The following is a 72,089-nucleotide window of genomic DNA, read 5'->3' on the forward strand; positions in this document are numbered from 1 at the left end:
ATAGTAACTATGCATGTGACATTTGATTGCAATCGGTTCAGATTTCGATATAGATTCCATATATATGTTTTTCCTATTTAGGCAAAACTGGCCGAAATACCTACATTTTCCCTATCAAATCGCCACTGCCAAGTCGAAAACTTATCAAAATGTCTCAAATTTTCCTATTAATCTATTACACATCTATCGACCGATAAATCATAAATACATTTTTGCGAAGTTGCCTCAAAATTGGTTCATATTTAAATGTTTCCTCTGTACAGATCTGCTCAGATATACAGAATATATGTGTATGGATTCATATAGCATCCAACACATTGGACGGATTTGATATGGTATCGAAAATGTGGACTTACAAAGTGGCGAAGGGTATAATATAGTCGGCCCCGCCCGACTTTAGACTTTCCTTACTTGTTTTTACGTTGTTAGATTGACCCAATACATGTGTGTTGATTCACTTTCATGAACGGATCGTTTCGCAATGTCCACGCCGTTCATTATTTTTTCTATGGGTGTAGCGACATCCACGTGTGGTCTTGAAGCAAAATAAAGAGTAATCACACTATCACTCTTCAATCCCATTACGAATATCTTTATTTCTGAATGCAATAGCTCAAAATGTTTTTGTAAGCTTGTAAATAACACAATGAGCTGAGAGTGTAATAAATCTGTAAGTTTGTTGCATTCATATCAGACGGTTGAATTGAAAAAAAGCATGACCTGTTCCAAAGATTTTGTCTTTTTATACCCTTCACCACTACTGTGGTACAGGGTATAATAAGTTTGTGCATTTGTATGTAACGCCAAGAAGGAAAAGTCTGAGACCCATCGTTTAGTATACCGATCGTCTTAGGCCAATTTTTTGCTCCGATTTAGTTGAAATTTTGCACAGGGAGTAGAATTAGCATTGTAAATATGCGTGCCAAATTTGGTTAAAATCGGTTCAGATTTAGATATATCTCCCATATATAGCTTTCGCCCGATTTACACTCATATGACCACAGAGGCCAATTTTTAACTCCGATTTAGTTGAAATTTTGCATAGGGAGTTGAATTAGCATTGTAGCTATGCGTGCCAAATTTGGTTGACATCGGTTCAGATTTAGATTTAGCTCCCATATACATGTTTTTCTGATTTCGACCAACATTTTCCTTGTAAAATCGCCACTGCTTAGTCGAAAATTTGAAAATATGACTCTAATTTTCCTAAACTTCTAATACATATATATCGAGCGATAAATCATAAATAAACTTTTGCGAAGTTTCCTTAAAATTGCTTCAGATTTGAATGTTTCCCATATTTTTGTACTAAAATTGTGTTTCACCCTAGTGCATTAGCCAACTTAAATTTTGAGTCTATAGATTTTGTAGAAGTCTATCAAATTCTGTCCAGATCGAGTGCTATTTAAATGTATATATTTGGGACAAACCTTTATATATAGCCCCCAACACATTTGACGGATGTGATATGGTATCGAAAATTTAGATCTACAAAGTGGTGCAGGGTATCATATAGTCGGCCCCGCCCGACTTTAGACTTTCCTTACTTGTTTTTTATACCATTCGACTGCCAAAAGCACCGTGGCACGACCGCGAGCCATTTGGTACTTTTTCATCACAATTACTCTATATTGAGTTATTCTGCCCTAATTGTGAACGTTTCTCAGATATCAACTTTTTTGAATAAATAAACATAGTCCAAAATGAGGATATTTTAGTTTTTATTACACGATCTCAACAATTTTGAGAGGCCCTGAACCGGTTGCCACAGTCGGTAGAATTCTGGAAAAAATTGTAATTTTTTACTGTTTTGTAGATTGGTAGAATTCTTGAATTTGGTACACTGAAAAAAATATTGTCGTGAAGTCAAAGATTTCATGTCTTTAAAATACGAATACAAATTTTGCTTGGCATAGAAGACGCATTTCTCTAAAATAAAGTTATTTTCCTTGTCCAAAAGTCGATAAACTTTTCAATGAAGTCGAATTGTCCTTATAATTAAGCGATTTGACTTAAAAATGGGTATCTTAACATGAAAGAAAACATTTATAGGCTAAGGTCAACTTGACTTTAATAATTCAGAAAAATTCTTTAAATTTAATGAAATTGTCTTTAAATTTGTTGTCTTTTTGCATCTTGACTACAAAGCAAAAAAATCGTTAAAATATAGGACAAGTTTTCTAAGACTTTATTTTAAAGAAGTTTTTTACTTCAAACATAGCATAATTTCTACTGGAAGTCGAGTCCTAATTTGGAAAATAAAGTTGCCGTTAACTCGTTTTTAAAGGACTTTGATAGCATATGAAGAAAAAAAGCTGAGAAAGCGAAAAATTAAAATTTGCTTCCTAGAAGCAAGTACACAAAACCTAAATTTAAAAGAGAATTGTGTCTTAAAAGTATCCTTACTTGTATTCTCCGCTTCTTTGGCTCGGAATCAATACCAATTTTTTTTAAAGTAAAGACAAAATCTTTGGAACCGAGTATGCTTTTTTTTCAGTGTACATATTGCAAGGAGGTATTTCTTAAAATTAAATATAAATAACATTTTGACAAATTTTTTTATAGAAATAAAATATTGAAAAATCAATAAGAATAACATTTTTCCTATGGAAATAAAACTTTGACAAAATTTCCTATAGAATAAAAATTGAACAAAATTTTCTATGAAAATAAACTTTTGACAAAATTTCTTATAGAAAAAAATTTTATGTAGGAATTAAATTTTGACAAAATTTTCTATAGAAATAAAATTTAGCAAAATAAGATTTTTTTTAGTAAATTTAAAAAAAAATGTCCAAATCGGTCTACATTTAATTATACGTATACGTTTACAATAGTCTTTAGCACCTTTTGACTTCGAAAAGTACTTTTTAATACATTTTTAGTACTTTTTCGTCAACATCATTTATCATACATGATTCACGAGTATACTGAAGTGGTGAGAACCTATTGACTTTATGCTCTTCTCAGAGTCCGCCGCCCATAGCGCCGGTGGCAAGGAAATTCTCACGGCAGACCAACTTAGTTTTTGACTCATCTATAATCACTCAAGTACAAGGCGCTCAGTAACAGACCTCATAATTTGGAAGGATATTCGATGACAATTTTGGGTATTTTTCCTAATTTATGTTGCGACTTACTTTCTCAATAGCAACAATGGTTACTAGTACATTTAAACTCAAATAAAAAAAAAAAAAAAAAACTTTCACCCTATGTAATATGACCACGGATTTGGGAATGTAACACCAACAGTCAAACCTCACTTTTTTTAATTCCTTCCCATTCGTATAAAAAGTGCAGTGGAATAAAAATGCCTTGAACTCACTAATACAAGTGAATGATTTTGTAAAGGATTTAAAAAACACAAAGCGTTAGGGCTTAGCTTTATGAAGATGTGTGTTAATTTGTACACACACACACCAATTTATGTGTAGAAATGTGTTTGTGTCAATAAAAAACTGGGAAGTATATCTCAAAGGCAATGAAAAATATCTTAAAACAATGTACACAGAAAAAAAGGTGTCTTGTTAATTTTAGGACCAGTTTAACTTCCACATAGTTCAAAAAATTTACTGTAATATAGTTCATTTTTCGTAACCACTGCGAAAATTAACTTAGCTAAAGGAAAACTTATAAAAATTCACTAAATGTTTTTTAGTTCACTAACTACGAAATGGGACGGATTTTTCCTTAAATAAATTTCCAATACAATAGTTAATGCATCGTTGATTGTATTATAAAAAGACATAGGCAATATAAAAATCTTACTACGAAATGTGGACAATTTACTAAGAAAAATTTTTGTATGGAAAAAAATTTTTGTAGTAAAAATTAACTTAACCACAGTACCGATTCGTATGGCGGCTTCCTACAGCTTATTTCGGTTTTTACTATAAGTTGGAGTATATTTCCTCACATTGAAAATTTTAGATAAAGTAGAATAAAAAGTAGTTAATTTAATCCTTGACGGGTGGGTGTATATAATTTTTTATGGATTCCTCGTAAATTTTGAATATATTTTACCTTATCCTATAGATAGAATACCAACTAATCAATAAACGTGATACTGGAAATTGAAGTGAGAAGAAATTATGAAATTATTGCATCATCTTTTTTTTTTTGTTTGTGTTTGTTATTGCAATGATGTTATGGAATGTGTGTTGTTGGTATCTTTTGTGGTGATAGTTGTTTTGTTGCAATAGCGAGATCAGAAAGGGATCATGTGTGTGTGGAGTTGTTTTTCTTTACATATGTGTCCTTTATGACTATTTGTGTCTTTGAGTTTTATTGGTGCATTCAGTTCTGTTGATGCATTTATGAAGCGCACACGTGGTGCGCTTGCGTGCGGTATTTGTGTTTATTAATAAAAATACATTTATTTCGTAACATTTTAGAAACTGATAAGTGAATGGTGTGATGTTAGAGAAAACAAAAACACTTTATATTGATAAAAAATAAATAACTCTAAAATAAATCACATATTAAGAAACTGTATATTTCTATTAATAATTTAAAATTAGTGCGGTTTTAAATTGGTTTACATAAAAATATTCATAATGAGTGGTAATAAAATGATCTATATTTATTCTACATCTGGATCACAGTACAATTTTTTGAGTCTATATTTTTATGTTATAGCGAGTCCTTAAGGTGTGTACTAAGTTCGAGTTTAGGTGCTAAAATCAGAAATAAATCAGTAAGAAAAGTATAAAATTATACGCCTTCGATGCAAATTTAAATATAACTTGATTGAGAATAGCTCGAAACAAGTTTTTTATAAAGTTTATATTCTTTAAATGGAGAACACGATTAAGAACAGAAAATCGTTTTTAAGCTTATGTAGAACGCTGTCTTTTAATTTAATATGATGAATTGTTTTCAAGTTATTCCAATATATATAGCGGAAGTGCCTTAATTTTGAACATAACCGTATATCTCAAAAAGTCGAGCTCTTAAAAAAACAAGTGTAAATTTGGATTCAGCAACCTCAAATTACTAAAAATTTGATATAAATTTTAAATGAACACAAAAACGGTTCAATTTTGTTCCCATGTATTTCTAAAGAAAACTAATCATGAAAAATTGGGATTTTAGCCACTAAACTCGAACTTAATATCCACCATAAATACTAAATGCTATATTGACAAGTGGAAATTATATCTAATTTTATAATATTTTTATTTCATTTATATTCTGAGAAGGATTTCAAAAATGTCCCATTTGTGCATGGATATGATTCCACTAATGTAGTAATTGGATGATTTTTTTTTTCAATGTGGTAAGTTTTTCGTCCATTTGTAATAAAGCCAAAATTTCTATTTATTAAAAATAATTTTCATTTGCAGGATGACAGCAAATCTAATGGTATTTTTTGGAATCTTCTTACTGTTTAATGCTAACTAAGCTGATATCCCTATTGGCTCTAAGAAAATTCTCTTGTAAGTTAAAGATCAAAATACCATAGAATTTGATAATATTTTTATATTTCATATACCTTTTTAACTTCAGAGGCTTATGACGCAAATCCACACAACAAAAACTAGCGAAATCGGTGAAATTGGACAAAAATGAAATGAAAATAGCAACTTATGGCATATATCTTTCATATGGATAGAAAATGGAAATTAATATTAATTAGTTTCATTCTAATAACATAGAATATTACTCTTTTGAAGAAGCAATTACTAACTACCGAAAAGTAACAACATACAGCGTACAAATAAAAACATTTCTTTTATTGTATATCATAAGCCATAGTTTTATGTAATATAATAATAATTTTTTGAAATAAAATACTGGTAGTTATGAAAAAATGTCTTATATTGTACGAAAAATTTCTTAGTTGTATACAGGCTTGTTGTACCTTTAATTCCTCAATTTATTTACTTCTTTGAAAATTATACTGATAAATAGTTTATTTGAAACCAATTTCTAAATATAGGATTCCCAAAAACTTGTTCATTTTTTGAATGAGTGTAAGTACATTCTTCCCTCAGCGTAGTAAGAATGAACTAAAATACGATGCAATACATAAACTTATTTATAAGAAAATCATGAACTTATCTAGATGAAAAAAATCTTTGGCGCCAAATCATGGTCATTCTTACTATGGGTTAGTTCATTTTTCGTAAACAATAGTAAACTTTTTTTTCGGTGTATATACCAGATTTTGACCTTCCCTTTACGATTTTTGTATTGATTCCGAGCCAAAGATTCGGCTTCTTTAAAATAAAGAAGAATACAAACCTGATCTATAGAATTGTAATTTTCGTTTCGCCACTAACTAATAATAAATTTAAGTTTAAAAATCCAAATTATATCAGATATTTCAAAGTAACAAATGTTTTATTCATTAAAACAATAAACTTTATATTAAACAAGTAAGAAAAGTCTAAAGTCGGACGGGGCTGACTATATTATACCCTGCACCACTTTGTAGATCTAAATTTTCGACACCATATCACATCCTTCAAATGTGTTGGGTGCTATATATAAAGGTTTGTCCCAAATACATACATTTAAATATCATTCGATTTGGACAGAATTTGATAGACTTTTACAAAATCTATAGACTCAAAATTTAAGTCGGCAAATGCACTAGGGTGGAACACAATGTTAGTAAAAAAAAATATGGGAAACATTTAAATCTGAAGCAATTTTAAGGAAACTTTGCAAAAGTTTATTTATGATTTATCGCTCGATATATATGTAATAGAAGTTTAGGAAAATTAGAGTCATTTCTAAAACTTTTCGACTAAGCAGTGGCGATTCAACAAGGAAAATGTTGGTATTTTGACCATTTTTGTCGAAATCAGAAAAACATATATATGGGAGCTAAATCTGAACCGATTTCAATCAAATTTGGCACACATGACTACACCTAGAGAAGGAATATGATCACCTCAAACATGTTTTAAGAGCAACATGTTATTTTTGGGTGGTGACCATGTAACAAGGTTTTCGCAACCATGTTATTTTCTCGGAAATCATGTATCTGATTTCGGCAAGCAGGTTATATTTGACGAGAAAATAACATTTTAGTGACAAACATGTTACATGGCCACCATAAAAAAATAACATTTTGCTCTTGAAACATGTTTGAGGTGATCATATTCCTTCTCTGCGTGTATATTACTAATTGTACTCCTAGTGCAAAATTTCAACCAAATTGGGCCAAAACTCTGGCTTCTGGGGCCATATAAGTCCATATCGGGCGAAAAATAAATCTAAACCGATTTCAATAAAATTTTGCACACTTGACTATACGACTAAGTGTTATATTTGTACAAAATTTCAAGCAAATCGGTATAAAACTCTGGCTGCCTGGTCCATATTAGTGCATATCGGGCAAAAAATATATATGGGAACTATATCTAAATCTGAACCGATTTCTTCCCAAATCAATAGGGTTCTATTCTGACCCAAATTAGGAACATGTGCCAAATTTGAAGGCGATTGGACTTCAATTGCGACCTAGACTTTGATCACAAAAATGTGTTCACAGACAGACGGACGGACGGACTGACGGACATGGTTATATCGACTCAGGGACCCACCCTGAGCATTATTGCCAAAGATACCAACTGTCTGGGTGTTACAAACATATGCACTAACTTCCCAGCAAAAAAAATTGGAAGTTCTTCCAAAGGCACAACTTTAAAAGCGCTTCCAGAAGATGCACTCCCAGTGATGTTCTTTATTTTTTACTAACCAGGAAGTTCTTTTAATTCAATTTTTTATAACTTGGTTTGTTCATACTTTTAATGGGCAATTTTAACTTTTTTTGTTTCAAATAGGTTAAAAACAGAGTAAGAATTCATAAAATGGTACAAATCATTTAAATTTTGTCGAAAAAAAAGCTAAATCCAATCAGAAAAAATTGTGATTTTTTGAAAATATTTGAGGTCAAACGTTTCCGACAAGCGTTAAAATCCATTAAAAATTATAAAAATTATTTATTTGCCAAAATATCACAAAATTATTTAATTTACATCCAAAACATTGAATTCGGATCACACCTAAAGAAGTGACGCAAATTCAGTGCAACGGCTGTTGAAATGGAGAACTTCCGTCCTATGACAAGCCCATGTTAAATTCATCGCTTCTGCGTCAATTTTGCACCACTTCCGGATCCAAAAAGAACATTTGCATTACTTTTTTGGCGACGCTTTTTTTGCTGGGTTATAATAGGGAGCCACCGTGGTGCAGTGGTTAGCATGCCCGCCTTGCATACACAAGGTCGTGGGTTCGATTCCTGCTACGACCGAACACCAAAAAGTATTTCAGCGGTGGATTATCCCACCTCAGTAATGCTGGTGACATTTCTGAGGGTTTCAAAGCTTCTCTAAGTGGTTTCACTGCAATGTGGAACGCCGTTCGGACTCGGCTATAAAAAGGAGGTCCCTTGTCATTGAGCTTAACATGGAATCGGGAAGCACTCAGTGAAAAAAGAGAGAAGTTCACCACTGTGGTATCACAATGGAGTGAATAGTCTAAGTGAGCCTGATACATCGGGCTGCCACATAACCTAACCTAACTTATAATACCCTGTTCCACAGTGTGGCGCAGGGTATAAAAATGCAAAATCTCTAATATATGTTATGTTTTAGCCTATGTGTGAAACTTCTCTTTTCTTTAATCCAAAGATTCAATATATCAGTTAATTTAGAGATTATTTCTTTAAGTCAAAAATGTTCTTACTTTACTTTCAGGAAAATGTTCTTTACAAAGATATGTGACTTTTATAAAGGAGCGCGAATTTCAAAGGTTCGTGTTCTAAATTTAAAGAAGCAAAGTTTTAAATAAGAGAGTATTAATTTGCTTTTACTTAAAATTTCCTTATTTTAAATAAATTTTTCCTTAATATTGTGTAAATTGTGTGACCTACAATTTAGGCTGCATAATATTTCATATTATGTTAATATATTTGTTTACACCCTATACCACATAGTGATCAGGGTATAATAACTTTGATGTATTGAAATTTTAGACCCCATAAAATATATACCGATCGACTGAGAATCAACTCCTGAGTCGATCTAGCGCTTGGTGTTCGTCCGTCCGTCTGTTCATGTATTTGTTGTTCGCACAACTCCGGTCGCAATTATTAACCGATACAAGGACGAACGCTATTGAATTTGGAAGAAATCGGATCAAATTTAGATATATCTCCCATATATGTATGTATCGCCCGATTTCGACAAATGGGGTTATGTTGCGCTTTTTGACTAACCGATTATAGTTAAATTTGCCTTAAAATAATCCTTTTCATCACCCTTCAAATGTGCAAAATTTCATCGAAATCGGTTCACATTTAGATATAGCTCCCATATATATGTATCGCCCGATTTTCACAAATCTGACCATAAAACCATTATTTATTACCCGATCCTACTCAAATTTAGCAAAAGGTAACCTTCCGTTGTATCAACCAAACCTACAAAATATCATCAAAATCGGTTCAGCTATAGATATATCTCCCATATATATGTATAGCCCGATTTTCAAAAATTTACCCAATTTCGGTTCAGCTATAGATATAGCTCCCATATATATGTATCGCCCGATTTTCAAAAATTTACCAATTTTTTCCAAAATAGCCTTATTTATTACCCGATCTTACTAAAATTTAGCACAACTCTGTAGGGTCAGAATCAACTATATGTTAGCTCCTAATATCAGACATTTCTGTTCAGATTGTGATAAAACTCCCATAACAATTTACCCCTTAATGTTCTTAAATATAGAAATGCGATTTTCCCCAAACATATACCATTGATAGCCCACAAACAATGTTTACTAATTCAGTAGGGGTTGTTTGGGGTATGATATAGTCGGCCCCGCCCGACTTTCAACTTTACGTATTTATTATACCCACCACCATAGAATGGTGACGGGGGTATAATACGTTTGTCATTCCGTTTGTAACATATCGAAATATCGATTTCCGACTATATAAAGTATATACAGTATGTCAAGAAAGTCTTTTGACATTGCCAACTATTTCAACTTCTAGAAATAATTGAAATATTAAATATTTTATTAAATTTTTAATTCTGTGTACGTATGTATACTCTGCAAAATACATAATAAAATATTTTTTTTAAAATTTCATTATATTTAATTTTGGAACAAAACATAATTTTTATCCCATTGTCAAAACACTTTCTTGACAAACTGTATATTCTTGATCAGGGAGAAATTCTAAGACGATATAACGATGTCCGTCTGTCTGGCGGTCTGTCTATCTGTTGTAATCACGCTACAGTCTTCAATAATGAAGCAATCGTGCTGAAATTTTGCACGAACTCGTCCTTTGTCTGCAGGAAGGTCAAGTTCGAAGATGGGCTATATCGGTCCAGGTTTTGATATAGTCCCCATATAAATCGACCTCCCGATTTGGGGTCTTAGGCTTATAGAAATCGTGGTTTTTATCCAATTTGCCTGAAATTTTAAATCTAGAGGTATTTCATGATCATAAAGAGGTGTGCCAAAAATGGTGAGTATCGGTCTATGTTTTAGTATAGCCCCCATATAAAGAGAGTTAAGAAACCATACAAATTGCCTTGGTTTAACAGCCGATTGCAGAATCTGAAGAACCTGCGAAACAAAGCACACAGAGTGTATAAAAGATCTGGTGAACTCGCTGATAAAGAAATTTTTCTACGCCGAAGACGAGAGTACGACTGTCTATTAAAGTTTTTATATAAACGTTATATTAGTCAAATGGAATCTCGTATTTTACACGATCCTAAACAATTTTGGATTTTCTTTAATAACAAGCGAAAGTCTAATGGCATTCCTCGTTCTATGTATTTTCAAGATAAAGAGGCATCTGGTGCAAAGGACGTGTCCAATTTGTTTGCTTCTTATTTTTCTTCCGTTTACAACACATCAGAAACTTGGACTTTTCTTGTCAATTTCTTAATTCTGTAAATGAGTTTGTTGATATCGGAAATATCCAACTAGACGACTCTGAAGTTCTTGAAGCAATTCTTGAGTTAGACGTTAATAAATGTGCGGGGTATGACTTATTGCCCCCTCTATTCCTTCGTAACTGTGCGAACCCGTTACATGTGGCTCTTACAATAATATTTAACAAGTCACTTTCTCAGGGTCATTTTCCGAATGATTGGAAATTTGCTTTTATTTCCCCGATTTTTAAATCTGGCCGGAAAGATATGGTTGATAACTACCGCCCGGTAGTCAAGTTATCTACAATACCAAAACTTCTAGACAAGATAGTTAATAAAAGACTTACATGGACGTTCAAAAACTACATTTCTACCAATCAACACGGGTTTTATCACGGCAGGTCATCCTGTTCGAATTTAGCCCTTTTCACTAATTTTTGTACTAACTCCTTGGAGAGAGGAAAGCAGGTAGACGTTCTATACACAGATTTTAGTAAGGCATTTGATAATTTGCCACATAATATTTTAATTGCTAAACTTCGAAAGTTAGGTATTCATTCAAATTTATTATCTTGGATAACGTCATACATTTCTGGTAGAATCCTTTTTGTAAGGGTTGGCGAATGTATGTCAGATCCCATCAATGTTGTATCTGGTGTTCCTCAGGGTAGCCATCTGGGCCCTTTATTGTTTCTGTTGTTCATTAATGATATTAACCTTTGTATTTCACACGCGCAGTGTTTACTATACGCTGATGATTTAAAAATTTATTACGAAATTTCTACATTTTCTGATTGCATTGACTTTCAAAACGACATCAACTGCTTGATGAACTGGTGTCAAGATAATCGATTAATCTTAAATTTATCTAAATGTAAAACAATGACTTATACTCGTAAGCATTTTCCGATATTATATAATTATACAGACAACTTTGGCAATGAATTTCTACGAGTAAATCAAGTTAAAGATCTTGGAATATTTTTTGATCCCATACTTTCATTTAAATATCATATTGAATATATTGTCTCAAAATCCAATTCTCAATTTGGATTTTTGAAGAGAAATTCAAAGGAATTCTCCAGTAACACACTAAAGACACTTTATGAGAGTTTGGTTCGACCTCATATTGAATATTTGTGTATTATTTGGGATCCATTTTATAACGAAGGCATAAACAGAATAGAAAAGGTTCAAAAACGATTTACAAGATTTGTTTTAAGAATGCTTTATACGTGGGATAGTATGCCATCATATATAGAACGATGTAGAATTCTTGGCATTCAGCAACTTCATTTTAGGAGAAAGCTCAAAGGTATTGTTTTTATAAAAGATATTATGGATACAAATATAGATTGCCCAGATTTATTGTCTTTCTTGCCATTCAACGTTCCTAATCGATTTTTAAGGGAATATCATTTATTTAATGTTCCTTTTCATAGAACAAGCTACGGGATAAATGAACCCTTAACACGATGCCTCAATTTATTTAATTCCATTGCAAACCGAATAGATTATCACACAGAACGACACATTTTCAAGAGAATGCTTAGAATTTTGTTTGATAATGAAACGTAAATTTTGTATAATTTGTTTGCAATGTATAAATCATATTTCAACATTATTATGAAAATTTAATGTAATCTGTAAGAGCATAGCTCGGTAGATGTAAATAAATAAATATAGACCGATCTCCCGATTTTACTTCTTGGGCTTATAGAAACCGCAGTTTTTATTCAATTTACCTGAAATTGGGAATCTAGAGGTTTTGTAGGACCACAAATACATGTGCCAAAAATTGTGAGTATCGGTCCATATTTTGGTATAGCCCCCATATAGACCGATCTCCCGATTTTATTTCTTGGGCTTATAGAAACCGCAGTTTTTATCCAATTTACCTGAAATTGGAAATCGAGAGGTACTTTGGAACCGTAAAGAGGTGTGCCAAAAATGGTGAGCATCGGTCCTTGTTTTGGTATGGTCCCCATATAAACTGACCTCCCAATTTGGGCTTATAGAAACCGTAGTTTTTATCCAATTTGCCTGAAACTGAAAATCTAGGGGTACTTGAGGACCATCAAAAGGTGTGCCGAAAATGGTCCGTACCGTTACATATTTTGATATAGCCCCCATACACCGAAAGAATTCTCTTCGTTAATTTTACGAAGAATTCTTCATAAACTATTCTTCGTGAATTCTTCATTAAAATAACGAAATTTTCATTCATTTTCGTAAATTTTACGAAGAACATTTTACGAATATACGAAACTTCTATGAAATATTCTACATTAAATTTTCTTCGTAAAAAGTTCGTACTTTTAACGAAACTTTCTTCAAATTTCATGAATTTTGTGAAGAAGTTTTTACGAATATTTTACGAAACATTCTGCGTTAAAATTTCTTCATAAAAAGTACGAAACATTTTCTTTGAAATAGCGTAGAAGTTTCATTGAAGTTTTAAAATTTCCGTTCGCGGCATTAAATTGTCTTTTATAATGTGCTTGAGTGTATTCCTTTATTCTATTTTTTATGCAAGTCTATGCTACTTCTCATTTGGGTGATAGCGCGCTATGAATAAAAGTGAAGCAATAAAACTAAAAATTATTCAACAACTTAAGATGTAAAGTAGTGATGTAATTTTTCACACTTGTACACTACAACCAAATGCACTTTCGACTATAATTTTTTTCTAAAAGTTCGAACATTTTTGATAAAAAAGTACGAAAGTTTTTCATAAAAAGTACGAAAATTTTTCATAAAAACTACGAAAATTTTTCATAAAAAGTACGAAACATTTTCATAAACAGAACGAAATCGTTTCATAAAAAGTACGAAGATTTTTCATAAAAAGTACGAATATTCTTCATAAAAAGTACGAATTTTTTTCTTACAAACTACGAAATTTTTGGCAGAACTTTTCTTCGTAAAAAGTACGAAATATTTCGTACTTTTAATGAAAAGTTTCTTTGGTTGTAAAACAATGACAAATTTCGTAATTTTAACGAAATTTTTCGTTCTTTTTACGAAGAAAATTCTTTCGGTGTATAGACCGATCTCCCGATTTTACATCTTGGGTTTATAGAATCCGTAGTTTATATACAATTTGTCTGAAATTGGAAATTTATAGGTATTTAGGACCATAAAGAGGTGTGCCACAAATGGTGAGTATCGGTCCATGTTTTGGTATAGCCCCATATAGACCGATATCTCGATTTTACTTCTTGGGCTTCTAGAATCCGAAGTTTTTATCCAATTTGCCTGAAATTGGAAAACTAGAGGTATTTTCGGGCCATAAAGTGGTGTGCCGAAAACGGTGAGTATTGGCCCTTGTTTTAGTATAGCCCCCATAAGAACGATCTCCCGATTTAACACCTTGGGCTTCTAGAATCCGAAGTTTTTATCCAATTTGCCTGAAATTGTAAATATTCTGGTATTTTAGGCTCACAAAAACGTGTATCGGTTTTTATCCGTCCTTTTGGTAATGCCTCCATATAGACCGACTTCACTTCTTGAGGGTGATCACTGGTCATAAAAACTGCTTGAAACTCAATGTAAAATTTCCAGATTTTATTTCTCGGGTGAAAATTTACAGATTTAAGATTTCAAATCAAGACGTTATTTTATAATTTTCATGCACACTTACAACACCCAGAAAAAGGTGTCTGCGAAACTAAAGGAAAAAATGTTCATCAAGTTGTTTTAGCCATTTTATTTCCATTCCGTTAAATTTTTGTGTGAAATAATAAAATTTACTTGTTTCATAGGTGAGGTATTTAAATTTATCTTCGGGAAGTGTCCTCAAGTCCTCAATTCCTCCTGAAATTTCAAAGGAAACCCTAATAGTTGGTTCATGGTGGTGGGTACTTAAGATTCGGCCCGGCCGAACTTAATGCTGTATATACTTGTTTTTAGTGTAAAGAGGATATATAAGTCAAATTTATTTAATATTATAGACAGGTGGTTTCGTAGTTTTCTAAATTTCAAATAGATCGGTTGAAATTCACTCCTTCCGCAGGTTCCAGAAGTGAAAACTGTGAATTGGTTTGTATGGGAGTTATATCTAAAAGAGAACGAAATATCATAGGACCTATGTACATTTTTACTACTCGTGCCAAGTTTCAAACCTATAGCTTAACAGATGGACCGACACCGCCAGACTAACTACGAATTTCACAACCCGGTAGAGGGTATAAATTACCACCTATAAATAATATTTGCTTTGTTAGATCTCTGTATGTTATATTTGGCTATACTTCCCATCACCTTGGAGTTATTCTAAAGTGTAAACTGGTAACGAAAAACCGCACATGTTTTTGCGGTTGAAGGCAATTTGAGAGCAAATGTTTTGCCGCTCATTTGAATGGACTTTAACTATTAAGTGTGAAAATATGTTAGAATGACTGGAGGATTAACTTAACCATAATGTGTGTGTATTACAAGCACAGCTCAGTTGTACTGGATTGCATCATGGTATTTGCAAAAGAGAGAGCACTCTCATGTATGCACATGTACATGGGGCTAAGCAATAAAAATATCCAAAGGCCAAATAGGAAACGGAAGTCAACATTCATGTGTGCGTGTGTGAATGTATGAATGTTCTAGCAAGGGTATATATGGTTGTGTAGTGGTATTTCTTCTTGCGTATTCACAAATGAATTGAATTTTGTTGTTAATTTTTTCCCAACCAAAAATTTCGTTGGTTTTCTTTTTATACCCTTCACCACTACTGTGGTACAGGGTATAATAAGTTTGTGCATTTGTATGTAACGCCAAGAAGGAAAAGTCTGAGACCCATCGTTTAGTATACCGATCGTCTTAGAATTAAATTCTGAGTCGATTTAGCGATGTCCGTCTGTCTGTCTGTCTGTCCGTCTGTCTGTCTGTTGATGTATTTTTGTGTGCAAAGTACAGCTCGCAGTTTTAGTCCGATTGTCCTAAAATTTGGTATAGGGTCCTGTTTCGGCTCAAAGACGATCCCTATTGATTTTGGAAAAAATCGGTTCAGATTCAGATATAGCTGCCATATATATTTTTCACCGATCTGGTCATAATTGGCGTGTATGTCAACCGATCTTCCTCAAATTCCGTACATCCGAATATTTTATGAGTCTCGCAAAACTTGCAAAATATCAGCCAAATCGGTTCAGATTTAGATATAGCACCCATATATAACTTTCGCCCGATTTACACTCATTTGCCCACAGAGGCCAATTTTTTGCTCCGATTTAGTTGAAATTTTGCACGGGGAGTAGAATTAGCATTGTAGCTATGCGTGTCAAATTTGGTTGCAATCGGTTCAGATTTAGATTTACACCCATATGACCACAGAGGCCAATTTTTTGCTCCGATTTAGTTGAAATTTTGCTCAGGGAGTATAATTAGCATTGTAGCTATGCGTGCCAAATTTGGTTGAAATCGGTTCAGATTTAGATATAGCTCCCATATAAAGCTTTCGCCCGATTTACACTCATATGACCACAGAGGCCAATTTTTAACTCCGATTTAGTTGAAATTTTGTACAGGGAGTAGAATTAGCATTGTAGCTATACGTGCCAAATTTGGCTGAAATCGGTTCAGATTTAGATATATCTCCCATATATAGCTTTCGCCCGATTTACACTCATATGACCACAGAGGCCAATTTTTAACTCCGATTTAGTTGAAATTTTGCACAGGGAGTAGAATTAGCATTGTAGCTATGCGTGCCAAATTTGGTTGACATCGGTTCAGATTTAGATTTAGCTCCCATATATATGTTTTTCTGATTTCGACCAACATTTTCCTTGTAAAATCGCCACTGCTTAGTCGAAAATTTGAAAATATGACTCTAATTTTCCTAAACTTCTAATACATATATATCGAGCGATAAATCATAAATAAACTTTTGCTAAGTTTCCTTAAAATTGCTTCAGATTTAAATGTTTCCCATATTTTTTTTTTACTAAAATTGTGTTCCACCCTAGTGCATTAGCCAACTTAAATTTTGAGTCTATAGATTTTGTAGAAGTCTATCAAATTCTGTCCAGATCGAGTGCTATTTAAATGTATATATGTGGGACAAACCTTTATATATAGCCCCCAACACATTTGACGGATGTGATATGGTATCGAAAATTTAGATCTACTAAGTGGTGCAGGGTATCATATAGTCGGCCCCGCCCGACTTTAGACTTTCCTTATTTGTTTCGTTTTGGAGAACGGATATAAAGGTTGATTTGGTGTTCTATAATGCTGTAGGAATTCAAATATCATTGTGAATCCCAAAATATATCAAGGGGAAGGGGAGGGGAGGAGAGTTCAATGGCCCAAATCAACAATCATGGAAATTTTAAAGTCAGCGGGTATAATTCATCAATACACGAACATTTGTATGAATGTGAGTGCGTGAGTGTGGAAATTTTGTATATGTGGTTCCGTTGCAGTTTGTGTAAATAATATCCATGTTTTATGGGTGTGGCATATGTGTGTCATGAAAGCTCATCCATACATCCAACCATGCATCCATCCATCGTGGTATCCCATTTAAAATGCCATTGGGGAACAATCAGAAAATGAATGCATTTCCCTATACTCATCGTCCGTATACTGTGTCAATACGCTGGTATCATCTTTTGTCGAATGAATAAAAGCCAGCGCCTTCTGTGTATATTAATGTTTCTACCATTGATTGCACCGTGGTAGATGCCAATCATTGCAGTGATTGAAAATCGTAAATGCTGTTATAAACTCCTATAACTATAACACAATTCGTATCATAGAGTTTGTTTTTTTTGACAAAATGAAATACTTATAACAAAGTCTATTCATAACAAGGGTATACTTCCCCTACGGGAAATGGATCAAACACAGGACTGGTACACTCAAAAAAAAGTGAACTCACTATTTCACTAAAGCCAATTTAACTATATTTTAGTTCATGAAATTATTATATTTGGAGAAAGTTTCATTTACTCTAATAATTTTTTGCGTACGTCAGTTAAATGAACTAAAAGACGGGAAAAAATTATACACAAATGAAGTAAAAAGTTTTACTAAATTCGTACTTCTCACAAAATAGTTCATTATTTCTTTAAATTTGTAAATTTTACTACAACAGCGTCCATCATGAACTTCGTATGTCACTAAAGACATTCTTGCAATTTTGAACTCCAATTTTTTCCTTCAAACTGCAAAATTTTCTTTAAAAAGTGAAAAAAATTATTTATGTCTAATAAATTTTCTTGAATTTGTCGAAAAATATTTACTTATTTTTGTGATATCGGCGTGATGCCAGCGCTTGTAATACTGTTTAGTTAAAAATTTCTAAAACTATTCAAAATTTTCTAAAATTAATCAAAAGTTTTCTTCCTGGTGGGTTCACTGTTTTTTCAGTGTATGGAAGGGACCGGTCACTTTAACATGGGTTTGTCATTGACGGGGTAAATTTACACTTTAGGACACGCCTTGGACTCGTTCCTAAGGACACGTCCTGGGGCATTTTAGTGGCCAAATTATGACGGATACTTCGAAGTAAAGAATATTTTCTTAATTAAAACAAGTAAGGAAAGTCTAAAGTCGGGCGGGACCGACTATATTATACCCTGCACCACTTTATAGATCTAAATTTTCGATAGATCCTGTGCAAAATTTCAACTAAATCGGAGCAAAAAATTAGCCTCTGTGGTCATATGAGTGTAAATCGGGCGAAAGCTATATATGGGAGCTATATCTAAATCTGAACCGATTTCAACCAAATTTGGCACGCATAGCTACAATGCTCATTCTACTCCCTGTGCAAAATTTCAATTAAATCGGAGTAAAAGATTGGCCTCTGTGGTCATATGAGTGTAAATCGGGCGAAAGCTATATATGGGACCTATATATAAATCTGAACCGATTTCCACCAAATTTGACACGCATAGCTACAATGCTCATTCTACTCCCTGTGCAAAATTTCAATTAAATCGGAATAAAAGATTGGCCTCTGTGGTCATATGAGTGTAAATCGGGCGAAAGCTATATATGGGAGCTATATCTAAATCTGAACCGATTTCAACCAAATTTGGCACGCATAGCTACAATGCTCATTCTACTCCCTGTGCAACATTTCAATTAAATCGGAGTAACAGATTGGCCTCTGTGGTCATATGAGTGTAAATCGGGCGAAAGCTATATATGGGAGCTATATCTAAATCTGAACCGATTTCCACCAAATTTGACACGCATAGCTATAATGCTAATTCTACTCCCTGTGCAAAATTTCAACTAAATCGGAGCAAAAAATTGGCCTCTGTGGACAAAGGAGTGTAAATCGGGCGAAAGCTATATATGGGAGCTATATCTAAATCTGAACCGATTTGGATGATATTTTGCAAGTTTTTCGAGACTCATAAAATATTGGGATGTACGGAATTTGAGGAAGATCGGTTGACATACACGCCAATTATGACCAGATCGGTGAAAAATATATATGGCAGCTATATCTAAATCTGAACCGAAAATCAATAGGGATCGTGTTTGAGCCGAAATAGGGCCCCATATTAAATTTTAGGACAATCGGACTAAAACTGCGAGCTGTACTTTGCACACAAAAATACATCAACAGACAGACAAACGGACAGACAGACAGACAGACGGACATCGCTAAATCGACTCAGAATTTAATTCTAAGACGATCGGTATACTAAACGATGGGTCTCAGACTTTTCCTTCTTGGCGTTACATACAAATGCACAAACTTATTATACCCTGTACCACAGTAGTGGTGAAGGGTATAAAAAGCTTTAAACCAAAGATGCTAAATCCTCAGTCTTAACCTATATTTGAAGCGTTTTTATCTTAAATCTAACAATTCAATATCTCAGTTAATTTAAGGACGATTTCTTTAAATCAAAAATGTGTTTCTTTACTTTAAGGAACATTTGCCACAGTTTAACGAATGGATGCAAATTTTCAATTTTCGTTGGTTTTTATTCAGATTAATGTGAATTGCATCCTGTCAAAAGTTCGAATTTATTGGACACTTCTCTCAAAAGTTATGGTTAATATTTTACGTATCCTGTGACTAAAGTTTTGTCAAAATTTGCTACAAATAAAATTTTGTCAAAATTTTCTACAAATAAAATTTTGTCAAAGTTTTCTATAGAAATAAAATTTTGACAAAATTTTCTATAGAAATAAAATTTTAACAGAATATCTATAGAAGTAAAATATTGATAAAATTTTCTCTAAAATGCAATTTTTGAAGAAAATGTCTGCCAATATTCGACATATGTTATATGTATTCATCACATCTGCTAGTCTAACATTCTAGGAAACATAAAATGATCTCCATAATTGGAAGTTGAGTTTCATTTACAGTCATACCGAACATTGATCGAATGAATAAGACAATGGAAGCTAATTTGCATAAAAACTTATTTAGTTGTAAAAGTGTTTTGAAAAATGTAGTTTAGCCGGAGTCGGAGTCGAGAAAAATTTTTACGACTCCGACTCCAGCAAAATCTTCAGACTCCAACTCTACAGCTTTAGTCCATACTGTAGGCACTATTTTTCCTCACAACATTTTCATTTCAGAATACATAGCTTCATGCTACACATATAAAATGAACAATGTAATTAAAATACACAGAAAAAAAGTGTCTTGTAAATTTAAGGACCATCTTAACTTTCACATAGTTCAACAAATTTACTGTAATATAGTTCATTTTTCGTAACCACAACGAAAATTAACTTAGCTAAAGGAAAACTTATAACAATTCAGTAAATGTTTTTTAGTTCACTAACTACGAAATGGGAAGGATTTTTCCTTAAATAAATTTCCAACACAGTAGTTAATGCATCGTTGATTCTATTATAAAACCAGTAAGGAAAGTCTAAAGTCGGGCGGGGCCGACTATATTATACCCTGCACCACTTTGTAGATCTAAATTTTCGATACCATATTACATCCGTCAAATGTGTTGGGGGCTATATATAAAGGTTTGTCCCAAATACATACATTTAAATATCACTCGATCTGGAAGAATTTGATAGACTTCAACAAAATCTATAGACTCAAAATTTAAGTCGGCTAATGCACTAGGGTGGAATACAATGTTAGTAAAAAAATATGGGAAACATTTAAATCTGGAGCAATTTTAAGAAAACTTCGCAAAAGTTTATTTATGATTTATCGCTCGATATATATGCATTAGAAGTTTAGGAAAATTAGAGTCATTTTTACAACTTTTCGACTAAGCAGTGGCGATTTTACAAGGAAAATGTTGGTATTTTGACCATTTTTGTCGAAATCAGAAAAACATATATATGGGAGCTATATCTAAATGTGAACCGATTTCAACCAAATTTGGCACTCATAGCTACAATGCTAATTCTACTCCCTGTGTAAAATTTCAACTAAATCGTAGTTAAAAATTGGGCTCTACGGTCATATGAGTGTAAATCGGGCGAAAGCTATATATGGGAGATATATCTAAATCTGAACCGATTTCAACCAAATTTGACACGCATAGCTACAATGCTCATTCTACTCCCTGTGCAAAATTTCAACTAAATCGGAGCAAAAAATTGGCCTCTGTTGTCATATGAGTGTAAATCGGGCGAAAACTTTATATGGGAGATATATCTAAATCTGAACCGATTACAAGCAAATTTGGCATGCATAGTTACAACGCTAATTCTACTCCCTATGCAAAATTTCAACTAAATCGGAGCAAAAAATTGGTCTCTGTGGGCAAATGAGTGTAAATCGGGCGAAAGCTATATATGGGAGCTATATCTAAATCTGAACCGATTTTGCTGATATTTTGCAAGTTTTTCGAGACTCATAAAATATTCGGATGTACGGAATTTGAGGAAGATCGGTTGATATACACGCCAATTATGACCAGATCGGTGAAAAATATATATGGCAGCTATATCTAAATCTGAACCGATTTTTTCCAAAATCAATAGGGATCGTCTTTGAGCCGAAAGATTATTTTTAAAGAAAACTTATCATGAAAATTGCGATTTTAGCTTCTAAATTCGAACTTAATATCCTTAAATACTAAATGCTATACTGACAAGTGGAAATTATGTATAATTTTATAATAGTTTTTATTTCAAATACATTCTGAGAATATGATTCCAATAATATACCTACTGGATGGATTTTTCAATGTGGTAAGTTTTTAATAAAACCAAAATTTCAATTTATTAAAAATAATTATTTTCACTTGCAGGTAGACAGGTCTTGTAATGGTAAATTTTTTGAATAGTCTTACTGTTTAATGCTAACTAAGCTGATATCCTTATTGGCTCTAGGAAATACTCTTGAAAACCGTAAGTTAAAAATCAATATGAACGATAGAATTTGATAATACTTTTCTTATATTTTGTATAACTTTGCAATTTCAGATGCTTATAAGACAAATCCGCCAAAATCGATGAAATTGGACAACAATTCAATGAATATAGCAACTTATGCCACATATATCTTTCATATGGGTAGAAAACATGGAAATTTAAATTAATTAGTTTAGAATATTACTCTTTTGAAGAAGCAATTGCCAACTGCCGACAAGTAACTGCATCCAACGTACGAATAAAAATATTTCCTTTATTGTATATCATAAGCCCTAGTTTTGTGTAATATAATAATAATTTTTTGAAATAAAATACTGGTGGTTATAGAAAATTGACTTGTTTTGTACGAAAAATTTCTTAGTTTTATACAAGCTTGTACCTTTGATTCCTCAATTTCTCTACTTTTTTGAAAATTATACTGACAAACAGTTTATTTCAAACCAATTTCTTAATACAGGTTTCCCAAAAAATTGTTCATTTTTCCGGATAGCAGGAATATTTTGAATGAGTTTAAGTATATTCTTCCCACAGCATAGTAATAATAAAATACGATGCAATCTAGATGAAAAAAATCTTTGGCGCCAAATCATGATCATTCTTACTATGGGTTAGTTCATTTTTCATAAAAAATAGTAAACTTTTTTTCGGTGCATGCTCTCCACATCCATAGTTTTTGCTTCTGAAAGCTTTGAAATTCATATAAAGAAAAAGCGCATTTATGTGAAACATTTCTTTATAAATTCATCAATGAATTCCTTGCAAGGGTAAGTGCTGCTTTTCTTCCTTCCCAGCAAGAAATACTTCAGCAGTAAGAGTTATTTGTGCTTTTTGATAGGTGTTCCGAATAAATTGTGTATCGGTATAGATTTTGATATATCCCCGTTATAAACCCGACCTCCGGTTTGAGGTCTAAATTCTGTAGGTTTTTCAGAATCACAACTAGGTGTGAAGTTTTTTTTTTGTGTATCGGTGCATATTTTTGGCATAGCACCCATATACACTGATTTCCTGATTTAATTCCTTGGGCTTATATAAACCGTAGGGTATAGAAGGCACACTGATCATGAAAGTTGCTTTAAACTGTAAGTAAAATCAAATATATAGATTTTAAGGTGGGTATTAAGTTCGAGTTTAGCCTCAAAAATCGCTAAAGTGAAAACTAAATCAGTCAAAAAGGCATAAAATTATACATATTTGTTGCAAATTTTATAATAACTTGATGGGGGAATAGCCCAAAGCAAATGTTCACAAAGTTTGTATTCCTTAAAGTGGATTAATTAATAAAAGTAATCGTGAAAAAATTGTGATTTTGGCGGCTAAACTCGAACTTTTCAAAGGTAACTGTTATATTTGATTCATGATGGTGGGTAATTAAGATTCGGCCTGGCCGAACTTACCGCTGTATATACTTGTTTTTGTTAGAGCTTTCTGAATTTCTGCGAAAATTTTTAATTTCGCAATAGAAACAAGTATATATGGCCGTAAGTTCGGCCAGGCCGAATCTTATATACCCTCCACCAAGGATTGTGTAGAAACTTCTACGAAAGACTGCCATTCAAAATCGAATTACTTGGGTTGTGGTATCTTAAATCGTTTTCAAAATTGTGAGATAGTCCATTCGTGGTATATATTAGACAAAAAAGGTATGTTTAGGTAAGTCTACAAATAATTACAAATCGATATGGACTTTTGCACTGTACTTACACGCAAAGAAAAAAAACGTTTGGAAAACGTGTACCAAAAACGTTTTTCTTTTGTTAGAGTTTTTTGAATTGCTTCGAAAATTTTAAACTTTTATCACCAAAAAAATTCGTATGTTACAAAATTTTTATTTTTTCAATAAAAAAAGTTATTTTTGAAACAACAACACAGTCCATTTCGTTTATATCAAACACTGTTCTTTTCTGACTTTAGGTCTTTAATAAGACACATTTTACAGTTCAATATTTAATATACTACAATGTAATGTTGATCATTTTTTCGGAATCTTCCGAACATATCTGGAACATATTAAAAAAAAAAAAAACTTTGGTCGAAGCAGGGATCGAACCCACGACCCTTGGCATGCAAGTCGGACGTAGCAACCACTGCTCCACGGTGCCAAACTAAATGTTTGTTTCTGTTAAATAAACTTTGTTTATTCGGTTCATGGGCGCCGCAAGCTATGCTATATAAATATAACTTATATGGATATTTATCTATTGATGACCATAACAGGTACATAGCTCAGTGGTTAGTGTGTTGGCTTACAAAGTGCATGGTCCGTGGTTCGATTCTCCGTCCAGGCGAAAGGTAAAAAAATTTTAAAAATTTATAAAATCGTATAATTTCTTCTACATTGTTGGTATTACAGGAAAAGGTGTTAAGAACTAAAAAACCTCGTGGATGTGAGAAAGATGCGAGGGAAAATTCAATTAGCAAGAAAACAATGTTTTTCTTTTTTTTGAGTTTGACTTTATGCAATTGTTTTTACATCCTGGAAAAGAATAAACGTTTATCACAAAAAGTATATACTTTTCTTCCACATACACTTCCTTACAGCGAAAAGCAAATGAGAAACGAACTTTGTTTGTCTAAAATTTCGTTTGGGAGGAAAGAATTATTTTTTTGCGTGTAGGGAGCCAGAATTGAAATATGGGGTCGCTTATATGGGGGCTATATACAATTATGAACTTGATATGGAGCAATTTGTGTGTGCTTGGGTATTGATTTATCTGAGGGCTATATATATATATATATAGACCGATATTAACCTAGTTAGGCATGGTTGTTAACGGCCATATACTAGCACAATGTACCAAATTTCAACTGACTCGGATGAAATTTGCTACTCCAAGAGGCTCCAAAACCAAATCTTGGGATCGGTTTATATGGGGGCTATATATGATTATGGACTGATATGGACCTCTTTTGGTATGGTTGTTAAATATCATATACTACCACCACGTACCAAATTTCAACCAGATCGGATGAATTTTGCTTCTCCAAAAGCCACCGGAGGTCAAATCTGGGGATCGGTTTATATGGGGGCTATATATAATTATGGACTGATATGAACCAATTCCTGCATGGTTGTTGGATACCATATATTAACATCACGTACCAAGTTTCAACCGAATCGGATAAATTGAGCTCTTCCAAGGGGTCCGGAGGTCAAATCTGGGGATGGGTTTATATGGGGGCTATATATAATTATTGACCGATTTCGACCAATTTTTGCATGGTTGTTAAAAACCATATACTAACACCATGTACCAAATTTCAGCCGGATCGGATGAAATTTGCTTCTCTTAGAGGGTCTGCAAACCAAATTTGGGGGGCCGTTTATATGGGTGCTATACGTAAAAGTGGACCGATATGGGCCATTTGCAATACCATCCGACCTACATCAATAGCAACTACTTGTGCCAAGTTTCAAGTCGATAGCTTGTTTCGTTCGGAAGTTAACATGATTTCAACCGACGGACGGACGGACATGCATCCCAGAATATATATACTTTATGGGGTCTTAGAGCAATATTTCGATGTGTTACAAACGGAATGACAAAGTTAATATACCCCCATCCTATGGTGGAGGGTATAAATATTTAAAAAATACAGCCCATTTCGTTTATACCAAGCGCTGTTCTTTTCTGTAATAAGGTCGAAGTACACCCTCAAAAAAATCGCTTCTTTAACATATGTTCCAAACATATTTTGAGGGAAGCACATATATTATTGGATACTGCCGAAACATTAATATGCTTGTTTTATGTGAACATATTATATGTTTGGAAGCATTTTGAGCCCAACAATATTATATGCTTGGAAGAATTTTTCCCAAAGAAGATTGTGCTCATTCCCTAACATACTCGTTATTTTCACTTCCACGAAATATATTTGTTCTTGGCACCTTTTTCTGTAACACAAATAATGTTGAAGAAATTATTCAGTTTTATAAATTTTTTAAATTTTACCTTTCGCCTGCACGGAGAATCGAACCGAGGACCATACAGTTTGTAAGCCAACACACTATCCACTGGGCTACGTAGCTGTTATGGTCACCAGCAGATAATTATCGTTATAAGTTACATTTATATAGCATAGTTTGCAGCGCCCACGAGCCCATGCAAACATAACATTATTTAACAGAAACATACATTTGTTTGCTACGTGGAGCAGTGGTTAGCATGTCTGCCTTGCATGCAAAGGGTCGTGGGTTCAATCCCTGCTCCGACCGAACACTTTTTTTTTTAATTTACACATTTATATTTATACTATATTAAATTTTTATAATGAATCTTCGAAATGTGGGTTATTAAAGATTTATAGTCAGTAACAGTGCTTGATATAAATGAAATTGACTGATTTTTGGATAAAATATTATTTTTTTATTGCAAAAATAACAATTTTGTAACAAAAAACTGTTTTTGGTACAAAACTTTAAAATTTGGAAGGAATTCAAAAACTCTAACAAAAGAAGAACGTGGAGTCGAGTATAAAAATACATAAATAATTTTATAATATAAACATAAATTTATTTAGGCGTGAACAGTTTTTTACTAGCATTTAACACCATCGCTCTAAACCGCCTTTTATTTTTCTTTAATAATTCATTTTAAAGAAAATAAACTTTTTAAATTGTTTTAGCTGCAAACTCGAACTTAATGCCCGCTTTTGTATTTGAAGGTGTCCGTCAACTCCTCGTAGACTACTTATTAATAAAGAGGAACTAAACTTTGTTTTTATACATTTTACTGTGTAATTTATTTATTTATTTATTTTTTATTTATTTATTTATTCAGTCTATGGAATACATTCCTTACAGACTAGCAATTCTTAAAATAAATTAAGTCTAAAATAGAATTAAAACTATTTAGGGAAATTGAAAAATCTAAATCAAAGTTATTATTTAAATTATTAAATTCTTTAAGAGATCTTAAAATTGGTTCCGAAGATCCATAGTTTGTTCTATGAGCAGGAATTGCAAAATAATCATGCTTTCGCAAACAATGTATTGGTACATTAAAACCAATCAACTCTAAAAGAGACGGACAATCTATAATTTTATAATATATATAATTTTTCACTATTTCCACCTTATTTCATTTTACTGTCCCAACTCTAAAAATATTATAGTGCCCTTTCGTTATTTTTATGAAGACCCCTGATTTCTTTTAACGAACCAAAAAAAAAATTGTGCCCATAATGCCAAAATGATAAACAAAACATATGTCCACACATACATAAAATGCTGCTCTCTGCGAAAACATATGCTGTTTGTTTTTCAAATGTGTATTCTCTTGGTTCCGAATGTCTATTCTCTTTATTCAAATTGAATAATATTTAGACTTAAGAATATCAAATTTTTGGCCTTATCATAAAACAGTTTTCCGAAACAACATACAAGCGGTTTCACAGAAATAGTTCTCTTTTTATTCTTTCGCTGTGTTATGTTGATATCTTCTGTCAACTCTCCCGGTTTCCATCTCTATTTCTTTCTCTATACTCTCTCTCTCTCTCTGTCGCTTTGAATAAAATATCACAACATATGTATGTTTAGTCGAAATTTTTAAATTTATATATGTTTGCATTCAAACATATGATTTTTATGAAACATTCATTCCCCAAACATAATATATTCTAACATATTAACATAGATGTCCCAAAAATTTAGTGTTAGTTTAGGAACATTACATGTTTGCACTTAAATATATTGTGTTTCAAAATTGTGCCCGAAACACATTTTGTTTATATCGGAACATATGAAAAACATATTTTTCTAAGAGTGTAGATATTGAATCCACAACCCTGCAAGGTGGGCATGCTAACCATTACTCCACGGTGTCCTACTCAAGGTATGTTTCTGTTTATTAAAGTTTCTTTATATCGGCTCGTGGGCGCCCAAAACTATGCTATATAAACTGCGGTTCGATTCTCCGGCCAGGCGAAAGGTAAAATTTAAAGGGTGACCCTATTAACATTTGTTAAAATGTTGGACGCGGAGAGCCTGTCTTTCCCGAACACATACCGGAAAATGAATTTTATAGTTTATTTTAAACATAGTTTATTTTAAACAGTCTAGCATAAACCTGTGCAAAAATTATAAAACTTTGTACCGAGTTCCCATTTATGAACAACCCTCTAGTTTTAATTTTCAAAAAAAAAATCGGCCAAACGGGAAACCTCTCTGCTCCTTCGCCGAGGAAAATCACGCAAAGTACCCAATTGTCGGTATAAATTCGAAGTAAATCGATGAAGTTTATTTCATTAATCCTTTTCCCCAACCAGATATCGAAAAATCATACTCATGATTTTTCTCTATTTTTTACGGGACGTCAATTCTCCCGATAAAACAAATAGAGAAGTGGATAACACCATTAACCTTCTCTGAAAATTCCAAGAAAATCTAGAAACTGTTCTCCCACTTCCAATGTGTGGGGCAAGGGAAAGGTTCCCTCCACGTCCAAATACCTAAAACCCAGGTACAACATACACCGCATCCCCGACGAAATATCGAAAAATTATGTAGCGTATACTCGTATTGTGTAGATTAGAGGTGTGCACGTGAGTAATATTTTACTCACGCTCACGCACACTTACAAAAAGAAAATTTGTACTCACGCACGACAATGTCGTGACTCACGAAAAATACCGTGACTCACGAAAAATGTCATGACTCACCAACAATTTTTTGAATAATTTACCTTAGCGACGCGTCTGAAAACATGAGTATTATTAAAATCGAGAGCGTTATTACCAGAGATGGTCTGTATCAAACTTTTTAAGGTTTGCGACTGTCGCAAAGTTGTAAACGTCGTAAACGTCACATACGCGTCGTAAATGTAGAAAAAGGAACAAAAGTCGCAAACTGAAAATATTTTAGTCGCGTCAGCTAGGCAGCGAATTCGATGATATCCAAGACGATGGTATGTGCGAAGAAGTTTCAATTCTTAGGAATGTTCATAATTTTCGGTTTTAGTCCCCACATTTTCCCTATTGCCTTTTGCACGAGTACAGGGTAACCGTGGATTTTCTCGTTCTTTCTTAGCTTTAAGTTCAGTCTCCTGTCCAATATAGCCCCAAGGTATTTTGCACACTCACCAAAATAGGCTTGACCATGGGAAAACTTTCACAAATTTCTGCAGAAACACACAGCGAATGCTGTCAAACTAAATTAAAAAATGTTCAGGATTTCTTCTATTCAAAATTTGGTTTTCTACAGTAGGTTTACGACTTTTGCGACTTACATATTATACCGTCGCAAATTTATGTCGCAAAAGTCACAGTTTGTGACAGGCCAACCCTGGTTATTACACTCTTACGGCCATTTTCATGTAGCTCCGTTAGGCTTTAACTGCCAGTTAACAGAAAGTAAATTGCAAATATCTTCTCTCCGGTTAACTTTATCTGAAAAAATTTCGGAAGTTAAGTGCTTAACTGGCCTATGGAATATAAAGGCAAGATGACAGCTTCGTCCATAATACGGTTTAAAAGTTGGTTAGTTAACGGAACACTAACGGAGCTTTATGAAAATGGGGGTTAACATCCCAGGTGTCACTAAAATTGTAAATGAATTTAACTCTTAAGCGTTTTATGTTGGTGAGTGGGATTATTTTCGTGAGCGTAAATCTTTACTCACGCACGCTCACGAAAATAATATTTTTGTGAGTCACGCTCACGCACGGCATTTTGGTTTGTTAATCACTCTCACGCACACTCATGCCGTTGCCATGAGCGTAACTCTTGACTCACGCGTGAGTCACGACAATTTCGTGTCACGTGCACACCTCTAGTGTAGATGTCCCAGAAAATGGCAATCAAATTATAAGCACTACTTTCAAGAAGCAGGGCAAGGGGAGGCCCCTTTGCCCGTCCAAATATCACAAAATCGGGTATCTTCCCACGTCCTCTCTAAAGTTTAAGAAAATTGGGAAAGCTTAATTGTTTCACTGTATGTACCTAAGGTGATGCGGAAGGCATTCCTTTTATTTTTCCTCGATCAAATATTAAAAAATCAGTTACCTCATATAAATTCCAAAACCTCATCCAGGTTCTCCATTAAGTTTCAGTGAATCTTATTTTTTTCACTGTACTTTCAGGCAAATGGGAGGTCCCCCTCCCCGACCAAATATCTTTGTCTAGAAGTCCCCTTCAAACTTCCCTGAAAATTTCAAGCAATTCGGATAATTTTGTTAAAATTTTCAAAACTTCGGAAAAGTGGCAGGTTATAAGCCCTATCCACGTGCAAATATTAAAAAATCAGGTAACCCATATTAATTTGTTAACCTCACCTCTGTAAATCCCAAATAAATCAGAGAATTTTTGTTTTTTCACTGTACTTTAAAAAGAGTCGTACAAAGGGGAGGTCCCTATCAGCGACCAAATATCTAAAAACAAAGTAGCGGATCTTTGTCTAGACATCACCTCTAACCTCCCCTGGAAATTTCACCCAAATCAGGTGAAATTTCAATCCATTTTTGAACAAGTCGGACAAGGTGATATCAAAAAATGAGATACGACAGGAGCATCTCTACGTTCTCCAAAAATTTTAAGTAAATCGGTTCAGCCGCACAAAAACAAACATACACACAAAAAAGAAAAGTTTGAATTCAAAGACATCAATCTTTCCTTAAGGATTTTGATATTGATTCCGAGACAAAGATGATGTTTCTTTAATATAAACCCATTTCTGAGGGGGCTATCTAGACTCTATAAATTTAGAATTGGGATACAGAGCTCATTTATCGAATTTTCGTATTCTTTTTGCGATATATCAACAAAATTTTTCATGTACAAATAAATGTCGGTTTAACAATCCAAATTGTAACAATCGTATACGTCAACCACAAAATGTTTTCCTAATTCCAGAAAAAAACTTTAGGGCTAGGATTCAAAATCCTCAATACAAATATTAGCTTATGTTAGAAGTTTTTTTATATTTAATCCAAAGATTGAATATCTCAGTTAATTTAAAGATTATTTCTTCAAATTAAAAATGTTTTTCTTTAGAATAAGTAAAATTTGCTTTTCTTGAAGGACATAGGACTTTAACGGAGGGACGATAATTTCATCGATTCGTGTCCTAAATTTAAAGTAAACAATTCTTAATTCAATGATTATGATTTTTATTTTAATTAAAATTTCTTTATTTTTAAAGAATTTTTTGTTAATATTGTGTAAATTGCGTATCCTAAAATTTAAGTTGAATAATCTTCCATATTGGGACAATATGTGATTTTGTAACTAACATTCTCTTCAAAATATGTTACAAATTCAATGTATAGATTTGATATGATGGTTATTTCGTTTAACGAACAAACTTCAACTATCATATCTCATAATTGAATCCATGTGTCCCACTGTGCACAAGTGCATATAAAATATCATCGTTTGATTTTGCAAGTGCAATATATCTTTTCGATTTTAAATAATGTTTTTGGTATGCCCATAAGTGCGTTATGAACGCGTGATCGGCATGCCTTTTTCCCGCATTGGAAACACTTGCAGTGAACAAAGGGCTCTCAAGGGTGATTTGCAGTTATTTTTCCGTGAGAAAAACTAACAACAATTTTTTTAAACATAAATTTCAATAATGTTAATAGATGTATGTACATATATGAACATGTCACCATATACAAATACCAACTATTACAGAAATGAGATGAATTATAACGAAAATATGCCACGGTAACCAAAAGGATTCATTATTGTGACATTTTTAATTCGCCCCAGAGCGGATAATTTTGGAATGGCGTGGAAAGAAATGAAACCAATAGACTTCATATAGATTTCACCTCTCACTTTCCCTCCGAAAAATTAAATTCTGAAAATTATTTGGTTTGTAGAAGAAAAAGTAAAGAAGTGGTTTGCATTGGTGTCACAAATTTATTATTTTTAAAATTTTTTGGAAAAATGTTCAAAATACCTGCTGGTTTGCGTCTTTGTTTTTATTTAAAGTGTACGAATAATCGTATTTATACAGAAGTCGTTGATAATTAACAAGTCGTAACCTATTTGTATACCATCCACCATAGGATGGGTGTATATTAACTTTGTCATTCCGTTTGTAACACATCGAAATATTGCTCTAAGACCCCATAAAGTATATATATTCTGGGTCGTGGTGAAATTCTGAGTCGATCTAATCATGTCCGTCCGTCTGTTGAAATCACGCTAGCTTCCGACCGAAACAAGCTATCGACTTGAAACTTGGCACAAGTAGTTGTTATTGATGTAGGTCAGATGGTATTGCAAATGGGCCATATCGGACCACTTTTACGTATAGCCCCCATATAAACCGACGCTCAGATTTGGCTTGCGGAGCCTCTAATTGAAGCATATTTCATCCGATTTGCTGAAATTTGGTACATGGTGTTGGTATCTAGTATCTAACAACCATGCACAAATTGGTCCACATCGGTCCATAATTATATATAGCCCCCATATAAACCCATCCCCAGATTTGGCTTACGGAGCCTCAAAGAGAAGCAAATTCCATCCGATCTTGCTGAAATTTGGTACATGGTGTTGGTATATGGTCTCTAACAACCATGCAAAAATTGGTCCACATCGGTCCATAATTATATGTAGCCCCATATAAACCGATCCCCAGATTTGGCTTGCGGAGTCTCTAAGAGAAGCAAATTTCATCCAATCCGTTTGAAATTTGGAACATGATGTTGGTATATGGTCTCTAACAACTATGCAAAAATTGGTCCACATCGGTACACAATTATATATAGCCCCTATATAAACCGATCCCCAGATTTGGAGCCTTTAGGAGAAGCAAATTTCATCCGTTCCGGTTGAAATTTGGAACATGGTCTCTAACAACCGTGCCAGAATTGGTCCATATCGGTCCATAATTATATATAGCCCCATATAAACCGTTCTCAAGATTTGACGTCCGGAGCCTCTTGGAGGAGCAAAATTCATCCGATCCGGTTGAAATTTGGAACGTGGTGTTAGGCAGCTAACAACAACGAAAACTGGTTCTTATCGGTCTATAGTTATATATAGCCGATCTCCAATCACACAAAAATTGGTCCATATAGGTTCATAATCATGGTTGCCACTCGAGCCAAAAATAACCTACCAAAATTTTATTTCTATAGAAAATTTTGTCAAAATTTTATTTCTATATAAAATTTTGTTAAAATTTCATTTTTATAGAGAATTTTGATCAAAACTTTATTTCTATAGAAAATTTTGTGAAAATTTTATTTCTATAGAAAATTTTGTCAAAATTTTATTTCTATAGAAAATTTTGTCAAAATTTTATTTCTATAGAAAATTTTGTGAAAATTTTATTTCTATAGAAAATTTTGTGAAAATTTTATTTCTATAGAAAATTTTGTTAAAATTTTATTTTATAAAAAATGTTGTCAAAATTTTACTTCTATAGAAAATTTTGTCAAACTGAATTATAACGTATTTAATCGATCTTTTTTGATTTAATATATACCACGTATGGACTTACATACAATTTAGAAGACGGTGTTAGGAGGTTTTAAGATACCTTGCCATCGGCAAGCGTTACCGCAACCCAATTACTTCGATTGTGGATGACAGTCTTTAGTACAAGTTTCTATGCAATCCATGGTAGAGGGCACATAAGCTTCGGCCTGGCCGAACTTACGGCCGTATATACTTGTTTTTTATACCCTTCACCACTACTGTGGTACAGGGTATAATAACTTTGTGCATTTGTATGTAACGCCAAGAAATAGTGGTCATAGACTCATCTTTTAGCTAAGAATTAAATTCTGAGTCGATTTAGCGATGTCCGTCTGTCTGTCTGTCTCTCCGTCCGACTGTCTGTATATGTAATTTTGTGCACAAATTACAGCTCGCAATTTAAGTCCGATCGTCCTCAAATTTGGCATAGGGCCGTTTCTTGGGACAAAGACAATCGCTGTTGGTTTTGGAAAAAATCGGTTCAGATTTAGATATAGCTGCCATATTTATTTATCCCCGATTTGGTCATAGTTACCATGTTTATCAACCGATTTTCTTGAAATACCGTATATCCAAATATTTTATGAATCTCGAAAATCTTGCAAAATATCAGCCAAATCGGTTCAGATTTAGATATAGCTCCCATACATATCTTTCGTCCGATTTAGACTCATATGACCACAGAGGCCAAAGTTTACTACCGATCTTCATGAAATTTTGCACAGAGGGTAGAATTGACATTCTCCCAATGCTTGGTAAATTTGATTGAAATCGGTTCAAATTTAGATATAGCTCCCATATATATCTTTCGTCCGATTTGAACTTATATGGCCACAAAAGCCAGAGTTTTGCCGTGATTTGCTTCAAATTTTGCAAAAGGGGTACGTTTAATAGTATCGTTAAGTGTGTCAAATTTTGTTAAAATCGGTTCAGATTTAGATATAGCTCACATATATATCTTTCGCCCGATTTGGACTTATATGATCTCAAAAGCCAGAGTTTTGCCCTGACTTACTTCAAATTTTGCACAAGTGGTACTTTTAACGATACTATTGTATGTGCCAAATATGGTCAAAATCGATTCAGATTTAGATATAACTCCCATATATATCTTTCGTCCGATTTGAACTTATATGGCCTCAAAATCCAGGGTTTTGCCGTGATTTGCTTCAAATTTCGCACAAGGAGCACGTTATACTCCCATTTAGATAGCAGAATTATTATTCTAACTATACATGTCAAATTTAGTCAAAATCGGTTCAGATTATATATAGCTCCCATATATACGTACACCAGAGTTGGAGAAATATGGTAGACTGTTACAACATTTTAGACCCATTTTCAATGGAAGTTTCCTCCAATTAATTGGATAGCGTTAGCCAATTAAAATTTTAATTCTAGAGATTTTGTACACCGAAAGAATTCTCTTCGTTAATTTTACGAAGAATTCTTCATTAACTATTCTTCGTGAATTCTTCATTAAAATAACGAAAATTTCATTCATTTTCGTAAATTTTACGAAGAACATTTTACGAATATACGAAACTTCTACGAAATATTCTACATTAGCTTTTCTTCGTAAAAAGTTCGTACTTTTAACGAAACTTTCTTCATATTTCATGAATTTTGTGAAGAAGTTTTTACGAATATTTTACGAAACATTCTGCGTTAAAATTTCTTCATAAAAAGTACGAAACATTTTCTTTGAAATAACGAAGAAGTTTCATTGTAGTTTTAAAATTTCCGTTCGCGACATAAAATTGTCTTTTATAATGAGCTTGAGTGTATTCCTTTATTCTATTTTTTTATGCAAGTCTATGCTACTTCTCATTTGGGTGATAGAGCGCTATGAATAAAAGTGAAGCATTAAAACTAAAAATTATTAAAAAACTTAAGATGTAAAGTAGTGATGTCATTTTTCACACTTGTAACTACAACCAAATGCACTTTCGACTGTAAATTTTTTTCTAAAAGTTCGAACATTTTTGAAAAAAAAGTACGAAAGTTTTTCATAAAAAGTACGAAACATTTTCATAAAAAGAACGAAATTGTTTCATAAAAAGTACGAAGATTTTTCATAAAAAGTACGAAGATTCTTCATAAAAAGTACGAATTTTTTTCTTACAAAGTACGAAAATTTTGGAAGAACTTTTCTTCGTAAAAAGTACGAAATATTTCGTACTTTTAATGAAAAGTTTCTTTGGTTGTAAAACAATGACAAATGTCTTACTTTTAACGAAATTTTTCGTTCTTTTTACGAAGAAAATTCTTTCGGTGTAGAAGTAAAAAAATTGTCTCCTTTATATAGCTTCCAGCAAATGTGAAGTAGTTGAGATGGTAATACAAATTTGGCCTACATAGGGGTGAAGGGGCGACCGGACATATCCCCCAACGGACATTTCGCCCAAAATGATTTTTGGGCGTTATGACCTCATCGCGGTCATAAGCCCCATAAAAAAATGTCGGTCATGTGTTATGACCGTTTGAATATAATTGAATATAAACAATAGTTTAAAATAACAAAACATATTTTTTTAAAATCATCTATCCATAATTTTTTATACCCACCACCATAGGATGGGGGGTCTATTAACTTTGTCATTCCGTTTGTAACACATCGAAATATTGCTCTAAGACCCCATAAAGTATATATATTCTGGGTCGTGGTGAAATTCTGAGTCGATCTGAGCATGTCCGTCCGTCCGTCTGTCCGTCTGTTGAAATCACACTAACTTCCGAACGAAACAAGCTATCGACTTGAAACTTGGCACAAGTAGTTGTTATTGATGTAGGTCGGATGGTATTGCAAATGGGCCATATCGGTCCACTTTTACGTATAGCCCCCATATAAACGGACCCAAAAATTTGGCTTGCGAGGCCTCTTAGAGAAGCAAATTTCATCCGATCCGGCTGAAATTTGGTACATGGTGTTGGTATATGGTCTCTAATAACCATGCAAAAATTGGTCCACATCGGTCCATAATTATATATAGCCCCCATATAAACCGATCCCCCGATTTGGCTTGCGAGGCCCCTAAGAGAAGCAAATTTCATCCGATCCGGCTGAAATTTGGTACATGGTGTCAGTATATGGTCTTTAACAACCATGCAAAAATTGGTCCACATCGGTCCATAATTATATATAGCCCCCATATAAACCGATCCCCCGATTTGGCTTGCGAGGCCTCTAAGAGAAGCAAATTTCATCCGATCCGGCTGAAATTTGGTACGTGATGTTAGTATATGGTCTCTAACAACCATGCAAAAATTGGTCCACATCGGTTCATAATTATATATAGCCCCCATATAAACCGATCACCAGATTTGACCTCCGGAACCTCTTGGAAGACCAAAATTCATCTGATTCAGTTGAAATTTGGTACGTGGTGTTAATATATGGCATCAAACTCCCATGCAAAAATTGGTCGATATCGGTCCCTAATTATATATAGGCCCCATATAAACCGATCCCCAGATTTGACCTCCAGAGCCCCTTGGAAGAGCAAAATTCTTCCCATTCGGTTGGAATTTGGTACGTGATGTTAGTATATGGTATTCACCAACCATGCAGGAATTGGTTCCTATCAGTCCATAATTATATATAGCTCCCATATAAACCGATCCCCAGATTTGACGTCCGGTGCCTTTTGGAGAAGCAAAATTCATCCGATCTGCTTGAAATTTGGTACGTGGTGGTAGTATATGATATTTAACAACCATGCCAAAAGTGGTCCATATCAGTCCATAATCGTACATAGCCCCATATAAACCGATCCCGAGATTTGGTTTTGGAACCTCTTGGAGGAGCAAATTTCACCCGAGTGAGTTGAAATTTGGTACATTGTGATAGTATATGGTCGTTAACAACCATGCCTAACTAGGTCCATATCGGTCTATAGTTATATATGGCCCTCAGATAAATCGATCCCCAATCACACAAAAATTGGTCCATATCAAGTTCATAATTGTATATAGCCCCCATATAAGCGACCCCCATATTTCAATTCTGGCTCTCTACGTACAAAAAGTCCATATCGATTCGTAATTATTTGTAGACTTAACTATACATAACTTTTTTGTCTAATATATACCATGTATGGACTAAATCACAATTTAGAAAACGATGTTAAGAAGTTTTAAGATACCACAACCCAAGTAATTCGATTGTGGATGATAGTCTTTCGTAGAAGTTTCTACGCAATCCATGGTGGTGGGTACATAAGATTCGGCCTGGCCGAACTTGCGGCCGTATATACTTGTTTTTATTTTTTCCCGAATTTTTGTCAAAATTGTTTTTTTTATAAAAAGTACTATCGAAATTTTATTTATTTTAGAAAAATAGAAAAATGTAAAAAAATTATTTCTTGTAGAAAACTTAGCTTTGTATAGAAAATTTTGTCAATGTTTTATTTGATAATCGAAAAAGCCTTTTCCTATGTTGCCAATATTTTTTTTTTATTTTTCCACAATCACATATAATGTTAGGGATATTATAAGCTTAATTTGGCCATATAAAAAAATCCGAGAAAAAAATTTACAGTACAATTTAAAATTAACTGAACATAATGATGAAATTAAACAAGGATGTTTATTATCCCTCTTATTATTTTCGTTATATATAAATGACTTGTACCATTATCTGGGAGGCGGGCTTAACATTGAGCAGCTAAATATCAGAATTTTACTCTACGCAGATGATATCGTCATTCTAGCTGATGATATAGCAACACTACAGAGCATGATTAAGAAACTAGAGGAATACTGTGATATGTGGAGCTTAGAAGTCAATAGAGAAAAATCAGAAGTGGTTATCTTTCGAAATGGAGGTCCCATAAGAAGCGAAGAAAAGTGGACATATAAAGGAACACAACTGAATATAGTCAACGAGTTCAAGTATTTAGGAGTATTATTAACGTCAAGGATGATTTTTAAAAATCATGTCAATAATAGAGCAAATCAATCAAAAATTGCAATAAACACAACATGGAAAGATTTCCTCAGTAAAAAAGACATAGCCCTTAGTGCAAAATGGAATATCTACAATGCTGTTTGCAGATCGATTTTATCGTATGCAGCGCAAGTTTGGGGCTTTGGATTTGCGGATGAAGTGAATTCTGTACAAAGATTCTTCCTCAAAAAAATATTACGGCTACCCAGTCATACACCAAATTATGCACTTGCACTGGAGACTAATGTAGAGGAAACAAGTTTATATACCCTGAAATTGCACATCCAATATATAGGAAAAGTAATGTTAAGCTACAATGCAAACCGTTTGCCTAAACAATTAACAAGAATTTTAATTGAAAGGAATAGTTTTTGGGTTAAAGAATTAAAAGCTCACGCTAATAAAATAAACTTAACCTGGCCACAGATAATTTTATCGCAAGAACAATGGAACTGCTTCAGTAATGAATTGTTATATAGGACAAAAATACACAACTTGTCAACACACATTCAGCGAAAGCAGGCAAGTGAAAGACGAATATACAAATATCTTGATCACATGAGATCACAATACTATATTATGGACTCAACCCCAATCGAAATGGTATCATCTATATTTCGAGCTCGAGCCGGTGTGTTAAATCTAAATAGCAACATATTTGGAGCTAATGAGGAAAGAAGACAATGGAGTCTCTGCAATCTACATGAAGAAGAAACTATTGAACATTTCATCGGGCAATGCCCTGTATTTCGAGAAAATAGGTTGGCGATATTTAAAAAGAATGATCTAAGCTTAAATGAAGTAATTGAAGTATTAGACGGCCGAGATATAAATCACTGGAAAAATCTTGTAAAATACATAAGTTACTGTTTACGATATAGAAACTTTCTTATAAATGAATTCAATTGAAAGCAAACATTATTGCCCGACGTTACAATGTAACATGGCACATGAATTAAAATACATCTTCTTTATATTATCTTATATTCTTTTATATTATAAACATACTCATATTGAAATTGTACCAACAAAATTTATATGATGAAATAAAGAAGTAATACATACATACATACATAATGATGAAATTCGCAATATTATGATTTATTTTTATATAAAAGAGAAATCCACTGTATTAGTTTATATAATAAAATAATAATATTAATAATAACATATAATATATGGTTCGCTCGCTTCCGTTCTGGAAATTTCGATGTGATAGATGCTCCACTCTTTGATCGACTTATTGTTTAAAAAATTCAATAAGCCAAGACAGTCACAACAGGCAGTGATATCCTCACCAAGGAACCGAACCTACAACACTCTAAGGAATTAAGTCCACATTTTTTGCATTTGCCTCTTTGTACCACGCTTAGAGTGTTGTGACGTAAAAAATGTTATTTCCGTAATCTTCTCCTCATTTCCCTTTCCATTTATCATGCTTCATGCTTAGCTTCTCCGCAGAACAATGTCTAAACATTCATACATATGTCGACTTTCTCCATTCTACATAGAGAACAGACGAATGGATAAATGTTCTCGACCACAGTTGAAAAGGGTCATCACAATCTTGGCAAAACAAAGGTATTATAAATGTGGCAGCAAAGACAACATGACCAGAATCAGGAAGTACAAGAGTGAGCATAAGAAGGAGAAATATTGTTAGAGCTTAAGCAACACAGTCATAAACCAATTAACCACAATTGGAAAATTGTTGCCTGCAATTGTAGGTAATTTATTCCCATTTCCTTTTAAGTTGTATTTTTTTTAAATTTCGTGTATCTCTATGGACATTTAAAAAAGTTAAATTTTAGTTAAATGCAAGGATTTGTCAATATCAAAAACCGACATCAATTAAAAATGCGATTGGGTTTAATAAACATTTAATTTCATAGAGTTTTGTGATTGCTAAACAAAATAATTAATTATTTATTCATTTAATTTTATTTATCTGTTAAATATTAAACTTAAATTGGAATTTCATACAAAACTAGGAATTAAATGCAACTTAGGTATAAGACACTATGGTGTGGGAAAACACGATCACTAAAATAAACAAGTATGTACAGCCAAAAGTTCGGCCAGGCCGAATATCTAATACCCACAGGCTACTCAAGTGGGTTAATGGCATCGCGTAGCTATCTCCATTCTATCCTTTGGACATTGTTAAATTGATGCGCCTCTTCCTCAGCTACTATCATAAACACGGTACTAAACATGTTTAACGTATTTTTGCTTTTATCTCAACTGTTACATCGATTCAATACAATTTTAATTTAAAATTTGTTTTAAAATAAAACAGTTGAAGTAAAACAGCTAACTTCGAATACGCTAAGTTATGTTATTTATCCATTGTTATTCCCTCCCCCTACTGTTTAGAATAGGAGGCTTTTATTTCCAGGGAAAACTAATTCCCAGTAAATACTTAGAATTGTCTAAATATAAATTCAAAGTTATATTTAGATTCCATATAAAGACTCTTCTTTCTTTCTTTCCATGTAAGAAAATAATACATTTTCCGCTTTAATTTTTTAAGATCATATAAAGTTTTTTTTTTTTTTTTTAATTTATATAAACACATTGAAGTAACAAAAATTAAAATATAAAGTCATAATTCTATTAAAAAATATATTCATATAAATTCTTCCAAAACTGGAAAAATTTTTCGCGAAAGGTCTTCTCTTCTGGATGCCAGGTACTGATCATAAGTCTTTGTATATATGAGTATATATCAATTTTATAAAATGTTGTTGAAATTGTAAAAAATATTATGAGAAATGTTATGGCGTTGAATACGAAACGAAGCCCTGAAAATGGAAAAAGATTACAGGTTAAAAGTTTTTGTTGTTTTTTTTTAGGTTACACACAAAGAAAATTTCATTAAAATTGAACCAACGAAAATTTGTCATTGATATAACGAAAAATTTTCATTAATACAATTAAATAAATCGTTAATAGTACGAAACGTTACGTTGACTAACAGAAACTTCGTTATAATAACGAAAAATTTCATTGTATTAACGAAATTGTTTCATTGGCTCACTTTTAATGAAACATTTCGTTAATATAACGAAACTTTTGCTATCAGTGTAGAGGAAGTGTAACATTTTGCACTTAGACCAAAGATTTTATCTTTACACTAATGTTTTTGGTATTGATTCCAGTCAAGGAATCGGAGAATTGAAGTAAGGATACTTTTAAGACAGATTTGTCTTTTAAATGTAAATTCTTCTTTGTTATCAAAATGCAAAAAGACAACAAATTTAAAGACAATTTCATTATTTTTAAAGATATATTGAAGCCAAGTTAACCTTACTCCAACAAAATGTTCTTTCATTTTAAGATACCCATTTTTAAGCCGAATCACTTAATTATAAAAAAAGACGATTTTACAGTAAAGTGTATCGTCTTCTGGACAAGAAAAAGAAAACTTTATATCAGAGAAATTTGTATGTATATAACAAAGCAAACAACTCATTCGTATTTTAAAGACATTAAATCTTTGGTCTCACAAAAATATTTTTTTTTTTTGTGTATGTTCTTGTAACTTCAACTACATATATATGGTTCACCAAACACCGGAATGGTGATTACGTTTTAACAATACTTTGGTAATGTAACCCAGCAAAAAAATTTGGAAGTTCTTTGGAATGTCGTCCTATAGAGGATGTTATTTTAATCCTATGATAAGCCCATGTTAAATTCATCGCTTCTGCGTCAATTTTGCACCACTTTCGGATCCAAAGAGAACATTTTCACTGCTTTTTTGGCAACGCTTTTTTTGCTGGGAAGTTCTATTGGAAGCATATATCCATTATTTTTCCAATCTCTCATTGTAAAAGACCGATCGGATTCCCATTGTATTTTCTTTGCTACTCTAAAATTTATTTTTTCACTTAAAGTAAAAAAAAAAAAACATATTTTCTAAAACTTGAGAGTGTTATAAATATTTGTGGAATAACTTTAAATTTTTATTATGGGTAAAACTAAACTACCCCTTGCGAAACTTGAACTAAATTGTATTCTATTTTGCGTTGTTAAAATAACGACAATTTACTAAGGTGATAGGATTTTTAACCAACCATTTATGAAATTCTTGCTTCTCATAAAATCAAAAATTAGTTGGGTTCTTCTGCTAATTATAGCAGAATTGTATACCCTAATTTAGTTCACAGAAAAAAATTTCCCGAAATTTTTTTCAATTAATGACTTAATTGAGTTTTAACAAATATTCAATTAAAAATTTAATTGATTCAACAAACTTTTTAGTTGAAACAAAAATCAATCACAAAAATTAATTGATATTAATTTTTTAATTGGATCAAATATTTTTTAATTGACTTTCAATTAATACTACCATTTCTGTGATTTAATACATTTCAATTAAAAAAACAAAGATATACGTCCGTAAGTTCGGCCAGGCCATGGATTGCGTATAAAATTTCTTCTCCACAATTGAATTACTTGAGTGGCGATAACGCTTGCCGATGGCAAGGTATCTCAAAACCTCATAACACCATCTTCTAAATTGTAAGTTAGTCTATACGTGGTATATATTAAAACAAAAAAGACCGATTAAATACGTCTATAATTTAGTTTGACAAAATTTTCTAAAGAAATAAAATTAAAAAAAAAATTTCTATGGAAATAAAATTTTAGCAAAATTTTCTATAGAAATAAAATTTTGACAAAATTTTCTATAGAAATGAAATTTTGACAAAATTTTCTATAGAAATTAAATTTTAACAAAATTTTCTATAGAAATAAAATTTTGACAAAATTTTCTATAGAAATAAAATTTTGGTAGATTATTTTCGGTTCGTGTGGCAACCATGATTCATAATCGATGTGGACCAATTTTTTGTTATTGGAGATCGGCTATATATAACTATAGACCGATATGGACCAATTTTAATATATTTGATAGCTTGTTAGAAACCATACACTAACACTATGTTCCAAATTTCAATCGGATCGGATGAAATTTACTTCTCTAGAGGCTCCGCAAGCCAAATCTGGGATCGGTTTGTGAACCGATGTGGACCAATTTTTGTATGGATGTTAGAAAACATATACTAATACCACGTTCCACATTTGAACCGGATCGGATGAATTTTGCTCTTCCAAGAGGCTCCGGAGGTCAAATCTGGAGAATGGTTTATATGGGGAATATATATAATCACCGAAAAAAAAGTTTACTATTTTTTATTAAAAATGAACTAACCCATAGTAAGAATGACCATGATTTGGCGCCAAAGATTTTTTTCATCTAGATAAGTTCATGATTTTCTTAAAAATTAGTTCATGTATTGCATCGTATTTTAGTTCATTATTACTATGCTGTGGGAAGAATATAGTTAAACTAATTCAAAATATTCCTGCTATCCGGAAAAATGAACAATTTTTTGGGAAACTTGTATTAAGAAATTGGTTTGAAATGAACTGTTTGTCGGTATAATTTTCAAAAAAGTAGAGAAATTGAGAAATCAAAGGTACAACAAGCCTGTATACAACTAAGAAATTTTTCGTACAAAACAAGTCAATTTTTTATAACCACCAGTATTTTATTTCAAAAAATTATTATTATATTACACAAAACTATGGCTTATGATATACAATAAAGGAAATATTTGTATTCGTACGTTGGATGGATATTACTCAAAAATGTCCATGTTTTCTATCCATATGAAAGATATATGCGGCATAAGTTGCTATATTCATTGAATTGTTGTCCAATTTCATCGATTTTGGCTAACTTTTGTTGGGCGGATTTGTCTTTTAAGCATCTGAAATTGCAAAGTTATACAAAATATAAGAAAAATATTATCGAATTCTATTGTTCATATTTTTAACTTACGGCTTTCAAGAGTATTTTCTAGAGCCAATAAAGATGTCAGCTTAGTTAGCATTAAACAGTAAGAATACTCCAAAAAATTACCATTACAAGGCCTGTCTACCTGCAAATAAAAATAATTATTTTTTATAAATTGAAATTTTGGTTTTATTAAAAACGGACAAAATACCGTTTATAGAAAAACTTACCACATTGAAAAATCCATCCAGTAGGTACATTATTAGAATCACATCCATGGACTAATGGGGCGTTATTGAAATTATTCTCAGAATATATTTGAAATAAAAAATATTATAAAATTAGACATAATTTCCACTTTTCAGTATAGCATTTAATATTTAAGGTGGATATTAATTTCGAGTTTAGCGGCTAAAATCGAAATTTTCATGATAAGTTTTCTTTAATAATCCATTATAAAAAATAATCTTTATAAAAAACTTGGTTTGGGCTATTCTTCATCAAGTTTTATGTAAATTTGTATCGAAGACGTATAGTTTTATACTTTTCTTAGTGATTTTTTTTTTAATTTTAGCGGCTAAACTCGAACTTAGTACTCACCTGTAGGAATTGCTGTAACATAAAAAATATAGATTCAAAAACAATTGTTACATCTCCAACCTGTGATCCAGATGTAGAATAAATATAAATCATCCTATTACGACTCATGTTGTATATTTTTTATGTAAATCAATAAAAATCCGTACTAATTTTAAACTATTAACAGAAATATACAGTTCCTTAATCTGTTATTTGTTTTTTTATCAATAAAAAGCGTTTTTGATTACTCTAACATCACATCATTCACTTCTCAGTTTCTAAAATATATTTTCATTAATAAACACCAATACCGCACGTACAATTTTGCAAAATTAAATCCGCGTGTGCACTTCATAAATGCATCAACAGAACTGAATGTAGCAATAAAACTCAAAGACTAGTCTTGTGTCGTTCCGGAACGAACTAGTTCCAATGAACGGTTCACTAAAAGGAACGACTGTCACTAGTTCCATCTCTTTCGTTCTCATCGTTCCTTTTGTCATTTAGTTTTATTTTCAATTTACGCTCCTTCGTTCCGCGGATCGCAGTTTGATTTTTTTACTTCTGTTTGAGCTATTTGCCAATTCATTCATTTTTGGCGTGTATGTATTTAAATCATTGATTGATATGCTGATATTTAATAGAATCATTAATTCTATCTCAGGCTCTTTGAAAACGACAAAAAATTTTAATTACTTGCAATGAATAATTTTGCTTCCTTCAATTTTTCATTCCTTTCATTATTTTTTCTTACTATAAACTATTTTAAGTAATTTCACTCAATTTTCCATATTTTTGTATCTTTCAATTGACCACGAACTTCGTTACATAAAGTAAACAAACAATGTCATGTCTGCCTTTAGTAGACGACAGTGATGACAAATATAAAAATCCGGAACGAAAAGGAACGATGGAACGATTTGAAGGACTAGTTCCTTTGTACAAAAGGAACGATGAGTCCGAATCACTACGGTGAACGATTTTGCCCAAGACTATCAAAGACACAAATAGTCATAAAGGATACATACCGTAAAGAAAAACAATTCCACACACACACGATCCCTTTCTGATCTCGCTATTGCAAGAAAACAACTCTCACCACAAAAGATACAAACAACACACAAGGAACATTCCATTGTCTCTAGAATCAAAACAACCAACAACAGCATAAATGACGCAATAACAAACACAAACAATCATACGAGATATACACAAAATGTCTCTAAAAACTCCCTCACATGATGCACTCACATTTTCCAGTAGCACGTTTATTGATTAGTTGGAATTCTATCTATAAGTTAAGGTAAAATATATACCAAATCTATGAGGAATCTATAAAAAATTATATACACCCGTCAAGGATTATATTAACTACTTTTTATTCTACTTCATCTAAAATGTTCCATGTGAGGAAAAACACTCCAACTTATAATAAAAAGGGAAATAATCTGTAGGAAGCCATCATACGAATCGGTAATGTCGTTAAGTTAATTTTTACTACAAAAATTTTTTTCCATACAAAATTTTTTCTTAGTAAATTGTCCACATTTCGTAGTAAGATTTTTATATTGTCCATGTATTTTTATAATAGAAACAACGATGCATTAACTACTGTGTTGGAAATTTATTTAAGGAAAAATCCTTCCCATTTCTTAGTTAGTGAACTAAAAAACATTTACTGAATTTTTATAAGTTTTCCTTTAGCTAAGTTAATTTTCGTTGTGGTTACGAAAAATGAACCATATTACAGTAAATTTGTTGAACTATGTGAAAGTTACAATGGTCCTTAAATTTACAAGACACCTTTTTTTCTGTGATTATGGAATAATATGGACCAATTTTAGCATGGTTTTTAGAGACCATATACCAACACCATGTACCAAATTTCAGCCGGATCGGATTTGCTTCTCTTTGAGGCTCCGCAAGCCGAATCTAGGGATCGGTTTATATGGGGGCTTTATATAATTATGGATCGATGTAGACCAATTTTTGCATGGTTGTTAGAGACCATATGCCAACACCATGTACCAAATTTCAACAAGATCAGATGAAATTTGCTTCTCTTTGAGGCTCCGCAAGCCAAATCTGGGGATTGGTTTATATGGGGGTTATATATAATTATGGATCGATGTAGACCAATGTTTGCATGGTTGATAGAAACCATATACCAACACCAAATTTCAGCCGGATTGGATGAAATATGCTTCTGTTAGAGGCTCCGCAAGCCGAATCTGAGGGTCCGTTTATATGGTGGCTATACGTAAAAGTGGACCGATATGGCCCATCCGACCTACATCAATAACAACTACTTGTGCCAAGTTTCAAGTCGATAGTTTGGTTCGTTCGGAAGTTAGCGTGATTTCAACAGACGGACGGACGGATCGACTCAGAATTTCACCACGAACCAGAATATATATATACTTTATAGGGTCTTAGGGCAATATTTCGATGTGTTACAAACGGAATGACAAAGTAAATATACGCCCCCATCCTATGGTGGAGGGTATAAATATACACTGTGGTTGATATAAATTACAACCAACTTTTCTGATTGTATCATTTCTTAATCGATCGTCTGGAAGCTTAGAGATCTTTTGCATTCAGAAATAAAGTTATGGAAGGTGGAATCCAAGCGTGATTGTGATATTCCTTCATAAAAGGCAACTACTAGTATTTTCTTTTGGCAACTCTGGTTTAAACAGCTAAAGAACGTTTAGTGCATCGTTACACTGTAAAACATATTCAGTTTGGCCTCTTGGAGGAGCAAAATTCATCCGATCCGGTTCAAATGTGGAACGTGGTGTTAGTATATGGTGTCTAACATCCATGCAAAAATTGGACCACATCGGTTCACAATTATATATAGCCCCCATATAACCGATCCCCAGATTTGGCTTGCGGAGCCTCTAAGAGAAGCAAATTTCACCCGATCCGTTTGAAATTTGGAACATGGTGTTGGTATATGGTCTCTAACAACCGTGCCAGAATTGGACCATATCGGTCCATAATTATATATAGACCCAAATAAAAACCGTTCTCCAGATTTGACCTCCGGAGCCTCCTGGAGGAGAAAAATTCATCCGATCCGGTTCAAATTTGGAACGTGGTGTTAGTATGTTATATGGCGCTAACAACCATATTAAAATTGGTCTATATCGGCCTATAGTTATATATAGCCCATCTCCAATCACAAAAAAAAAAAAAATGGATCCACCTGGACGAACTTACGGCCTTATATATTTGGTTTTATTCTAATATATATACTAAACTTACCGTAGCAGATTTTCCTATCCATGGTCTTCACTAGTAATTTAGAATTTTGTCTCTTCAAATTGCTGTCATGAAATTGTGGTGGGGTAATCGAAATTTTTGGTGCATAAATCAATAAACTACCACATGATGGACAATTTATTGTGGAGTGAAATATTTCAGAACCATGTGTAATAGTATGAAGTTGGTTTTTCGATAAAAGAGTTTCCGAAATATTTTCCTTTGCATGAGTCGAATCATCAGTTTGCTGTAAATTAAATATAAATCAAAATATACCCCCTAAGTTGTAATGTTTTTTTTATACTTTAAGGTACCTTGTACTTCTTAAGATGTGTAAGTCGTCTTTGATTTTCTCTCTTTGCTGTTGTATGTTTGCTTTGCTGATCATTGAAAGGAAGTTGAAACATTTCTTCAGCTTGCTCTTCTTGCATTTCGAAATAGATTATCCGTCTTCCATTATTATGCGAATTGCCATTCAATAAAGCGGTATTCGAGTCAGAAAGTCTAAACATAATAGTTTGGTGTTTTATATGTTGTTTGTGTTTATCTTCTCTATAGGTGGAAATTACTTACATCTCATTTTCCAAACAGTTGGAATTAGAAATAGATTTTTTTAAAATATTTCCTTCCGATGACAAAGCATTTTTGTATACAGTTCTGTAAGGAAGTCACAATAAGTCTTGAATAATTTATTTCTTAAGAATATAATCTGTCTGAAGTTTCTTACACCAATTCCGAAGATTTCGATTGATTAACTGGAGTTTGATTTTCATTTGAGCTAGAGTCATCTTCGGCTGCCTCCGTAAAAGGATTATTTGGAGTGTACTCTTCCATTGCATTACATTCATCTTCTGTTTCGATTGATCTAAGAATATTTAGGTTACAAAAGTTGCATTGCAAGGTGTAATAACTACATTCACAATAAATATCTTGCGGTCCGGGTTCGAGTCCTGCCGAAACTCTTATTTTTAAAATATTTGTTAACTTCTTTCAGGAATGATGTTTTCTAAAGTGATTTTTTATGTTTTTTCTCGAAAAAACAAGTATTGAGTAGAATATCCTCCCAGCAAAAAAATTTGGAAAGTTTTTTAAAGGCCCGACTTTAAAAGCACTTCCAAAAATGTCCTCCCAAAGGTGTTCTTCATTTTATCTACACAGGACATTCTTTTAATTCAATATTTTATAACTTTCGTTTTTCATACTTTTAATGGGTAATTTTAACTTTTTTGTTTCAAATAAAGTAAAAATGGACTAAGAATTAATAAGGTGGTACAAATTATTAAAATTTTGTCGAAAAAAATGGAAAATGCTTATTGAAATTTTGTCGAAAAAATTGCGAATTTTTGGAAATATTTGAGATCAAACGTTTCAGACCAGAGTAAGGATGAATTAAAAACATAAAAATATTAAAATTTTTTTTATTTTTTTTTTGCAAAAAAAAAAAACACAATTTTTAATTTCACATCCAAAACTTTGAATTTGGATCACACCTTAAAAAGTGATTCAACTTCAGTGCAAAAACTGTTAAAATGGTGGACATCCGTCCAATGACAAGCCCATGTTAAATTCATCGTTTCTGCGCAAATGTTGCACCACTTCCGGATCCAAAAAGAGCATTTTCACTACTTTTTTGGCGACGCTTTTTTGCTGGGCTCTATAACGGTTGTTGCACCTTTAATGGTAGTAAAAACCCAGCAAAAAAAATTGGAAGTTCTTCCAAAGGCATAACTTTAAAAGCACTTCCAGAAGATGTACTCCCAATGATGTTCTTTATTTTAACTACACAGGAAGTTCTTTTCATTCACTTTTTTATAACATGATTTTTTCATATTTTTAATGGGTAATTTTAACTTTTTATACCCTCCACCATAGAATGGGGGGTATATTAACTTTGTCATTCCGTTTGTAACACATCGAAATATTGCTCTAAGACCCCATAAAGTATATATATTCTGGGTCGTGGTGAAATTCTGAGTCGATCTGAGCATGTCCGTCCGTCCGTCCGTCTGTTGAAATCACGCTAACTTCTGAACGAAACAAGCTATCGACTTGAAACTTGGCACAAGTAGTTGTTATTGATTTAGGTCGGATGGTATTGCAAATGGGCCATATCGGTCCAATTTTACGTATAGCCCCCATATAAACGGACCCCCAAATTTGGCTTGCGAGGCCTCTAAGAGAAGCAAATTTCATCCGATCCGGCTGAAATTTGGTACATGGTGTTAGTATATGGTCTCTAACAACCATGCAAAAATTGGTCCACATCGGTCAATAATTATATATAGCCCCCATATAAACCGATCCCCCGATTTGGCTTGCGAGGCCTCTAAGTGAACCAAATTTCATCCGATCCGGCTGAAATGTGGGACATGGTGTTAGTATATGGTCTCTAACAACCATGCAAAAATTGGTCCACATCGGTCCATAATTATTTATAGCCCTTATATAAACCGATCCCCCGATTTGGCTTGCGAGGCCTCTAAAAGAAGCAAATTTCATCCGATCCGGCTGAAATTTGGTACATGATGTTAGTATATGGTCTCTAACAACAATGCAAAAATTGGTCCACATCGGTCCATAATTATATATAGCACCCATATAAACCGATCCCCAGATTTGACCTCCGGTGCCTTTTGGAGAAGCAAAATTTATCCGATCTGGTTGAAATTTTGTACGTGGTAGTAGTATATGATATTTAACAACCATGCCAAAAGTGGTCCACATCAGCCCATAATCACATATAGCCCCCATATAAACCGATCCCGAGATTTGGTTTTGGAGCCTCTTGGAGGAGCAAATTTCATCCGAGTCAGTTGAAATTTGGTACATTGTGCTAGTATATGGCCTTTAACAACCATGCCTTCCTAGGTCCATATCGGTCTATAGTTATATATAGACCTCAGATCCATATCAATAATTGTATATAGCCCCCATATAAGCGACCCCCAAAAGCCCATATCGATTCGTAATTATTTGTAGACTTACCTACACATACTTTTTTTGTCTAATGTATACCACGTATGGACTAACTCATACTTTAGAAAACGATTTAAGATACCACAACCCAAGTAATTCGATTGTGGATGACAGTCTTTCGTAGAAGTTTCTACGCAATCCATGGTGGAGGGTACATAAGATTCGGCCTGGCCAAACTTACGGCCGTTTATACTTGTTTTGTTTCAATTTGGTTAAACCAGTTTAAGAATTCATAAAATGGTACAAATTATTAAAATTTTGTCGAAAAAAATGCTAAATCCAATCTGAAAAAGTTGAATTTTTGAAAATATTTGAGGTCAAACATTTCAGACAAGCGTTAGAATCCATTAAAATTTATAAAAAATTATAAAAAATTATAAAAATTATTTATATGACAAAATATCACAGAATTTTTTAATTTACATCCAAAACATTGAATTCGGATCACACCTAAAGAAGTGATGCAAATTCAGTGCACCGGCTGTTGAAATGGAGGACTTCCGTCCTATGATAAGTCCATGTTAAATTCATCGCTTCTGAGTCAATTTTGCATCACTTCCGGATCCAAAAAGAACATTTTCATTAATTTTTTTCGACGCTTTTTTTGCTGGGAAGTAATGTCCAATTGTATTTCATAAAAAATTGATTAAATTAAGAAAACATCTCATGCTTTGAAGTATGTATTATAATTTCGATTTTTAAGCGGATATTTATTTGTACAGGTATTCCTTTGAGTTCTAAAGGGTGATTCTTTTGAGGTTAGGATTTTCATGCATTAGTATTCGACAGATCACGTGGGATTTCAGACATGGTGTCAAAGAGAAAGATGCTCAGTATGCTTTGACATTTCATCATGAATAGACTTACTAACGAGCAACGCTTGCAAATCATGGAATTTTATTACCAAAATCAGTGGCAGAAAATCCGCTTTTTTATCGACAAATTTTGTTCAGCGATGAGGCTCATTTCTGGTTGAATGGCTACGTAAATAAGCAAACTTGCCGCATTTGGAGTGAAGAGCAACCAGAAGCCGTTCAAGAACTGCCCATGCATCCCGAAAAATGCACTGTTTGGTGTGGTTTGTACGCTGGTGGAATCATTGGACCGTATTTTTTCAAAGATGCTGTTGGACGCAACGTTACGGTGAATGGCGATCGCTATCGTTCGATGCTAACAAACTTTTTGTTGCCAAAAATGGAAGAACTGAACTTGGTTGACATGTGGTTTCAACAAGATGGCGCTACATGCCACACAGCTCGCGATTCTATGGCCATTTTGAGGGAAAACTTCGGAGAACAATTCATCTCAAGAAATGGACCGGTAAGTTGGCCACCAAGATCATGCGATTTGACGCCTTTAGACTATTTTTTGTGGGGCTACGTCAAGTCTAAAGTCTACAGAAATAAGCCAGCAACTATTCCAGCTTTGGAAGACAACATTTCCGAAGAAATTCGGGCTATTCCGGCCGAAATGCTCGAAAAAGTTGCCCAAAATTGGACTTTCCGAATGGACCACCTAAGACGCAGCCGCGGTCAACATTTAAATGAAATTATCTTCAAAAAGTAAATGTCATGGACCAATCTAACGTTTCAAATAAAGAACCGATGAGATTTTGCAAATTTTATGCGTTTTTTTTTTTTAAAAAAGTTATCAAGCTCTTAACAAATCACCCTTTATATTATAATTTTAAATTTATACAGCCTGGATTTAAAGCCAAATAGCTCCCTAAAAATTTCTTTATTTTAATGAAGCGTATCTTTGGTTAGGAATCAATACTAAACTCCTTAAATGAAGGTCATAATCTTTGAAATTTGTTGGGATGTCTAAGTCATCGGGCAGTTATCATGGTGATCCAAACGGTTTGAACGAAATGTTTTCTAATATTCCTGCCCCTCTTACAGACATATACTTCTATGACACGGATGACAGTGTAGGAGGAAACTTATCTGAGAGGAACGATTTCGAGTTCAGGTGCGTAACCCACGATGAAGTCATAGAGAGTTTTTTCATGGTTAAGTCAAGAGCTATTGGCCCGGATGGGATGGACCTGGAACGAATACTGCTCCCTCAACTTGTACCACTTTTCACCTATTTATTTAACAAAATTCTGACTTCTAGCACTTATCCCACCATGCAAAGATTATTCCGATACCGAAATCTAATTCAGAGTCACGACCCATTTCTATTTTGATTTATGTTTCCAAAGTGTTCGAAAAGATTTTACATAAGCAGATATATGATTATCTTCTTACTGGTAACTTGTTATCTGAAAGGTAGTCCGGTTTCCGCAGAGATCACAGTTGTGTGAGTGCACTGATCGAAGTATCGGAATCAATTAGGAGAAATATTGATGAGAACCATGTTAGTTTTCTTGTCCTCTTAGATGCTTATGTATGCAGATGACATACAAATCTTCTTAGGTAGTCCGGTAGGTGATGCTAGTGAGTTTTTTGGGAAACTTAACCACGACCTTGATCGTGTGTTTCGCTGGGCAAGGACCAATGGTCTGCTACTAAATACACAACAGTCTAAATTTTTGATTATACACAAGAATGGAAGGTTCTCTTTGTCGAATGCTGATATTCTGATAAATGGTCAGAAAATCGATGTAGTCACTAGTGCAAAGAATTTAGGAGTGGTATTCAATAGCACTTTGAGTTGGTCAAATCATGTAAACATAGTCGTTGGACAGACATATGACAAGTTACGTGCTTTATACGCATTCATACACACCAGTCAATATTCGACTTCTCCTGACAAAGAGTCTTTTGATACCGGGTTTAATTTACGGATCTGAACTCTTCTCAAATTGTGACTCCGTGAGCAAAACTAGACTTAACGTGGCATTCAATAGTATAGTTCGCTATGTGTATGGGTTACGATGGACCGATCATGTTTCGCATGTTACAGACTCCCTCTTTGGCTTTAGTTTTAATACCCTGCATAATGTCAAGTCGTTAGTACTTCTATATAAATTGATTTACAAACGAAAACCAAGCTAGCTCTATGATAGAATTCGGTTTACCAAATCAAATTTTTATTTATTTTCTTTTTTATTTATTTTCTTTTTATCTTTAAAATTTAATTATTATATATATTTATTATAAGTTGGAGATGTTTTAATATTTATAATCCTGCACTGTAATTATAAGATTTTAATCTTGTTGTGTAGGTACTCAATAAAAATGAAATGAAATGTATTCAATCATAGAAATGAAAGTATCAAAAAATTAATTGATCCAATTAAAAAATTGATACAATTAATTTTTGTAACTGATTTTTGTTTCAATTAAAATTTTTAATTGATTTTTTTTAACTCAATTAAAACTTTAATTGGAAAATTGTTCGTGAATTTTTTTTCTGTGGGCCAGTTTATATGGGTGTTATACATACATATGGATCAATATCGATAAATTTTTTCATGGGGACCAAGAGGCTTCGGAAATAAAATCTGGGGATAGGTTTAAAATTGGGTGATACAAATCATATTCCGCATACCTTTTTGTGGAAGACCTAAAATACTTTCGACTTCAGACTTTTAAGAGAAAAATCGAAACGAGAATATGTTGTGAATCTATTTAAAGTAACAACTCATCAAGCAGTAAACGTCGTAAAGTAAAAATTCCATTTCTTCCAAATTTTAGAAAACTCGACAGTTTGATTTATGAAAAAATGTCGACTATCAAAGATTGCAAAAGTTTAAAAAAGTTCGACTTTAGTAAAAATCGAAAATGTTCTTTTGTATAATTATCATTAACTATCTTGACCAAGAAGAAACCATTGCTTCAAATGCATAAAATAATAGATACGACACTCAGAAAATTGTACGTCGTAACTACAAGTAAATTCCATAATTTTACTCACAGTTCGTTAAATTTAACTATTGATGAACAAAATTAGGTTAGGTTAGGTGGCAGCCCGATGTATCAGGCTCACTTAGACTATTCAGCCCATTGTGATACCATATTGGTGAACTTCTCTCTTATCACTGAGTGCTGCCCGATTCCATATTATGCTCAATGACAAGAGACCTCCTTTTTATAGCCGAGTCCGAACGGCGTTCCACATTGCAGTGAAAACACTAGGGAAGTTTTGAAACCCTCAGAAATGTCACCAGCATTTCTGAGGTGGGATAATCCACCGCTGAAAAACGTTTTGGTGTTCGGTCGAAGCAGGAATCGAACCCACGACCTTGTGTATGCAAGGCGGGCATGCTAACCGTTGCACCACGGTGGTGAACAAAATGAACTCAATGGAAGTAAATTGAACTTACGGCCATTACCAGCAAAATGGTTAAGAACTCCCAATGGGTTCGTAAATGGACTGAAGGTTAGGTTAGGTTAGGTGGCAGCCCGATGTATCAGGCTCACTTAGACTATTCAGTCCATTGTAATACCACATTAGTGACCTTCTCTCTTATCACTGAGTGCTGCCCGATTCCATGTTAAGCTCAATGACAAGGGACCTCCTTTTTATAGCCGAGTCCGAACGGCGTTCCACATTGCAGTGAAACCACTAGAGAAGTTTTGAAACCCTCAGAAATGTCACCAGCGTTACTGAGGTGGGAAAATCCACCGCTGAAAAACTTTTTGGTGTTCAGTCGAAGCAGGAATCGAACTCACAACCTTGTGTATGCAAGGCGGTCATGCTAACCATTGCACCACGGTGGCTCCCAAAATGGACTGAATAGCTAGTACGTACGACGTACGAAGAAATTTCTCAGCGTTACTAAAATTTTACTGTGCAATATTACGAAGTCTAGTTGGACACGAAATTTCCATTTTTAGTATAATTAAACTAAAGTTGAATGTCAATTCTAACTACCATTAAGTGAATCTATTTCTAGACAATAGCTCGTCTCCGAAACATGTGCTCGTGTGGTGTTTCTAAAAATAGCAAGAAAAGAATGAATAAAGTCACATTTGGTTGTTGATAAGTAAAAAGAGCTAAGTGGCCCAGTGGATAGTGTGTTTAGTTAGAAAAGTGATGGTACGCGGTTCGATCCTCCGTCCGGACAAAAGGTAAAATTTTATAAAATGATAAAAATAAATTCTAATAAATGGTTCTAAAGAAGAGTAAGTGGTTTGTACTAAATATAATATGACATCTAGAAATGGGGATCCTCCCTCTTGAGGCCCCCTTGCTCCAAGTCACCGAGTGGTCTACGAAATCCAGTACATTATTTTGTTTCGTTTTTAAAAAATGTATTATTTTGTTAATTTTTTTACTTCTGATCAGTTAAATTTGAACTTGACAAAAGTTAAAACAAATTACTAACCTATAGGAAAATGTTGAACTTACTATGGGTACATGCTTCTTTAGCGATATACGAAGTTCAATATTAACACTGGTTAGTTAAAAACAAGTATAGTTAAATACCCACCACCATAACCCAAATATTAGGGTTTCCTTTGAAATTCCAGGAGGGCTTGAGGACACTTCCCGAAGATAAATTTAAAGATTTCACCTAAGAGGATTATATCTGATTCTGGATTTATAAGAACCATTTTTGTTTGAGTTTTAGAGGAATCATTAACATCTCTTGTAAGTGTGCAAGAAAATTATAAAATAACGTCTTGATTTCAAATCTTAAATCTGTAGAAGTAAAATCTGGAAATTTTACATTGAGTTTCAAGCAATTTCATGATCAGTGCGCCTTATACACCCTCAAGAAGTGAAGTCGGTCTATATGGAGGCATTACCAAATGGACCGATAAAAACTTAATCCGATACACGTTTTTGTGAGCCTAAAATACCAGAATATTTACAATTTCAGGCAAATCAGATAAAAAATACGGTTTCTAGAAACCCAAGGAATTATATCGGGAGATCGTTCTTATGGGGGCTATACTAAAATATGGACCGATACTCACCGTTTTCGGCACACCTCTTTATGACCCGAAAATACCTCTAGATTTCCAATTTCAGGCAAATAGGATAAAAACTTCGGATTCTAGAAGCCCAAGACCCCAAATCGGGAGGTCGTTTTATATGGGGACCATACCAAAACATGGGCCGATACTCACAATTTTTGGCACACGTATTTGTGGTCCTACAATACCTATAGATTTCCACTTTCAGGTAAATTGAATGAAAACAGCGGTTTCTATAAGCCCAAGAAGTAAAATCGGGAGATCGGTCTATATGAGGGCTATACCAAAATATGGACCGATACTCACAATTTTTGGCACACGTATTTGTGGTCCTACAATACCTCTAGATTTCCAATTTCAGGTAAATTGAATTAAAACTGCGGTTTCTATAATCCCAAGAAGTAAAATCGGGAGATCGGTCTATATGGGGGCTATACCAAAACATGGACCGATACTCACCATTTTTGGCACACCTCTTTATGGTCATAAAATACCTCTAGATTTCCAATTTCAGGCAAATTGGATAAAAACTACGGTTTCTATAAGCCCAAGACCCCAAATCGGGTGGTCGTTTTATATGGGGACCATACCAAAACATGGACCGATACTCACAATTTTTGGCACACGTATTTGTGGTCCTACAATACCTCTAGACTTCCAATTTCAGGTAAATTGAATAAAAACTGCGGTTTCTATAAGCCCAAGAAGTAAAATCGGGAGATCGGTCTATATGGGGGCTATACCAAAATATGGACCGATACTCACAATTTTTGGCACACGTATTTGTGGTCCTACAATACCTCTAGATTTTCAATTTCAGGTAAATTGAGTAAAAACTGCGGTTTCTATAAGCCCATAAAATACCTCTAGATTCCAAATTTCAGGCAAATTGGATAAAAACTACGATTTCTATAAGCCCAAGACCCCAAATCGGGAGGTCGGTTTATATGTGGACTATATCAAAACCTGGACCGATATAGCCCATCTTCGAACTTGACCTGCCTGCAGACAAAAGACGAGTTTGTGCAAAATTTCAGCACGATTGCTTCATTATTGAAGACTGTAGCGTGATTACAACAGACAGACAGACGGACATCGTTATATCGTCTTAGAATTTCTCCCTGATCAAGAAGATATATACTTTATATAGTCGGAAATCGATATTTCGATGTGTTACAAATGGAATGACAAACTTATTATACCCCCGTCACCATTCTATGGTGATGGGTATAATAACTCGCTAATGGGTTCACTCTGATTGGATAAATGTTAAATTCGTACTCGTCTTTTGGAAGTCTAGCCTAAACTCAAAGGGATTTATTTGTTGTAGCGTTATATTTACAAAAAAAAAAGGGAAGCTTCGAACGTAGTGCCAGTCTTCAATGTGTTTCTAAGATATTCGGTTTACTTACGTATCTCCAATCATAGACTCCGCCAAAGATGATTTTTCATACTCAGTCTCCTGTGTGTTACAGCCTTGGGGAGATTGATGGATGTGCTTAGGACAAACATCTTTCTTATAATTATCCATAGGTAAATAGATTTTATGACCAGATTTTGTACACTTCATTGCACGAGGAGTACAAGTTGTGCTAATGAAAAAAATTGCTAAATTCATGAAAAAAAAACATGTTAAAAACCTACATAAATACTTACAAATCGCCTATACCATGATCTCGAAGAGTATTGTGTTGTAAAGAATTTGAGCAATCGCATCGTTTTATAACCGAGTGATGTTGCAAACAAAGACCTTTTCTACAAGAAATTTAATATAAATGATTATTGGCGAAAAGCCAATTGTTAGATATTGAGTATTACTTACTTGGATGAGCAAGCCATAGCGTAAATAGGATGTAAGAAATATATTCTTCAATACTAGAATATATGTATGTATTTTTGATTGTTTGGAAACAAATTATTTGACAAGAAAAACTATAGAGTTTCACACTCAAAGGTTGCATTGTTCGTAGGTAATACTAACAAGTATACAGTGAAACCCAGGGTCGCCTAATTTGTTCAATTTTGGGATATATCCACTTATGAGAGGTTAATTTTATTGTGTTCATATATCAAACGTCTCCATATAACTGTCCACATTTGGAAGGTGTCTGGTTTTCAGAGTGTCCAAGATTGAGAGGTTTCACGGTATTCGATCGAAAGTTGGGCCTGGCCGAATCTTCACAGAAAGAAAAGTCTGTTGTAAAACTGATGTTAAAATGAACTAAAATTTATTGGAAATATTTTATTTTGATTTAATTTATTTTTAAAATTTTGTAGGAAATTATCCCCAGCCCATCGTCTTTTTGTTTATTCCAAGCATGTCTCAAAAATTGTATGAACTAAATGGCAGTCAAATTTCAATGACGTACAAATTAGTTCGATTCTATCTAAAAGAAAAGAAGTTTTCGTACACTTCTTAAAAATAATAAGAATAAACTACAGCGTGATTAAAATGGGAAAGATCTGGCGCCTAAGATTTTTCTTTATTTTTAGTTCATTTTTGCTTTTTGAGAAAGATGCATTTCGTAAATGGTAGTTAAAAATCCAAAAATGTCGGAAAATTGTCGTTAATTTATTGAATCTTAAAATTTGGAATAAAATTTAGATCAATTTTAACACGAGATAGTTTACGTTTTTTCTGTGTTATATACCCAAAACCATATATCAAATGGGGTTACTTAAAAATGTATAGAACTCCAAATGCTGACATCAAGCCGATATCACAAAAATAAGTAAATATTTTTCGACAAATTCAAGAAAATTTATAAGACATAATTAATTCTTTTCACTTTTTAAAGAAAATTTTGTAGTTTGAAGTACACAATTGGAGTTCAAAATTGCAAGAATGTCTTTAGTGACATACATAAGTTCATGATGGACGCATTTGTAGTAAAATTTAGAAATTTAAAGAAATAATGAACTATTTTGTGAGAAGTACGAATTTAGTTAATATTTATGCTTCAATAAAATTTTTCCCGTTTTTAGTTCATTTAACTAAAGTAAGCAAAAAATTATTACAGTAAAGGAAACTTTCTCCAAACATAATAATTCCGTGAACTAAAATAATGTTAAATTCGATTTAGTGAAATATAAAAAATCACTTTTGTTTTTTTTTTTTTGAGTGTAGTGAGGCCAAAGATCTTTACATAAAAGAAAATTTTGTTTGACTAACATCAACTTTAATAATTCCGAAAAAATCTTCAAAATTAATTAAATTGTCGTGTTGACTTTTTGTATCTTAACTGCAATTCATACGTATATCAGTTCAGTTCTTGACCGGTATATAAGGGAAGTCTACAAATAATTACAAACCGCAACAGTTCATGCACGGTAATTACACGCAAAGAAGAAAACGTTTGGAAAACGTGTACCGAAAACGTTTTTCTTTTGTTAGAGTTTTTTGAATTGCCTCGAAAAGTATACACTTTTATTACCAAAAAAATTCGTTTGTTACAAAATTTTTATTTTTTTAATAAAAAAAAATATTTTTGAACCAACAACACAGTCCATTTCGTTTATATAAAACACTGTTCTTTTCTGACTTTAGGTTTTTAATAGGACACATTTTACAGTTCATAGTAAAAATTTAATATAGTAGAATGTAATGTTGAACATTTTTTCGGAATCTTCCGCCCATATTTGGAATATATGTAAAAAAAAACTTTGGTCGAAGCAGGGATCGAACCCACGATCCTTGGCATGCAAGTCGGACGTAGCAACCACTGGTCCACTGTGCCCAACTAAATGTATTTTTCTGTTAAATAAACTTTGTTTAATCGGCTCGTGGGCGCCGCAAGCTATGCTATATAAATATAACTTATATGGATAGTTAACTATTGATGACAATAACGGCTACATAGCTCAGTGGATAGGGTGTTGGCTTACAAATTGCATGGTCCGCGGTTCGATTCTCCGTCCAGGCGAAAGGTAAAAAAAATTTAACATTTATAAAATCGTATAATTTCTCCTACATTGTTTGTATTACAGAAAATGGTGCTAAGAACTAAAAACTTCGTGGAAGTGAGAAAGATGTGAGGGAAAATGCAATTAGCCAGAAACATTTTTTTTTGGAGTTAGTCTTTATGAAATTGTGTTTACATCCTGGAAAAGAGTAAACGTTTATCACAAAAAGTATATACTTTTCTTCCAAATACACTTCCTTTCAACGAAAAGCAAATGAGAAACGAACTTTGTTTGTCTAAAATTTCGTTTGGGAGGAAAGAATCATTTTTTAGCGTGTAGAGAGCCAGAATTGAAATATGGAGGTCGCTTTATACCAATTTTTGTGTGATTGGGATCTGGGGCTATAAATAACTATAGACCGATTTGGACCAAGTTTGACATGGTTGTTAGCGGTCTTATACTAGCACAATGTACCAAATTTCAAACGAGTCGGATGAATTTTGCTCCTCGAAGAGGCTCAGGAGATCAACCGGTTCGGATGAATTTTGCTCCTCCAACAGGCTCGGTTTTTATGGGGGCTATATATAATTATGGACCGATATGGATACATTTTTGCATGGTTGTTAGATACCATATACTAACATCGCGTACCAAATTTCAACCGAGTTCGAGGTCAAATCTGGGCATCAGTTTACATGGGACTATCTGGACATCGGATAAATTTTTGCATGGTCGTTAGAGTCATATATTTACATCTGGTACCAAATTTCAACTGGATCGGGTAAATTTTGCTCCTCCAATAGGAACCGGAGGTCAAATCTGGGCATCGGTTTATATGGGGGCTATATATAATTATAGACCGATATGGATAAATTTTTGCATGGTCGTTAGAGACGATATACTTACATCACGTACCAAATTTCAACCGAGTCGGATGAGTTTTTCTCCTCCAGGAGGCTCTGGAGGTTAAATCTGGGATCGGTTTTTATGGGGGCTATATATAATTATTGACCGATATGGATAAGTTTTTGCATGGTTGTTACAGACCATATACTAACATCACGTACCAAATTTCAACCGAGTCGGATGAATTTTGCTCCTCCAGGAGGCTCTGGAGGTCAAATCTGGACATCGGTTTAATTATGGACCGATGTGGACCAATTTCCGCACAGTTGTTAAAGACCATATACTAACATCACGTACCAAATTTCAACCGAGTCGGATTAATTGTGTTCCTCCAACAGGCTCCGGAGGTCAAATCTGGACATCGGTTAATAAGGGGGCTATATATAATTATGGACCGATATGGATAAATTTGTGCATGGTTATTGTAGACTATATACTTCGAACACGTACCAAAGTTCAATCGGATCGGATGCATTTCACTCCTCGAAGAGGACCCACGACGACCCAGAATATACATATATACTTTATGGAGTCGTAGCGAAATATTTCGATGTGTTACAAATGGAAAAGTAAATTCTTGCGATTTGCGATTCCGAATATCGGAATAAAAATGTTTCGCCTATCGTCAGACGAGACCATTATGTTTAAACACTATAGTCCATCCTATTTTGTATATTTTCATTCCACTACCTCTTATTTTCAACAAAGTGAATATTCTCTTTGCTTGTAACACCAAATCCGTATATTTTTCGTGAATCCTTGAATTACGGCAAACACTTTTCCAATTCAATGCATGTGCTGGCATATATGGCACTTTAAAATGCAATGTGCAATGTTATTGGTCAAGATGGTCTGCATCAATAGGACCGATTTTTTTGTTTGTTCTTTGGTTTGCCATTACAACAGGCATAGTTCTCTGGAAGTTGGATGAATGAAAGAATGGTCACCATAAAAACAAGCAAATGGTTATAGTTTCACAGGATCAAGCATACAACAAATTGGGAGGGATTTGGTCCAAGTATTCCATAGAAGGGGTAGCATCAACCATTCGCCACCAAAATTGGTGAAAAATATGCGACGCAATTATACCACATAACCACCTACAATACTCACACATGCATGCTTTTGCTTTGGTACACAGACACATGGTTGAGCAACTTTGTAGGTTTCGGCCTCTGTGGTGTGGCATTCTGCATCAAGGCACTGTGCGTGGCGGGAATAATGACTGTTGCTCCCCCTCCCTCCAAAAATTTAGGTCATATAGGTACCTGAAAAACTTAGTGAATTGACTTTAGCTTTGAGAGCCAGTTTTTAGTCATGCAATGAAATGGAAACCTATGTAACCCAAGCGAAAAATTGAAAACATATTTATCGCTTATATTCAGCAATTAAAAAAAAATCACAGGAACTTTTAACATGCTGTCATCAAGTGTCAATAGGAATATATAAGAATTTTAACTTAGACCATATTTTTGCCAAAAATTTCCCAAAGGCTTTGGAATATTAACTTGACCGCTATAAGTTGTCAGAACTGTTAATGAAATCTGGGCTGACTTTCATGTCAAAGTCTTTATCAGTAGTATATGTTTGGGGTTGCGTTTACGAAACCAACCTGGGTTGCCAGGTTGAACAAATCAGATCAAAATTAGTCAAAAAAAAAAAAAAAGATTAAGTTAGTAAATTTTTCAATAAAAATTAAATTTAGACCAACTTTTCTATAGACATTAAATTTTTACAAAATTTTCTATAGACATAAAATTTTGACAAAATTTTCTATAAACAAAAAATTTAGACAAATTTTTCTATAGACAAAAAATTTTGACAAAATTTTCTACAGACATAAAATTTTGACAAAATTTTCTATAGACATAAACTTTTGACAAAATTTTCTATAAACAAAAAAATTTGACAAATTTTTCTATAGACAAAAAATGCTAACAAAATTTTCTATAGAGATAACAATTTGACAAAATCTTCAATAACCCAACAAAAAAGCGTCGCCAAAAAAGTAATAAAAATGTTCTTTTTGATCCCGAAGCACTGAATTTGCATCACTTCTTTAGATGTGATCCTAATTCAATGTTTGGGATGTAAATTAAAAAATTCTGTGATTTTTGTCACATAAATAATTTTTGTAATTTTTTATAATTTTTAATGGATTCTAACGCTTGACGGAAACGTTTAACCTCAACTATTTTCAAAAATTCACAATTTTTCAGATTGGATTTAGCATTTTTTCGACAAAATTTAAATGATTTTTACCATTTTATGAATTCTTACTCTGTTTTCTAACCTGTTTGAATCAAAAAATGTTAAAATTACCCATTAAAAGTATGAAAAAAAACCAAGATATAAGAATTGAATTAAAAGAACTTCCTGGGTAGTTAAAATAAAGAACATCATTGGGAGTGCATCTTGTGGAAGTGCTTTTAAAGTTGTGCCTTTGGAAGAACTTCCAATTTTTTTTTGCTGGGAGACTAAAATGTTGACAAAATTTTTTATAGAATAAATTTTTTTGCAAAATTCTCTATAGAAATAAAATATTGGCAAAATTTTCTATACAAATAAAACTTTGACAAATTTTTCTATAAAAATACAGTTTTTTACAAAATTTTCTATAAGGATAACATTTTGACAAAAATTTCTATAAGAATAAAATATTGACAAAATTTTCTATAAGAATAAAATTTTGACAAAATTTTCTATAGAAATAAAATTTTGACAAAATTTTCTATAAAAATAAAATTTTGACAAAGAACATTAAATTTGCTTTATTATTTTCTGTAGAAATAAAATTTCACAAAATTTTCTATAAAAATAAAATGTTGACAAAATTTTTTTTGGAAATAAAATTTTGTTTTCTATAGAAATAAAATTTTTTATAATTTCTCGAAATTTTCTATAAAAATAAAATTTTGACAAAATTTTCTACAGACAAAGAAAGTTGGCAAAATTTTCTTTAGAAATAATATTTTGACAAAATTTTCTAAAGAAATAAAATTTTGACAAAATTTTCTATGGAAATAAAATTTTAGCAAAATTTTGTATAGAAATAAAATTTTCACAAAGTTTTATTTAGAAATAAAATTTTCAAACAATTTTCTATAGAATTAAATTTTTGTCAACATTTTCTTTATTAATAATTTTTTAAAAATTTCATTTAAAATAAAATTTTGACAACATTTTCTTTAGAAATGAAATTTCGACAAGATTTTGTATAGAAATAACATATTGACAAATTTTTCTATAGAAATAAAATTTTGACAAGATTTTGTATAGAAATAACATTTTCACGAAATTTTTTTAGAAATAAAATTTTGACAAAATTTTCTATAGACAAAGAAAGTTGACAACATTTTGTTAGATATAAAATTTTGACAAATTTTTCTAAAGAAATAAAATTTTTACAAAATTTTCTATGAAAATAAAATTTTGACAAAATTTTCTATAGAAATAAAACTTTTACAAAATGTTCTTTAGAAATAAAGTTTTCACAAAATTTTCTATAGAAATAAAATTTTGTCAAAATTTTATTTTTATAGAAAATTTTCTATTGAAAAATTTTTCTGTAGAAATAAAATTTTGACAAGATTTTTTATAGAAATAAAATTTTGACAAGATTTTGTATAGAAATAAAATGTTGACAAAAACCATTAAATTTGCTTGAGTATCAGTACCATTTACAGAGTCTTTGCGCTCGTACAAAGCTAGATGCTAATTAATTCATTCGGATTCTCCTGAGAACGGTAGATTAAAAGTTTCTCTTGTGTTTGTTTTTAAGGAAATTACGGGAAGTACGGAATCTTAGACTTCATGATAATAATAATAATAACATTGATTGAGATTTTTCAATATCCCTACGTAAATTTAATAATATCATAGATTTTATATATTTTTAAAATTGCTAGTCTGTAAGGATAGTAATCCATAGACTGGAATGAATAATAAATAAACAAATAAATGAATAAATAAAACACAATTTTCTATAGAAATAAAATTTTGAAAAAAATTCTATAGAAATAAAATTTAACAAATTTTTCTACAGAAATTAAATTCTGAGAAAATTTTCTGTGGAAATAACTATATATTTCACAAAATGTTCTTTGGAAATAAAACTTTGACAAAATATTCAATAGAATTGAAATTTTCTATAGAAACAAAATATTGACAAAATTTTCACTTATATTTGTTTAGTTTGGCTTGAGGTCATGTAAATAAAAACAGATGTTGTTGTTTTATTGAGTTGTAATTTTTATTTGAAAATATGCAATATTTCGAGACATCTTCGATGCTCGTCTTCAGGGAAATTACTTTAAACCAAAAGAAAAAAAAAAACATTTAACACATTAATTAACAAAATATATATCAATACTTGAAAAACACGGATAATTACTAATGAAACAAAATATTGACAACATTTTCCATAAAAAAAACTTGGAAAAAAATTTTAAAAAATATAGAAATCAAATTTAACAAAATTTTCTATAGAAAAAAAAAGCATTTTTGACAAGGTTTCTAAAGAAAACAATTTTGACAAAATTTTCTATAGAAATAAATTTTTCAAACGATGTTCGTTGTTCTAAAACTTCATGTGGGAGTAAAGATTGTTTTGCCTGCATAAATAGTGTAATCGATTGTTCCACTTAGTTTGTCATAAGAAAGCTGAAAAAGATATTTCCAAATTATAAGAATACACCTGGGGTTTTGTTTGTAAGAAAACCTTTTTTCCTTTCTGACTTTTCATTAGGAGAAATTGTTTTTTTTTTTAGTTCATCACACATATCCTATGCTGATATGAAAACACTTACCACCCACAGCAACCACCTAAAATTCAAACAGCAATCAAGAATACGTCACAAGCATTTTCTCGCTCCTTTGCATGTAAAACATTTGCACCTTTTTTTGGTTTTGCACGGTTTTTCTTTTGGAAAGATTCGTTAGAAAACTCCTTTTGGTCATGATGTCCTTTCGGCATTCAAAAATTTGCTAAATTCTTGTCTCACTTCATTGCTCAATGACTTTGACACATTCTCAGATGATTTCTTTCGGGGGGCATTTCATTGTTATTCATTGCCTGACAGAGTGTTGTAGTTTTTATCCCCCCCACCACCATTGTTTCTTCAGGAGTAGCATACAATGTTTGCTAAGTCATTTGTAACACTTGCTAATATTGGTTTTATATCATATATAGGCGGTGTATAATCTTGATTAGAACAAACATCCGTTACTAGGTTTTTTTGCCGGCACTGCACTCATTGATAAGTAGAAGTTGTGGAATAAAATTGGATTTAATAGTCCAAGTAAGCCGAAAATAAGGGACTGCCATTATACCTAAAATAACCTAACCTATTTTTTACTTGGAAAATAGAAACGTAATAAAAAATTGATAAAAAATAATATTTTATGGAGTTTTTTCCAGTTCATTCAATTACTTAATTCAAAAGATTTCCAAGTCATAACTTCTAGTTCTAGTAATGCGAATGAATTGAATCGGAATAATTTCGTCCTCATGCTCGTGTAACATTGCAAATGATGCAAATTTGCACCACCTCCGTACTACAAGTTAGTAATCAAAACTACATTTTTAGAAGCTCGTTCTTTGCTGGGAGTACATACCATCCCAGCAAAAAAAAAAAACTAGTATATACGGCCGTAAGTTCGGCCGAAGCTTATGTACCCTCCACCATGGATTGCGTAGAAACTTCTTCTAAACACTGCCATCCAAAATCGAATTACTTGAGTTGCGGTAACGCTTGCCAGGTAAGGCAAGGTATCTTGAACCCACCTAACACCGTCTTCTAAATTGTAAGTAAGTCCATACGTGGTATATATTTAATCAAAAATGACCGATTAAATACGTATATAATTTAGTTTGACAAAATTTTCTACAGAAAAAAAAATTTTCACAAAATTTTCTATAGAAATAATATTTTGACAAAATTTTCTAAAAAAATAAAGTTTTGACAAAATTTTCTATATAAATCAAATTTTAACAACATTTTCTATAGAAATAAAATTTTAACAACATTTTCTATAGAAATGAAATTTTGACAAAATTTTCTATAGAAACAAATTTTTGACAAATTATCTATAAATTTTAGTACATTATTTTTGGCTCGAGTGGCAACCATGATTATGAACCGATATGGACCAATTTTTGTGTGATTGGAAATCAGCTATATATAACTATAGACCGATATGAACCAATTTTGGTATGGTTGTTAGCGGCCATATACTAACACCATGTTCCAAATTTCAATCGGATCGGATGAAATTTGCTTCTCTTAGAGGCTCCGCAAGCCAAATCTGGGGATCGGTTTATATGGGGGCTATATATAATTATGAATCGATGTGGACCAATTTTTGCATGGTTGTTAGAGACCATATATCAACATCATGTACCGAATTTCAGCAAGATCGGATGAAATTTGCTTCTCTTTGAGGCTCAGCAAGACAAATCTGGGGATCGGTTTATATGGGGGCTATATATAATCATGGACCGATGTGGACTAACTTTTGCATGGTTGTTAGAGAACATATACCAAATTTCAAGCAGATCGCGTGAAATTTGCTTCTCTTTGAGGCTCCGCAAGCCAAATCTGGGGATCGGTTTATATGGAGGCTATATATAATTATGAACCGATGTGGACCAATTTTTGCATGGTTGTTAGAGACCATATATCAACATCATGTACCAAATTTCAGCCGGATCGGATGAAATTTTGTTTCTTTTTGAGGCTCTGCAATCCAAATCTGGGGATCGGTTTATATGGGGGCTATATATAATTATGGACCGATGTGGACGAATTTTTGCATGGTTGTTAGAGACCACATATCATCGTGTGAAATTTTCCTCTCTTTGAGGCTTCGCGAGCCAAATCTGGAGATTGGTTTATATGGGGGCTATACGTAAAAGTGGACCGATATGGCCCATGCGCAATACCATCTGACCTACATCAATAACAACTACTTGTGCCAAGTTTCAAGTGGATAGCTTGTCTCTTTCGTAAATTAGCGTGATTTCAACAGACGGACGAATGGACGGACATGTTTAGATCGACTCAGAATTTCACCACGACCCAGAATATATATACTTTATGGGGTCTTGGAGCGATATTTCGATGTGCTACAAACGGAGTGACAAACACTGAAAAAACAGTGAACCCACCAAGAAGAAAACTTTCTGTTAATTTTAGAAAATTTTTAATATTTGTAAAAAATTTTAACTAAAGAGTATTACAAACGTTGGAATCACGCCGATGTCATAAAAAAGTAAACATTTTTCGACAAATTCAAGAAAATTTATTAAACATAACAAAGTTTTTTCACTTGTTGAAGAAAATTTTATAGTTTGAAGGAAAACTTGGAGTTCAAAATTGCAAGAATGTCTTTAGTGACATACGAAGTTCATGGTGGACGCTTTTATGGTAAAATTTACAAATTTAAAGAAATTCTGAACTATTTTGTGGAAGACACGAATTTAGTTCATCTTTATGCTTCATTTGAGTATATTTTTTCCTCGGTTTTAGTTAATTTAACTAACGTATACATAAAATTATTAGAGTAAAGGAAACTTTTTCCAAACATAATAATTCCATGAACTAAAATAAAGTTAAATTGGCTTTAGTGAAATAGAGAGTTCACTTTTTTTGAGTGAAGTTAATATACCCCCCATCCTTTGGTGAAGGGTATAAAAACATCGCCACTTTAGTGGCAAATTTGCCACTTTTGTACCATCTTTTTTTGTGCCAATAAATGTGATACTTTTTACGGTTTTGTGCCACTTTTTCAAAAGTTTAAAATTTATGGGCAGTTAACATCATAAAGAGATGCGTTATTCAGAAAATTGGATATTGTGTACCAACCATAAACAGATGTCATCCGTTAATCCCTAAATATATGTGAGCGGCTATGATTCAATTTAGGTTAAGTCAAATTTATTGTGGAGTCAAATATCGCTTCTATGATGATATGGATGGATCCCATGAGACCTCAGTTTAAAAAATTTGCAATCACTCGTGGAGACTGATTGTTCTAGTTCGGCAGACTATAATTCTGATAAAATATATTTAAAACAAGTGTATACGGCCGTAAGTTCGGCCAGGCCGAAGCTTATATACCCTCCACCATGAAACGTCTGCTGAAGCCGATGGCAAGGTATCATAAAACTTCCTAACAACGTAATATATACCACATAGTCCATACGTGGTATATATTAAACTACAAAAGGGCCGATTAAATACGTATATAATTAAGTTTAAAGTTTCTATAGAAGTAAAATTTTGAAAAAATTTTCTATAGAAATAAAATTTTGACAAAATTTTCTATAGAAATAAAATTTTGACAAAATTTTCTATAGAAATAACATTTTGACAATGTTTTCTATAAAAATAAAATTTTGGTAGATTATTAGGGATCGGCTATATAACTATAGACCGATATGGACCAATTTTGGCATGGTTATTAGTGGCCTTATACTAACACCACGTTGAAAATTTCCACCGGATCGGATGAATTTTGCTCCTCCAAGAGGCTCCGGCGATCAAATCTGGGGAACGGTTTATATGGGGGCGATATATAATTATGGACCGATATGGACCAATTCTTGCGTGTTTGCTAGAGACCACATTCTAACACTATGTTCCAAAATTCAACCGGATCGGATGAATTTTACTTCTCCAAGAGGCTCCGGAGGACAAATCTGGGGATCGATTTATATGGGGGCTATATATAATTACGGACCGATATGGACCAATTCTTGCATGGTTGTTAGAGACCATATACTAACACCACGTACAAAATTTCAACCGGATCGGATGAATTTTGCTCCTCTAAGAGGCTCCGCAAGCCAAATCTGGGGATCGGTTTATATGGGGGCTATGTATAATTATGGACCGATGTGGACCAATTTTTCCATGGTCATTAGAGAACATATACCAACACCATGTACCAAATTTCAGCCGGATCGGATGAAATTTGCTTCTCTTAGAGGATCCGCAAACCAAATCTGGGGATCGATTTATATGGGGGCTATATATAATTATGGACCGATGTGGACCAATTTTTGAATGGTTGTTAGAGACCATATACTAACATCAGGTACCCAATTTCAGCCGGATCGGATGAAATTTGGCTCTCTTAGAGCAATCGCAAACCAAATTTGGGGGTCCGTTTATATGGGGGCTATACGTAAAAGTGGACCGATATGGACCAATACTAACACCACGTTGCAAATTTCAACCGGATCGGATGAATTTTGCTCCTCCAAGAGGCTCCGTCGGTCAAATCTGGGGAACGGTTTATATGGGGGCTATATATAATTATGGACCGATATGGACCAATTCTTGCGTGTTTGTTAGAGACCACATTCTAACACCAGTTCCAAAATTCAACTGGATCGGATGAATTTTACTCCTCCAAGAGGCTCCGGAGGACAAATCTGGGGATCGATTTATATTGGGGCTATATATAATTACGGACCGATATGGACCAATTCTTGCATGGATGTTAGAGACCATATACTAACACCATGTACCAAATTTCAACCGGATCGGATGAATTTTGCTCCTCTAAGAGGCTCCGGAGGTCAAATCTGGGGATCGGTTTATATGGGGGCTATATATAATTATGGACCGATATGGACCAATATTTGAATGGTTATTAGAGACCATATGTTATAGTAATACCATGTACCAAATTTCAGCCGGATCGGAAGAAATTTGCTTCTCTTAGAGGATCCGCAAACCAAATCTGGGGTTCGATTTATATGGGGGCTATATATAATTATGGACCGATATGGACCAATTTTTGCAGGTTGTTAGAGACCATAACATATACTAACACCACGTACCAAATTTCAACCGTATCGGATGAATTTTGCTCCTCTAAGAGGCTCCGGAGTTCTGAAATCTTGGGATTGGTTTATATGGGGGCTATATATAATTATGGACCGATATGGACCAATTTTTGCATGGTTGTTAGAGACCATATAACTACACCATGTACCAAAATTTCAGCCGGATCGGATGAAATATGCTACTCTGCAAGCCATATCTGGGGGTCCGTTTATATAGGGGCTATACGTAAAAGTGGACCGATATGGCCCATTTGCAATACCATCCGACCTATATCAATAACAACTACTT

The 72,089-nt window shown here is 33.1% G+C and overlaps 2 protein-coding genes across 2 annotated transcripts; one reads left to right on the forward strand and one right to left on the reverse strand.

Moving 5' to 3' along the window:
- Nucleotides 1–31,698: 31,698 nt before the first annotated feature.
- Nucleotides 31,699–39,537, forward strand: LOC142231274 (uncharacterized). The gene is made up of 2 exons (XM_075301889.1): nucleotides 31,699–31,771; nucleotides 38,375–39,537. The coding sequence occupies exons 1-2, from the start codon at nucleotides 31,699–31,701 to the stop codon at nucleotides 39,535–39,537; spliced, it is 1,236 nt and encodes a 411-aa protein (XP_075158004.1).
- A 1,624-nt stretch (nucleotides 39,538–41,161) lies between these two features.
- Nucleotides 41,162–59,070, reverse strand: LOC142229414 (uncharacterized). Its single transcript, XM_075299970.1, has 8 exons — nucleotides 58,958–59,070; nucleotides 58,792–58,890; nucleotides 58,548–58,727; nucleotides 49,014–49,151; nucleotides 48,860–48,943; nucleotides 48,601–48,790; nucleotides 48,290–48,533; nucleotides 41,162–41,432 (listed from the first exon to the last, which is right to left on the reverse strand). Exons 1-8 carry the CDS (start codon nucleotides 58,972–58,974, stop codon nucleotides 41,245–41,247), a joined length of 1,140 nt encoding a protein of 379 aa, XP_075156085.1. The 5' UTR covers nucleotides 58,975–59,070; the 3' UTR covers nucleotides 41,162–41,244.
- Between the last annotated feature and the right edge of the window lie 13,019 nt (nucleotides 59,071–72,089).

The sequence above is a fragment of the Haematobia irritans genome, chromosome 3, assembly GCF_050003625.1.
Source record: "Haematobia irritans isolate KBUSLIRL chromosome 3, ASM5000362v1, whole genome shotgun sequence".
Taxonomy (NCBI): Eukaryota; Metazoa; Arthropoda; class Insecta; order Diptera; family Muscidae; genus Haematobia; species Haematobia irritans.

Bases quoted from the DNA above. Each gene is read 5' to 3' on its own strand.
- LOC142231274 (XM_075301889.1), top strand. From the start codon at position 31,699: ATGCCTTTTTCCCGCATTGGAAACACTTGCAGTGAACAAAGGGCTCTC. The intron at 31,772-38,374 runs GTGAGAAAAACT...TACTCTACGCAG, and splicing joins TGATTTGCAGTTATTTTTCC to ATGATATCGTCATTCTAGCT.
- LOC142229414 (XM_075299970.1), bottom strand. The intron at 58,728-58,791 runs GTAAGTATTTAT...TTTTTTCATTAG, and splicing joins GATCATGGTATAGGCGATTT to CACAACTTGTACTCCTCGTG. The intron at 48,791-48,859 runs GTAAGTAATTTC...TATTATGTTTAG, and splicing joins AACTGTTTGGAAAATGAGAT to ACTTTCTGACTCGAATACCG.